This window comes from Haemorhous mexicanus, chromosome Z (assembly GCF_027477595.1).
Source record: "Haemorhous mexicanus isolate bHaeMex1 chromosome Z, bHaeMex1.pri, whole genome shotgun sequence".
Taxonomy (NCBI): Eukaryota; Metazoa; Chordata; class Aves; order Passeriformes; family Fringillidae; genus Haemorhous; species Haemorhous mexicanus.
The window spans coordinates 43,582,512-43,654,600 of record NC_082381.1 but is presented as its reverse complement, the minus strand read 5'-3'; the positions used below and the strand labels follow the sequence as shown (position 1 = coordinate 43,654,600).

Here is a 72,089-nt window from a genome sequence, read left to right as displayed (position 1 = left end):
CAGAGAATTCCTTCAGGATTTAGCCCATATTCTGCCATTTCCCACACCACTTAGGATTTTCCATACCTGGGTCTACTCCTGAGTCAGGGGTCTCATCAGCCTGTCTAGAAATCTCAGCCCTCATTCTAGAGAAGCAGCAGACTGTGTAGAGGAAGCTTACCAGATTGAATACCAGAAAGATGGTTTCTTTAACATTCAAGGGAAACTGAACATTCTCCAATAGTAATGTAACAGATTCAGAGGAGAAGAAGGAAAGCAAAGGCTGAAAAGCCTCACCCCCTGCTCCTCCATTAACAAACTGGATGCATAACCATAACCACGAATCATTCATACCTGGAGCAGACCCCAGCATGTTTATAAACTTCTTACAAATCATTACCACCAAGCCCAGCAGGATAGCTATTCTGGTCATTGCCCCTCTGCTGTAAAAGCTACGTATTAGGGACAATACAAGAGCTATTTCTAGATAAGAAAATAAACTGAGGGACCATAGAGGTATTAAGATCTCAAAAAACCCTAGGCACCAGAAATGCATGCAAGCCTTCACCCCAATAGACATTATAAATTCAAAAAGCATGGCTATTAACTGCTTTATACTGACACAGAGTAATGGCAACCAAAATGCACTCAAAACAGGGTTTTTCCACTCTCTCTTGAGCCCCACACACTGGGCGCCAAAATTTGTCCTGGTTTAGGGCAAAATTGGGAGAGAATCCCCAAAAGGGGGCCCCTCCAGAAAGCAAACCCACACAGCCCCTCCCCCCAACCGGTTTGGGAAGAATTCCTCAGAGAGAGGTGGAAAGAACCTGTTTATTTAACAGGCGCAGCACCCTCCAGCACACAAAATGAACAATACCAGATGACACCACTCTTTCACCACTCTGAAAAAGATGACAAATTCAGAAAGACTCTCCTGGGGTGGTCGCTCTGTTATCAGTCCCTCCAGCACTGGGGCAGCTGCTGCAGCCACGGGGTGCAAACTCTCGGTGTTTCCCAGGTCCCAATCCAGAGCAGGTTTGGGTAGGTCCAGACAGGAAAGGGGAAACAGTCCAGGAAGGAATTTGGACTGTTTAGCTAAATTAACTAATGAGAAGAGGAAAAAAGCAAGAGCAAGCAGAAGCAAAGCAGAAGCGGAGCAGAAGTAAGAGCAGAGCGAAAAGCAGGGCAAAAAGCAAAACCAGCCCTATGTATGTCTGTATGTCCCGCCGGCTGTGAGGGAGTGGCTGATAAGAAGCCAAAACAGAACTTTCCCTCTTCAGAGCCAGCCTTGAAGGCACAGAACATAATATCCAGCATAAATAACACATACAAATGGGGACACCAGCATCCTAACGTCACCCTAGGACAACAGTACATCTGGAAAGGGATGGAGAAACGACTTTTGTACAATCTGGAGACAAGAAGGGAGAGGAGGACTCTTTTGGATGTCTTCAACTTCTTTGTGGTGGGGAAACAGAAAGGAAAGAGACAGACCTCTTCTCTGAGGTACAGAGGGACAGCACCAAAGACACTTGCCAGAGACCAAAGGGGCCCCTTTATTCCCCAGCAAGATGCTTGACTGAGGAAGAGAGATACAGAGAAGCCATGGGATCTCCACTCCTGTCGATCTTCCCTGCTCTACTGAATTAGTCCTGAGGCACCCTGGTTCAGCTGGCGCTCCTTTAAACATGGAGCTTAAAGGTGATGGGGCAAGTGGTGGATCACAGACCTCCAGAGGTCTCTTGTGAAAAAAATATTCTACAATACTATGTCACAGCTTCCTGAGCACTGTTTCAGCTCATTTTCCTGAAATATCTTCTGCAATCTGTTAGCATTCCAGAGCTAACAGGAGTAGGACTCAGTGTGTTAGATGAATCCTTGTCTTGGAGGACAAATACAGACAATAGGAGATAACTTGTGAGGCTTCTTTGTCCTGAAGCTATAGTATTGGTGACAGTTGCCCTGGTGGCAAGCCATCAAGTGTATTTCTACTGCCCATTCCTCATGAAACTCTTATGCCTTGATTTATCCTGATTTCAAGTTACTAATGTTTTAAAAAGAAGAGACTTTTAATGTGTCATGTTACGGCCAGGCAAATAAACTGGGATTATTACAAGTAAAGCTTTAAGAAAGCTTTACAGGAATAAAGGGAGTCAGAGGCTTCTGCAAGTCAAGCTAGATGATGGCTACTGTAGAGGGCAAAAGAAAGTTGGTGGTAGAATCTGTAGCAGCAGCACCAGGTGCAAGCAGGTACAAGACTAATGGCCTAATCCAGGATGAAAGTAGCAGAAGAAGAATGAAGAAATTTATGAACATATTACTGGAGAAAAACAAAACAAAGCAAAAACCAGATTAGCAAGGAACAGGGTAGACCTGAAGTCTAACACAGGTATATGCTTTCAGCTTATCACAAAGATGGAATACTATCTGTTTGGCATGCTTAAAATATGAAAATTTTCTAGAGGAAAATTATCACAAAGCTACGGGACAACGTGTTTCCCTTTATAGATAGCTCTTATAAAAAATAATATGTGATTTATAGCTAGATATGGACTTTGGGATTATTTTCTATTTCCTGTGTCTGAGCCTTGTATCCCATGACTTGCCCTGGCTTCCTTAGCAACAAAACATCAATGTGCAAGCTGAAAATAACTGAGCTGTGATGTTTTCCTCATAAGAAGCTTTGTGTTCCTCTGGTATCCAGCTTCACAAATGCATCCATTGTTTCTGCTTGTTTTCTTCCTGTTGTACTAGAAATACTGAAAAAGTAGTGCTGTACTCTCAGAGTTGTACTTGGGAATGCAAGAGCATTCCCTCATATCTCAGCTCCAAACTTCTTCATGGCTAGGACAGTGTTTGTTTCTGTTTGTGTTTTTGCTTTGTTATCTCTGGGAAACCTTCATCTCTGGGAAACCTTCATCCTCCTTTTAAAGTGTACTCAGCTTCCCTAAAGGTCTGGCTGCTTCAGGAGCCAGGATTCTGCCATTAACATCTCTTATCACTGTACTCTAAATATGATGCTGCACTGGTCACCATAGTAATACCCTGTCACTGTGAGTCTTTCTTGCATTTCTCATCATGCAAATACATTTCTCAATTTTCTTTTTTAAAACTGAACTGCAGTAAGCTAACCCACAAATGTCTTGGCATGATCACACTATTAATCACTGACATTGCTTTTTAGAAGCCTGGCATCTTGTTTCATCCTGTGTTTGCAGTTTGCTCTTTGATATTAAAGCTGACTTGTGAGAAGGGAAGAAAGGTGGGATGGCAGCTTTACTGCCCTCCAACTCTTTGCCCACTCAGAGCTGCAAAAGCTTATGGAAGTTCTATGCCACTGAAATAAACCTGCAGCCAGCAGATCCTCCCCCATGTGCTTGGAAATGTGGCACAGATGGAGCTGTAAAGTCTGTGGGGATTACATACTGGGGAGAGTGGCTGTGCACAAGAACCCTGTCAGTATTTAAACCCACTCACTGTAGGCTTATGGGGTGAGTGGGTAGAAAAGAACACAGAAAAGAGTTATGATATCCCGATATTGGGCTGGGTCCTGTCCTGGGCAGGGAAGCACAGATTGAGAGGTTTTCTTCTGACCAGAGAGAGAAGAACCTCTGGAGAACCACAATGGAAATGAATTTCCTAGCACCTCTAGGAAGGCCATAAGTGGGGCTGAAAAGTAGATTTTTAATGGGCAAAAGAAAAAAAAAATCAAACTATGTGTGTTTTCTGTTTGTACAGAATGTGAGTTACAATCCAGGGACCTAAAAGGATCAGACCATGTCAAATGGAAGTAATGTCTGTCCTTTGCTTCTGTTCTCTTCAGGTCTGCTTCTCCTCAGCTCCTATTAAAACTCTTCCATGTTGCACCATTCGAAGGCTACACATATTACCAAATCAGGAAGTGCCAAAAATTGTTGTTGAAATAATTTCTCCTCCTCAAAGGAGAATCATGTGGTGTTTAGTATTCAGGAGAGTTTCAGGTTGTTCAGTGTCCATCTGGCATTAGATATGGGGCTAATGAGGAGGAAGTACTTCTTAGGCCACTTACTCAAGAGTAGGTCTGAGCCCTCGCAGATTTTTTGATTGCTGTGCTTTTTTAATGACAGTTGAGCATTACATGTATTTCAGATAACATGGTAATTGAGCTGGTACTGTTGACCAAAGAGGCTGTTGTAATGAAGCCGTGGATGGCTGCTCAGTATGCAAATGTCATAATGACACTGAACTCCAGAAAGCGAAAAGCACCCATATGGGAACTGTTTGCTGTAGCAGGCAACAAATCTTTGAACTGCCCAGTGTTAAATGAGCCAAGCTGAATCTTTAAATAAATGGAAGTAGATTAATAATTAGATTATTATCTTCAGTAATTGATTAAATTCTAACCCACAGCACTCAACAGAATTCTCTTTGACAGAGATTTGGACTCCCCAGGAAAACTCCTTCCCACTCTCACCCATCCCATCCCAAAGAGAAAGGTCATCCTGTAGGAATATGCTGAGGGATTTGTTCATCTCTAAATGGAGAGCATAGAACAGCTGCAACCCCAGCTAAGGTGGCCCCAACATTTTCTCAGTCCATGCCACAGCCTATTGAGCAGATTGACCACTTAATTCGACAGGATATAAATGTGAAGAATTGACTCTGTCTTTACATATAATGGAAATTTAATTTAAATGTCTTAGGCATAAATTTAAATGCAAAACTTTGTATCCACAAACTTGGTTAGTTAACATTAGGGGCTGGATCTGATTTCAGAGAGTGGTGGCTAAAGGAGCCGTATAATTGGTTTTGCCCTGTTAACTGCTCACCTTCTCCAGCATCCTTTACTGTCAGCCTGGTTTTCTCCCAGGTTAATAGTGAGGGCTAGCTCTCTAAAACTGCCAAAACAGTGCTAATAAGGTAGCATTTGAGGCACAAATAAGGAAGAAAAATGTTAAGAAAAAAAATCCAGATTTCAAAGCAGACTAGTACCATGGTTGGTACTTCAGCAGTGCTTGTAGTTTTATTTTTTGTTCTCATAGAAACATGGCACACTTTCATTCAAGCAAAAAACCTGAGGGAACCTAAAAGGGATTTAAGAATGGAAGCCAGGTTCTAACTCAATTTTGCTTCTTATTAAAAAAAAAAAAAATTAAAGGCCAATATATTTCAAGAGGGACTAAAGGTATTGATTTTAGAAACCAAAACGAGATGCCTGACTTCTAGAGTGATTATGCGATGCTTCTCATACTGCATCAACTTAAAATACTCCAAGTTGTTAATCACTGGTGACTAACATCATTTTCAGAGTTCATAGAAAGAATAAATGTGTTGCTGTCCATGACTGGCAACCTCAGCAGACTAAGATTCATTAATCAGAGCTGCCTTTTTCTCAAGGAAAATGACAGCTCTTATAAATTTTATCTGTAGTTTTCATATGTGTGGGTGATTTGGCTGACTCATTAATCCAGGCAGAGATTGTTAATCAGTGGATGACTGCTATGCGTGCCACAAAACCATGATTCAGATTTGCTCCTTTATGGAAATGCCTGATTGAAATAATAGTATGTCTTACATTAAGCTGTAGCCTTCTTATTTTGATCTTTGTTTTGCTAAGGAAAATGGCTCATGTCTGCCTCCTCCAAATCTTTGCTTTCCTTTGCCAATCTCCAAGACATTCAGCAATAAAGTGGTGACCTCAGTCTCTAGCTGTCACGAGGTTTATGATAGCAGGTGGCTGGGTCAAGAGACACTTCCTCACTGTAGCCCTCTTGATGGAAAGAGCTGCAGTCCTTACTAAACCTGGGAGGAAGAAGGGGTAAAGGAGCCAGGCCTTCACTTCCTTTGTTAGGCTCAGTGAGGGTGTCATTGCAGGAAACTCCTTTGTGGCCAATGCAGAAGGAGTTTTAGATAGGCAATTACAGACCTCCTGCTGAAACGTTTGCCCTTTTTCCACTCAGAGAGCTGATTGATTTCTTTGGTTTTGAGCGAACTAGTTCTTCTACAGTTGTGTAGAAAAACTATCCATGTGTGCAGTTACAGAATGGTACAGATACTGTAGAAGTGAAGAGGACTTAGAGGAGGTAGTTAGTATTCAACTCTTAGGATTCTCTGTTATAAACTACTGTAAGAAGGTTAGTCATAAGCCTGAACATGTTGCAGGCTTTGGTACATGTTGCTGGACAAAGGCTATCTGCCTCAAATCAGCAATTCCTTTACTAAAGCTGTGTAAAGGAATATGAAAAAATCAACCCAGAAATTCCTGGGCTTTACAGTGGTTACATTTAGAAGAAGGCCTTCATTCTAAATGTCTTTTCAAAACCTGTCATAAATTCACAGCTTCAACTATATTATTGTTCAGTATACCTTGTTTTGAAGGTAAGAGGAATGCACTAGTGTCAATTTGAAAAAGCAATAAATCTAACAAGCAGGGGGCTTTAGGTCATGGCGCATAACCTTGAGACACTGCCACATAACCTCTTAGGCTCAATAACAAAAGGGGGGACACTCAGAGTGGGGGAACACAAACAGAAGGGGGGACACCCATTTCATTTTCCCTACCAGTGCTTTCAAGTTTCCTGCAAAAGAGAAGTGTGTTTGCAGAATATCTGAAAGTGATAAATGGGGAATTAGCTTTTATGTACACTTACTACATTTTCTGTAAAACTTAAGAAAAAACAAATCCAAACTTCATATGCTCTTTCCTTCAGTTTCTGTCTTTGCCCTCTTTCTCCCCTCCTACAGACTTCCAAAGTTTGTTTTAATTTTTTCCCTTCTTCTTTGTATTCTTCTCTCCCTTAGTATTAATTAGTGCTTAATTTTTCCCCTGTTCAGTTTGCCTAGCAGATTTCAGTGTGCCTGTCTTCCAGCCTGCTTTCATTCCTCTTGCACAGCTCATGGCTTTGCTCCTTGGCCATTCTCTTAGATAAAAAAGAAAATACTATGCAGTATCAGATTATTGAGAAGCGGAGGAACCAGTTTAAGTTTTATGGGTAGGTTCTGTAATTATAAAGAGGAATACAGTCCAAACACCTTCAGTGTCAATATCTACATGAGATTTCCCTTAAATTTGAGAAGTCTAAGACTGTCTTTGGACAATTATTCCACAAAATTTTATCAGTATCTCATCCAAAATAAATAGCTACTTTGGGGACTTTCACTCACCATTCAACATTTCTCTTTGTCCAAGGTTCTATCTGTTCCTCTTTCCTGGTATAAACTCTTCCAGGTATATATCACAGAAGCAGGAAACTTGTTCCCCTGTGAGACAGAATCACAAAGATCAACCAGAAAAAACTGATTTACAGTAAAGGGCCTTGCCTTGCCAAGTGCCTTGCGAAGGTGGATATTTTTCACTGAGTCACATTATCCATCTGAATGTTAAATTATAAGAGGTAGTTCCTAGGTGTGAACACTGCTCTTAAAAGGTACAGGTCACCAGCTAACTGGTTTAATCAAACAGCTTTAGACATCTGTTTGCCCTTCATATATATACACATTTAAATCCTTTTCAGTCCTTGGAGTATCTGCCTAAAGTTGAGTAGCTCACATGCTTCTGTGGAGCTTCATGGTAATTAGGTGGTGGTGCTAGTAGTTCCTGCTTTAGGAAAGGCTGTGAGAATCACCTACATGATGCAGATCCAGGTATTTCATGGAACGGTTTGTGTCACTGAGCACAGAAGGTCTCATGCAGAATCCCTGTAGCTCTTTGAACACAGTCACAATAGAAAGTCCCATGAAATCCCATCTAAAGCTGCTCAGGATATGGTTTCTCCCTGTGCCTGCAGGTGCAGCCTATTCTTGCTGTACTGAAGTCCAGCCATATGATGCAGCTTATCATAAAACAACTTATTCATAATAGACTATAACTTTTTCTTCAGAGTGGGGTGGCTGTTTGTGGCTGTGGCTGGCACAGTATGAATATGCTAATCCCCCAAATGGATATGATCAGAAGGTGAACATATGAATTCCTGAGGTCTTGATGGCAATAAATTATTATTATTAAGCCTTTTTTACTTCCTATGTCTCTCTTCTCATTCCTAGATCAACAGCATACTTCGCCTCAAAAGCTGCAGCAGCATCTGGAAACATTTGCACTCCAGTACATCTGCTATTGTCACTGATCTGACAAACTTTAGCATATCATCAGGATGTCCCCCTATTTTTCCTGCCACAAGAAACTGGATCATAAATTTAGAAATCCTATGGTAGACTTTCCTAACTACTTGTCCAATTCCATACGGATGAATTACCAGGTGACCGCATTTATAAGGAAAAATGCTTTCCAACAGCATACTGGACATGTCCATCTACTTCCAAGATAATTCATTAATCTCTTGTAATACCATTGTGAAAAATGCTGTAGAGAAGCTTTGCAAAGAATTGGAAAGCTTAGGAAGGAAAGTCCAAGGATGCTCAGGACAGGTTTTAAAAGGAGATTGTTAAAGGCCTCAGGAATCCCCATGCCTTGCTGAAGATCACAACATGTGCTAATGTGTCTTCCCATGGAAGGAAATATTCCCATGGAAGTATCAGCACAAAAGACAATAGGTGATATGGGTCACGATCAGCCAAGATGCCAGTGGTTTTCTTGGCCAGTCCTGGTTCATGTTCAGCCGGCTGTCAACCAGCACATCCAGGTCCTTTTCCATCAGGCAGTTTTCCAGCCACTCTTCCTTAAGCCTGTGGCACTGTGTGGGGTTGTTTTAACCCAAGGGCAGGACCCAGCACTTCACTTTGCTGAACCTTATACAGCTGGCCTCAGCCTATCAATCCAGCCTGTCCAGATCATTCTGCAGAGCCTTCCTGCCCTGCAGCAGATCAACACTTCTGCCCAATTTGGTGTCATCTGCAGGCTGACTGAAGGGACACTTGTGCTCTTGTCCAAATCATTGATAAAGATGTTAAACAAGAGTGGCCCCAGTACTGAGCCCTGGGGAAAAGTGCTTGCAACCAGCTGCCAGCTGGATGTAACTCCATTTGCCACCTCTCTCTTGGTCCACCTATTCAGCCAGATATTTACCCAGCCAAGAGTGCACCAATCCAAGCCATGAACAGCCAGTTTCTCTGGGAGAAAGCTGTGGGAAATGGTGTCCAAGGCTTTGCCAAAGTTCACAGAGACAATATCCGCAGCCTTTCTCTCATCCACTAAGTAGGTCATCCTGTTATAGAAGGAGATGAGGTCGGTCAACCAGGACCTGCCTTCCCTAAATCTTTGCTGGCTGGGCCTGATCCCCTGGTTGTCCTGTATGTGCTGCATAATGGCACTCAACATGATCTACTCCATGTCCTCCCCTGGCACCAGTGTCAGACTGGCAGGCCTGCAGTTCCCTGGATTGTCTCTCCAGCCCTTTCTGGAGGTGGGTGTTACACTGACTAATTTCTGGTCACCTGGGACCTCCCTCTTTAGCCACACCAGCTGGATTGAAAATGACTCAGTGACTCCACTAGCTCCCTCAGTACCCTTGGGTAGATCCCATCTGGTCCCATGCACTTCTGCATGTCTAAGTGGTAAATCAGCACATGCTGGATACTCAAGAAGAAATTATTTTTATCCCTTTTTCTAAATGTTCCTTTCTCCTGGAGCCTGCTCCTCTTTACAGACTTCACTTCTGGCTTACCACCTCTGCTTTAAATTTTGTACAGGTTGCATGGAAGTGTATCTGAAACTGAGTTGCTGGAATTTAAGTATTGAGGTTTGTGGTTTGTACTTGTGTAGTCAATCAAAAGACTGACCAGTGTTCTTGTCAGTGTTCAATCTGGCATACTAGAGCCAAATTTAAATTGATGGTCATGAAGAAATCAGGAAGGTAAGCACCAATCAGGAAGAGAACTTCCTCCTCCGTTTTAATGCAATATCTATAGATGACAGTCACAGGGACAGCACATTGCCTTGCACAACGCAGTAGACTGCTGATAACTTTTCTCTTACTGGAGCAAGCTCCAGGTTCTGAGAACAGAATATCTAAGACACAGAACTCCTGGGAACTGAGCAAGAGTTTCTGTTTTGCTTCTCCCTGCTGCCCCCTGCCCTCAGTATAAATTTAGTAATTTAAAAGTAAGTATATTGCTAAAGCTTTTGTGTTTAAAACCCAGATCGTTGAAGGGATCTAAGCTGTATTTATGTAAGTAATTAGTGGCAAAAGATTCTTATTTTTTGAGTCACTAAATCTCTCACTATTTTCACTTCTCTATCTAATGCTCATCTTTGAAACATTAAGAGGTTTTCTGGTGAGGAAGACTTCATAACCAGAAGTTTCTAATTGCTAGCTAACAGTTACATGCTCTGGCAAGAGTATTAATCTTTCACTTACCAGTGGAAATATTTGTAAGACTAGAGATACTTAAATGTCTGGTATTTGCTTTTTCCTCTTTTACAAATGATTGCTGAATCAGTTTGTCTTGTACAATTGAGTGGATTTGACTAGGAAATGAACTTGATTTATTTGACATTGAGACCAGAGAGAAAATGAAGGATTTTTTTTTTTTTCCATGGGAAATGGAGGACCTTGAAAGGCAAGTAACAGTGATGCTTGAACAGCTTAAGTGGGTTGGAATGATTGAGGGTATAGTTAAATATTTATCACCTGGGTTTAAACCTCTCTGAATTTTATACTATCCTTAATTCATAAAAAACAATTATGCAGATCAGTTTAGGAATAAAACTCTTTAGCTAGAGACTCAGAGAATGCTTTATCAATTCTTTAGCAAGGACAACAAAGAGAAAGATATCAACTCACCAAACCCAAAATATTAAAGGTTTTTGAAAGAAACAGGGATTTCCTACTATTCTATAGATGCAGGAGGTTGCATAGCAGTTGTGGTGTTAAAAACTTATGGTTATTATGCTTATAATAAGTTTTTATAAGCATAATAACCAGGAAAAATCTATAACAAAATGCTGAGCCATATTTCATAATGTCAGAATTTGGGGAGCAGTGAACCTCCAAATAATCTCTTGCCAAGACAGTTTGCTGGTTGACTGGACTGTCACATTTGCAGCTGTGTTCATAGGGGGTGGCAGCTCATAGCTCCTCCTGTAAAGGACCTCTAGGTCTTTATTTTTAGATCAGAGGATTAATAGACCATATCTCTGAAGCCAGAATGTAGCTGTGGTGAAATTGACATTCAAAAGACAGTTTTCCAGTGGTTCCTGGGCAAGAGTGAAGTTATCATTCAGTCCTTAGGATGACCATGCAGAATCTACAATATAAGAATGGCAGTGCTTGGTCTGTTGATAACTAAAGAAGTGACACTGATGCTCTACCTTATCCTCTTTTGTGCAGGGAGATTGTCCTGAGTGATCTCCAAATGCCCTTTCCAACCTCACACATTCCATGGGCGTGTTCTGATAATGCCCATATCTTATAGACTGACCCATTAGAATATGGTGCTTAAATAATTTGTGCCTTGCACATATGTGCATAAGAAATAAACTGGTCAATGCTTGAGCTCTTTGGTTTTAGGCTGCAAGATGTTTGAGCCCAGCTCTGAGATCTTTGATTTCTCCATGATTCTCAGGGACCAAAGTGAAGCTGTAGTTCTCTAAATGATCTTTCTTACTGTTTTCAAAGACAGGTGAAATATTTACTATTCTCCAGTACTGGGGGACTTGCCTGATCACCAGGATCTCAAAAAGGTAATAGTTGGGGAGTAGCCTTGCAATGACATCAACAGACACTCAGCACTCGTAAACAGTCTCATTCACAGAGTTACAGTATCGATGCAGCTCTTGTGCTCTGAGAAACTACTGCAAATAATAGTTCTCAATGTTTCTGTTTCTAAACACTTTGTCATACTAAGTCTTAAATTAGAGTAATTTTGTCCTTTATTTTCCTACTTTGTGCTTTATTCATTTTATTTGCTACTTTTCTGCTTTGTTTATGAAAATGTGTTGCTTTGTTGGGTTCCTAGTAATTTCTTTGTTTATACCATTACTATTAATGTTCTCATGCTGACCAGTTCCTTTTCACTGTTAGAAGACCTAAAGAAGATAAAAAAACTTCTTTTACCTGAGATGTTTGGGGTTCTTTTCTGTCAAGAAGTTCTCAGATTCTATTCCATGAAAATTGTTTCATTGAGGAAATATATGTTTCTGGAAGTTAGAGATTCAATTTACCCATGTTCACGTCATGCTCTTATTTGGGTGAAAATTGTGAAGACTAATGCATGTAAAGCTAACTTAAAGACTCTTTTAAATGCAGTTTCTAGTTCTCCTCAAGTCACTCTCTGAAATTCTGTAGTTGACCAGGGCTCACTGACTGCAATGCAAACAAAAAGTTTCACGTCTCTTCTAATATCCAGTGTTGTAGTTCAGAAAAAGCACTCTAATTGTGATATTAGATGCTACAGTCACTGGCAAAGCTTATGTTTCAGAAACATCACTTATGGCTAACATACAATTTAATGGTATTGCCGAAGGCATTAGAACTGATGTTAGGTGATGAGGTTGAGAAGAGAGCAAACCTGTGCTCAGTGGTTTGTCATAGTGGGTATATTACAATAGTTTGTTGTAGTAGGCATGCTCGTCTCATCTTGCTTAAGGCACCATCTTCTAAAAAAATTCTATAACAAGAGAAAGTCAATGACTTTACACCATGGCCTTAATGGTTTTCCCAATTTGTAGCATTTGGTCTGGAAACACTAGGGAAAAAAAAGCCAACCAAACAAGAAAAGCAGGCATACAGTTTATAATTTCATGCATATTCTTATGGTTTGTTACTTTTTCTTCTGGCTACTTGAACCCCAGTTCCAGGGGTCAGATAGGAAGCCCCATTATTTTCTACAACACACAAGAAAGTAATTTGTGGTTAAACTGGAAACGGAATTTATATTTCAGATAGACAAGATGCACTCATGTAACTACATAACCCTTGAACTGAAACAAAGCAAATCTAAAATGCTGACATATTTTCCATTAACTCAGGCTTAGCATCTGGAAAACATAGCTCCCAGAGCCAAGCACAACCCCTGTCTTGGCACACAATAAAAGCTCAGTAGTTTGTAGAACATGGAGGCTTATGCCATATCAGATAGCCCATTTCCAATGGCATTTTTAGACAAGGTGGAAGATTGTCTCATGGCTCATTCTTTGTTGGAAAGGAAGAAAGAAAAGAAGGAAATATGAAGGTATTAGAAAGGATTACATTCAAAATAATTGCTTTTTTGAGAAGGTGAAGATTGTTTTGGTGTCTTTAGTCTTTGGACAGGTGAATTTTTACGTACTTGTCTTTTCAAATTAAACAGTCAGCTGTTTGGTGCAAACTTGAACTTGGCATGGGCTTCCTAAGCTTTGTGCATGCTCTTTCACCTATGACTTCACACCTTCAGGAAGACAGAATATTCGTAATTTCATTAGTCAGGTGTGTTTTGAGCCACCTACAGTTTGATACAGTGTGTCTTGCAACCACAACTCTTATTAAAGTTTCTCCTTCCACCGAGCTCCTACTCAAGTTTCCACTCTCATCAGTTGGAAAGACACCTGTGCACTTTTGAGGAAAACCTTTCAGTGAGAAGAGGTGGCTTAGGGCAATGCACAGGCACATCCTGCCTAAAAGCCAACCACCGTTGCTGATCTCACCTTCATGCTCTCAAGTTGCACAAATTTTTCAAGGTTGGGCACACAGCCTCTACTCCTACTTCTGCTCTCAGCTGGTGTGGCCTCACCTTGAGTGTTATGTACAGTTCTAGGCACCTCAGTGTAAGAAAGGTATTAAGCCATTAATGTCCAAAGGAGGGCAGTGAAGACAGCTTAGAGGAGAAGCCATTCAAGCAGTGGCTGAAGTCAGTTGGTCTGTTTAGCCTGGAGGAGACTTGAGAGAAGATTGGAATTTCCAACATCCTCACCAGGGTCAGGCAAGCACTGATCTCTTCTTTGTGGTGACCAGTGATAGGACCCGAGGGAATGGCCTGAAGTTGAGTCAGAAGTGCTTTAGGCTGGGTATTAGGAAAAGGATCTTCACCCAGCGGGTGTCTGGGCACTGGAACGGGTCCCCCAGGGAAGTGGTCACAGCACCAAGCCTGAGAGAATTCAAGAAGCCTTTGGACAATGCTCTCAGGCACATGGTGTGATTCTCAGGGGTGTCCTGTGCAAGGAGAAGAGTCGGACTCGATGATCCCGATGGCTCTCTTCCAACTCAGCGTACTCTACGGTCCTTTGACCAGGACACGGCTTGGGCCCAGGCCTGTCGGGGGCTCCGGACCCCCTTTCGCCGGCCCCGCTGCCCGGGGGAGGGAAGGAGGGGGCGGCCGGCGCCGTGCCCGGGTGAGCGCCCCGCGCGCATGCGCCGCGAGCGCGGCGCGGCGCCCCCGCTCGGCTCCGCTCGGGCCGCGCTCGGCTATTTCCGCCTCTTTGTTTTAAACTCCGGGCCGAGCCCTTTAAATCCCCCTTTTTTCTTTTAAAAATTTTCTTGGGAAAGGGAAGAGGGGCCGGTGTTTCCCTCCGCCTCGCGTTTCCGAGTCCTCTGCTCTCTGCCCTGCGGTGGCGCTCGGAGAAGGACGGGCCGGGGAGCGGAGGGTCGGCGGCGGCGGGGGGAGCCCCCGCTGTAGCCCCGAGCGGCGGCCGCGCCCCCCCCCGTCAGGTCAGTGCGGGGCCGGGGCGGGCGTGGGGGTCCCGGCCTTGCCCCGCCGAGGGGCTGGGGGGCAGCCGAAGGGCTCGGGGGCGGGGCGGGCCCGCCGCCCCCCCGCTCGCCTGCGGGGTATTTGCGGTGTGGGCTGCGGGGTGAGAGGAGGGGGTGCGGGGCTTGCGGGCCGAGGTTCTTCTCCGCCCCGACGGCTTAGGGGGCTGCGGAGGAGCGGGCCGGGGCTGGGGGGGCCGCGCTGGAACTTTCGGGGCGGGCGTGGGGTGGTCACAGGCGGGGTGGGGGTTTTGTGGGGTTCCTCTCCCGAAACTGTCAGGGAGTCTCTGTGGGCCAGGGGAGCCGCGTCCCTGTCCTGCCGCGTGTGCCGCCCGCGGGGGAAGGTGGTCTCGGGTGCTGGGGGAAAGGAAACCCGCACACCCCCCGCCCCACCCGTTCCTACCCTCGGGAGGAGTTGCCTGTTGTGTGGAGGGGCCTGGGCAGGGGGCAGAATCTCACGGCTTGGGGAGAAAGGGTCTCTTTGAGTAGAGGGGTGAAGATGGCGTTTCCAGTAAGGTGGAGATAGAGGGGACACGTCCCTTGGGTGTGCGACTTCAGCCGTGCAGGTATGTGGCTCCAGTGCTGTGTATCTATGATATGAAGTTGTGAGAAATAGGAAATGAATTGGTACTCATAGGTAAAGTACAGGGGCTTGAATTGTTTTACAGTCTAAAATCTGTAGTCTGTTTTACAGTCCAGAGACAAATATACATATATGTGCACACACACACGCAGACACGTATACATGTGTGTGTGTTCAGTATTAAGAAATTTGGAAAGTTTTCTAAACCACTGAATTCTAGTAGCTTGTGGAGTCACATTTGGCCTTTTAAGTTGGTAACTTCTAGCCTGAAAGTGTTGGGTGTTACTTCAGTGTCCTGTGTGGAAAGTTTTGCCTGTCAGAAAGTTAATAAGGTTCAAAGGAGGTTTGATTATTGAGGGTTTTCAAGCGCTTGGATGTTCTTTTGCTGCTTCATATATTTGCAATTTCTCCTTTTTTTTTTTTTTTTTTTTTTTGGTTACAAAACTGTTTGTGCAGGCTTTCTGTCAGATCAGTTTAGGCTCTTCCTGCTTTCTGTATGAAATGCATGCCTCTGAGAAACTAGTTCAAGAAATCTGGTTTATTACCCCTACATCCTCTGGAATGTTCTGAAAATATTTTCTTTGGTGTTTTTTAAAATAATACTGTGTATTTTCTTCCAGAGTATAACAGAAGAATTAAGTCCATGGATGAAAAGCTTTGAATTAAAAAAAAAAAGTTGAGATGAGCCTTTATGTTTAAGGAGCATCCCATGTATGCATCCTCCATTATATATTGGTTTTGTTTATACAGAATGAACAATTAAGCATGTGGTAGCTATGTTGTTAGGAGTCGTTTTAGTACTAGGTACTGTGCTGTTAAAAGATTACTATTAGTTATTTTGGGGTAGGATACTTGTAAAGTTTTGTATTCTTTTAGTAGCAGATCAGATTAGTCTCAGCTGTGGTACTCATCATGTGTCTCATAAAGGTGCTCTGAAATTCATAAAATTCTTTCATGGCAAGGGGAATAGAAACAGAAACTGTACCCTTTCAGTGGCATTACTATTTCTTTTGAAGCTATACTTGTAGACAGTTTATAATGTGTTTAAGGGAATACAGAAGCTGTGCAGAACCCAAGATATGTGGTGGAAAAACATAGGATGAGTTAGAAGAGGGTCAGGCGATTTTCTACAGAAAGCTTGGAAATAAAATACTTCATAAACCAGGTTTTGAGGAAAATCTGTTCGATTTCTTTCTGTGGGCTGATCTGGCTGATTTGATCTTGTTACTCTGCTGTCACTGTAGAAAATCAAGACTGAACACTTGTAAATGTTACAAAAAAGTCGACTTAGAGTTTGTAATTATCCTAGAATAATAGTAATGCCAAGAATGGCAGAAATTAATTGCTATGGTATGAAAGATTTCTGCTACTAAGAGACTATAAAGTACAGCATTTAGTCGCTGCAGCTGTCCTGCTCTTACATCTCCTGTCCACTTACATGATTTAGAAGAGGTCATCTCAAAGCTTTATATTTGAGATACAGGTAAGTTTTCTTGTCAAGAACCATTCTACACTTACTTTAATAGCTTTCATTTCTTTTTTCCCATATGATCATTTAGTCTAGGTATCGTGGCCTTTTTAGCTTTTGTCATGTAATGAACTCCCAGGACTGAAATAATTCTGGATTAAATTCTCGAACTCCTTGGGTGACACTGTGAGAAGAATTTGAAGCATTTCCATTGAAACTCTAAAGTGGAGCTATTAAGCTGCAAGCTACAAAGTGGTGGACATGATGTTTTGAAAAGCATGCATGTTTATAGCATTTCACTCTACATCTGTTCTTCTAAATTACAATACCAGCTTACAAGAAAGTGTAGGGACATCTTGTATTTTGTAAGATAAATATTTTCTCTACTTCGAGCTTTGGATCTATGGTTGTTTGGTACATGTATGTAGTAAGTCAGTAGTTACTAAGTGGAAGTTTGTTTTGATAGTATCATTTGGAGATGCAGTTGATATAAGACTGTCAGTATTTCCGAGAGTTTATTAATCTAAACCCTGATCTCTTTTTGTCAGTGCTACTAAAGTTGTTTAGTGATGTTTCTCTGATCTGCTGGGTTAGGTTTGCTGTCATATTTAAAGGAAATGGGGAGGAAAACCTTCTCAGGGCAGTTTGACTGCACTAGATTAGAAGCCAGGCAGAAGGTGCCCATGTCTTCTAGCTTACACAAGATTTATTTGGAAGCTCTGTCTTGAAGTAGTTTTGCATTACTTACACCACCCTTTTTAAAATACAAGCTTGCTGTATTAGAATGCAAGTTTAGGTAGTATGTGAAGGTCTTACATGCAGTAGAAGAGAAAAAAGAATCAGGTTATTCTGTGTTAAAAGCAATCTTACCTATTGTGATATGAAACACATTTTCATTGCTAACTGAAGAAACACTATAAATAGTGGTTTGTTCTATAATTGCTCTGAAGAGCCTAGAGAAAACTTGCTGCTTTTATCAAAATTCCTAGAATCATAGGATGTTTGGGTTGGAAGGAACCTTAAACATCATTCTGTTCCAACTTCTCTGCTGTGGACAGGGACACATCCCACTAGACCCAGTTCTTAGGGCAGCAACCAAATTGGCCTTGAACACCTCTAGGGACGGAGCTTCTCTGGGCAGCCTGTTTCAGTGCCTCACTACCCTTACAGCAAAGAATTTCCTTGCAGTATCTAATCTAAACCTCCTGGCTTTCACTTTGAAGCCATTCCACCTTGTCCTGTCAGTAAATGCTCTTGTAAAAAATCCTTCTCTTTTCTTGTAGGCTCACTTCAAGTACTGGAAGGTTGCTATTAGGTCACCCTAAAGCTTTTTCTTTTCCAGGCTGAGCAACCCCAGTTTGCTCAGCCTTTCCTTGTAGGAGCTGCTCTAGCCCTCTGATCATCTTGATGGCCTTCTCTGGACTCACTGCAACAGGCTGATGTCCTTCTTGTGTTGTGACCCCAGAGCTGGATGCAGGGTTAGGGTTAGACCCATGTGGGGTCTCATCAGAGCAGAGCAGAGGGGCAGAATCCCCTCCTTCACCTTGCTGGCCACCGCCAGCAGCCCCAAGTCCTTTTCCCCTGAGCTGCTCTCCATCTGTTCATCTGCCAGCTTGATTGGCTCACCAGGACTTCCAGGTCTGGATGCAGCTCTGAGCTCAGGAGTCCCTGAGCTTGGGAACCCGCCTGTACATCTTGATCTAGTGCTCACCCCCACACTTACCTCAGTCACTCCTGGTGATGCTGCCTCGTTGTCTGACTGAAAATTAGCTTTTCTGAAGTCAATTTTACTGAATAAGTGCATCTATACTTAAATCAATAGAATATGAAATTGAAATACTCAGTGTGGTGGGAACTAATTGGACTGAAAACCTTACATGCTACTGATAGTTTGGCTGAAGTTTGTAGAGACCTGAAGTTTTGCAGTCATACTGAAGAGCCAGCCTTGTAGGAACAAATAAACCAACAGTGAGTTCTTCAATGGCATTATTTTCTTTCCGCATCTGCCTTTTTTCTCTTTAATCAGAAACAATACTTTAGACTTGAAACTTCAAACTATTTGTGGGAACGTAAGGGTCTCTTTATTCGTTTGACAAACACAACACATACTTTTCAGAAGTAGGGGGTGGTACAGTTCATTAAAAGTAGGGGGAATGACAAACTCTGGTGAGCTCAAGTTACTTGTTCTTTGTGCCAGAAAATGACTGTTCTTAGAGTTATGACTGCCTCTTTCAAATCACAGTTATAAGTTGATGGTGCCAGTGGGGGAAATTGTTGAGGGGGTGGGGGTGGGAACTGGAGTAAATCAAGGTAGCATTATGATAGTGCCAGGATTGTAAGGTGGAAATATGTAAGAGTGATAATCAGTCTTTTTTGTAGTTTCGTTGCCAATAGAAGAACTTAAACTAGCTCTGACACTATTTTTCATCTCTGCAAAGTGGCATGGAGAAGACTTACTCTCCCTGCAGACATCTATATCGGATAATCTTAAGAGATAACTATTTTGTATTATGAATTTTTAACTGATGGTAACTTAGAACTTTGTCTACATTAAAAAGGTCTGGCAGCAGTAAGGATCCTTCTTGTTTGATACTGAGACTGTCCTTATTGGTGGAAACTGTTGCTTTATGAATAGCATTAAGTTCATTTTGATTTAAGACAGAAAGTATTCTGTATATGTTTGGTGTCAGTGAGAAAATGTTGTGCAGTACCTGAGTAATTAGGAGAGGAAAAGTTAATTTTTTAGGTTGATGGAATGAGTTTGATGTTATTTGCTAACTTGCAAATGGCTGTTTTGTCAAGATTTTCTCTTAAGAACTTTTTCTCTCTACATAACCAGAGAGTGTACAATACCTTCTCTAACTGATTATTATCCAGTAACATCAGTTATTATATGTAATGTATTTTTTATTTGAATTATGATGGTATTATACCAGTACAGGTCATCTTTGTTATTCTTTTACAATATGCATGCAAGCAATACAGTTTTTGTAATCACGATTGTCATTTTTTCATGCAAATGTGTCAGTGCAGTGTTTGATGAATTTTCAGGGAATGTGTTGTTCTGTACATTTTTTTCTGGTTTGTCACCTGAAAGAAGAAGCTGGAAGATACAGTACAGCTGGCCAAGTTATATATTTTTTATTTATGAATAATTGTATGTGACACTGTTGTATTTGAACTATTGAGTACACAGATTGGCAGAATAAAAGCCGTGGGTCAGTTGATTACTTAGTTAAAGGACATTGCCAGATTTATTTTAACTGACTAGACAAATGTTTTTACAATAAAAAAATATTTGTTTTACTGAGCAGTGGCAATCAGTAGAACAGATTTGAGGAACAGGATTTTTTTTTTTTTTTCAACATACTGTCCATACAAAGTACCGTAATTTGTTCCTTCAGAGTGACTTCTCCCAAAATTCGTTGGAACATGGAGACATTTAGAATCTTAAGCTCTGTCAGGGCACTAACATCAAGACGGTCTGGGATCTTAACTCTTACATTTCAGATGATTGTATTTCCTACTTTTTTGTTGTGATAATAACTTGATTTTCTTTCATTTACTTTTCCCCCCTAATATATAAATTATATTCTGGACACAAGGACCCAGATATTGATTTCAGGATTCAAAATAGGAAGAGGTAAGGGAATTTTTTATGTGCTGTGTAAGTTCCTAATCATGCATGCTGCTAAATGTATATATGCCCCTGTTCCTATCCAAGTATTTACATTTTAGAACATAACTTTTCTGAAATCTGTATCTGTTAAAGATACTTCTAATAGTATTTCATCACTTTTAAAAAGTGCTAACACACTGCACTCAAACCTGTCTTCTTAATGCTTGAAATGGTTTTCTTTCCATTTTTGAGTTATTCCTTTCTTCTGAGGTCTGAACCCCACGCCACTGTACAGTGTTTGTCTGATTGCTTCTGTGTGTACTTAGGAGAGCCCGCCCAGCTGCAGTGCTGTAGCAAGTGATCAATATTTCTTGCTTTAGCATTGTACTAGTTGGTTGTTTACTGTCTGTTTTTTAAGCTTTACTGAACCTTTTTTAGGAAATGCAAGCATAACTTGTTAAGTGTTCGCTTAAAATTTCTTATCCACATGTGCAAGTTGTTCTTAACACAAGCAAAAGACTACACTTGTGGAAAAGTTCTGTGGTGTGGAAAGTGTAGCACTCTTGTGTGAAATCTTAGAGAAAAATATTTGTCTTAGAGAAAAATATTTACTTTTTTTAGTAACATTTCCATGGATTTATTTAATTTGTTGAATGAAGTAAGTAATTAAGCTATGTTTTCCTGTAGTGCTTCCCTTAAACTAATTGCAAAGTAGGCTTCCATCCTTAATTGATTTATGCTTTAAGATCATGCTTTTTTTATTGGGTTGCCATTAGATGATTACTTCACAGATATTTAGTTTGAATATTGGTAAAATAAAGTTCTCTGATTTATGCTTGTTCTCAGATAAGATAAATTGCAGATGGACAATATTTTTCTATTTTCCCTTGAAAAATCCACATAGGCCTTTTCTGTGACTGAAATTACTGTGGTAATAACATGTTTTACCAAAAGTTTCAATCTAACTATTGCTGAATAGGAGGAGTTTAACTGAAATGCTTTTCAATAGCATGTATTCTTGTTAATAGTAGTGTTTGCATTGGTAGCGCTAAGTAGGTAATTTATTTGCATATCAGTTTATTAATTTTCTGTTTCTAGTCTTGTACTTCTCTTTCTTGATTGGCTAGAATGAGGTAGAAATCCCTCCCAAGATCAGGTTATTCTTCAGCAATTTCAGAAGACTTGTGTTTATATTGGTAAAATACTTAATTTGGCATTCTTTGACCATTGGCCGCAGGAAGAGTAGCCTAGTATTTTAAATGGCACCACACCAGGTAAAAAGGACTCCCCGTGGAGCAATTTTCTTTTCTTCACTTTATTGCTTGTGAGATTCTTTCAAGTTTTTAAAAAAGTCACCAGAACTGATCTATGTGGTATTAAGTGAATCTTGGCACTTCAGGGTTTCATTTTACTGTTGTAGAAATACATAAATGTAAAAACTGCTGTATCAGTTGCAGTAACTTTTAATGCAACATTTTAGGGATAATCTTAGATACTGCCACTGGAAATTGTTTATCTAAATCTGTTTTCTCTAATCTGTAGCAGTTATTCAAATTATGTAAGGTTATTTTGCCCAGACAATAATAGCTCGTGGGTTGTGTGATTACGATTTTCTGACTAAAAATGGCTTGAATTTGGACAAAGTTTTGCAGATACAGGGAGGATAATATTTTGTTTTGTTTCCCATTGGTTTTGGTTTTTCTTTTTTTTTTGGACAAAGATGTATTTTACCCTGGCCTTTTTTCTAATTTACTGAATTTGAAATGCTATGGGTTGAAAATAACTGTAGGACTAATTATTTATATAAGCCATTCTGTGATCAGATATCACAGAATTACCATTAACTTGATTATGGTCTTCTTTTGCCACTTCCCTTAGGGAAGAGAAAGTACATCCTGTCCCCATTTTTCAGTTCCGCCCTCCATCACTCCACCAAATGGGTCAAATTAACTTTCATAGTGGAACTTGATGTACACTTTCAAAGCCAGTGTTCTGTCATTTGTTCTCCAGTCACAAGCATTAGTGACTGGAATGAATTGAATTTCTGGAGGTGATAGGAAAATGTCATAGTTTTGGTTTTGGTTTTTTTTTTTTTCCCCCCTTAATCTTTAGTATGGGAAATCTAAGGTATAAGTAAATGCAAAAAGTTTCTGGAGTCCTCTTCTGTATCTTCCATTATTAGGCCTGATGATACCATAAGATAGATTCACTGTAAGAGTGAAAACAAGGGAAAAATGAGCTGCTTTTGCGTCTCCCCCAGATTCCTTAGCCATTTATGGCTTCCCATAAGTAACCTTTTTTTCTACTTACTCATCCATTATCGCCATCTGCAGAGTTTGACAATTTTAGCATTCAAATGGAAAAAACCCCAAATTCAGCCCTCTTCTCCCGACTTTAATCCAGAACCAAAGGAATGATTTTTTAAAAAATTTTCCTCTGAAATTACATCTTTCTAGTATGAAGAGACCTATAGATGGTAAATCCTGAGAACAGAAAGTCTTTGAGATGACCAGGATTTGCTTTGAGAAGATTGCTGGAGGCATGGTCCTTTCTGACCTTGTCAGCCAAACTTTTACTGGTGCATGCTTGTTGAGATGAATGTTGTTCTGAAGAATGGAGGGAGGCAAGTGTCAGTGTGGGTGTCATCTATTAAAAAACTATTACATTTGTAATAAAATTATGAAGTTATTTTGGTTGTCTTTTACGGCATAGTTCGGTCACCAAAAGCAGGTATTCATGAATTGCAGAGAAGGAGTAAATACAAGCCTACAGATACAACTAGTAGGCTGCAGTAGTTAATAACTTGCAGTGAAAGATTTTATTTTCTTTTTACTGCATAGCATACATCCATCTAGCATTTGAAATTTTTTGTAGGAAGCAATAGGGATGTATGAAAGTGATTTGACTTTAAGAAATTTCTGAGGGTAGTTTAAAAGTATATCTAGAGTACAATTATTAAGATAAGTAGCAGAGATAATGTTTATTTATTTACTTATTCCTTGCATGGACTGTTAGGGTCTGTTTAAGCTGAGCCTTTTCAGAGAATAGTTTATTTCTACAGTTTTTGAACACTTTGTATCGATGTGTAGCTGAACAGTTTTGGGTGGTAATGGCTATCTGAGTGGTAATTATCAATTCTGTAAGTTCAGTGGTGTTTCTAATGATGGATACCTTTTTATACAGACAAAGCAAAAGATAATTATAAAAAGCTGTAGCTCAGCAATGACTTGACAGTGCACTCTTTGTATTTTGCTGCTTTCTGATCTTAAACTGTGGATTAGAAAAGTTTATCAGTATATGAGAAATCTGAAATGCTGTCATGACTCCTCACAGCAAAAAATCCATTTCAGTCATTATTTTAGTCATTATTTGTCTGCTTTCGAACTAGTTTTCCACATAGGTGTTTTTACTTCGTTTCACCTGTCAGTTAGTGCTGGTTTTTTTTACTTGAAATTGGCAAGAGGGACAATTTCCCATTACCTATAAAAGTTGACCTCAATGTCTTGTTTTAAGGGATTATGAGGAGTTTTGTGCAAAGATCTAAATGCAGAACATGTCTTCAATTCTTTCTTGGATTAAAACTAAACTATTCCGGAAAATGTAGAGTACCATTACCGGGACTGGATAAGGAAGAGCAACTTAACTTTTGCACTGCTCAAGTGTGGTTTTTCTATATTTCTGACTCCAGAGAGACAGCCTTCTGTCTGGCAAAATGACTATAGGCAAGACTAGAAAGGGAAACTTCTACTAGCTGGATTATGTGAATCTTTTGTTAGTGTTGCAGCAAGTGCTGACGTGCTTGTAAGAGAAACTGCTAACTGCTTACCTTCTCTGGGATTCAGTTAAGCAGCTGGTATTTGGCAATTTAGCAAGTGTTTCCTTGGCTACTCCTTCCTGATTAAACTGCAACTCTTAATGAACTGGGGTAAGGAAATACAGACTATCATTTTGGCAGATCTTAATAATGTGTGCTGTTAAAACAGTACTTGAGAATTATGTCAGTCAGGCGGGTTGGTGGACGTACCTCTTCCTACACCTGCCTTTTCCCCTGAAATTTCTCCTTGCTCTTCTGCTATATGAAGCCTGTATTGCCATGAAGTTGCCTTCATCATTAATTTGTGGTAGTATCTGTTAAAATAAGCACCTGATCTCTAAAAAGGTTTTGCTTCCAGGTGGTCATCTCCAGCAAGGGGAGTGGACAGTTCCAATCAGCCCTTTCTAAAACTGCAGAGAAGTGATTTGTCTAGGCTCTTGCACAAGTGAAACTAGCCATGGGTGAGACTTTGTTGCCTTAGTAATTTAGACCTTTCGCCTCCTGCATACTGCCAAGCAAATTTTCTCCGTTTTAAATAAACTAGCAAATGTCACATCATGGCAGTGATTAGGTCACAGCAAAGAATTCAAATGTAAGTGCTGAAGCCTCTAATGCTGTGGTTGTGCACTGTGAGCAATGTTCTTCATTGACACTGACAGACAAAATAGTGATGGTGTAATGGTGTCGCTCTGCTTTTTGGTCAGTTTGAGGAACTCTCTGTTAATGACTTTGATGCAAAGTTTGGAATGATTGATATTCTGTATTTACTATCAGGTTTTCTTGAACTGTGACACATTATTAGGTTATGAAATGAAAAAATATTGTCACAGTAAAACTTTGGAAGTCTTTTGTTTCTGCAGCGTTTACAGTGAAATATAAAAACAGACCCAAAATCCGCAAACCACCCAACAAACTGAAACAAAATGATCAAAAAACCTCAAACCAATACCCAGCAAAACAGAAAAAGTTTTGATAACTGCAGATATTTTTTTTGTGAAGTATCATTTCATTGTGGAAGATAATGCATGTTTTCATAATGCTAGACATTTAACTTCTTCCCTTTGTTCCTACATGCATGCAAAACATCAGATTTTAATTTTGTCATCTTAATGATGACAAAGAAATGAAAGTAGAATGTGTGTGCTTTAAAGGTATTGTTCTTTCTGCAAGTGTGAGTTTTCAAATGCTGTTATCTGCTGAGAATATTTTTAAGTGGAAAATGGAGTAATTCTCATTTCTGAAATCATTCAGACTTGGAAGTATAGTAGTTGTTTTACATGAGCACACATAGCAATGTTAAGAAATTTCAGAGACGCCAGGCTCATGGTCTCTGTAATTATTTCATTAAGCCTGCCACAAGCATGAGTGGAATCTTTCCTTCACATAATGGGACCAATCCTGAGTACAAACATAGTAAGAAAAATTCAGAATACATGAAATGTGAGAGACATGGCTGATGAAATGTAGTGATGAATGTCTTTTGGTATAAGATACTTTGAGGTCTCTGTGCTGTCTGCTGGCTCTAATGGATACAGCACCTAATTGCTGAAAAATTGTAAATGTTAAAAAAAAAATCTCTTAGGACAGCTGGGTTAGTAGTTTAGGGCTGCTCTTTTATGTACCTGTTTTGATTTAATGAGGTAAAAGCGGTATGTTCATCATGTCAAAATAAGCTCAGATCTTAGAAGCTAGAGTTTTACTATATTGGGAGGATGTGCTTTCGTGCTTATTGGACGAGTCTAGGGTTTTTTATGCCCTGTCTTAGTCCTCCTTTGTTCAAACTGCTGTTTTTCACTTTCCTTTTTAATACCTGTTAATATGTCCATTTCTTTCCTAATTCCTCTTCTACTACAAGCGTACATGGTTTTGTCACTCTAAAGGCAGCCTTCCTTTTAGTCTCTTTGTATTGAAGGCTGTTATTTGAGTGCAGTTTGCATTGGTACAAAGGGAGAAAAGGAGAGTTCTGCTAAGTTTGATTTGTCCAGGTAGCTGTTTTTTCCCTGCCTTTATAGGGCTGACAAGTGCTTATTCATTGCCCTTGATTCTGCAGAGGACAGATGGGCCTAAGGGGTTTTTGTGCAGCTGAGGACTAGTGTCTCACATTTTTTGGACAGTTCTGCTGCTCAGTTGCAGGCTGATGGAAGTGGCATTTGGACCTTCACTGCTGCCTATCTGCTGTCTTTCAAGGGAAGCTCATCACATGCCATGAGTGGTACCTGAATGAAAAAGACTTAACCATGAGAAACATATGCACAGTACAAGGCCTGTGGGGTTGACACTGAAGAGGGGTCTGCTAGAATAGGAGTAGATGCTGCTTTGTGACACATGCAATCTCAATAATAAATAATGATTTTTTTCCTGGTATATTATTTTACTTGCCATGACTGACAAGTGTAGCTTTATCCCAATTATTAATGGATTAATGTATCATTGAAATTATTTGTAGGTCTTCTTGTTGAAAAAAAGGAAGCTTTTAATAGTATATTCTAGCATTATTTAACAAGCAGAAATCTTCCAGTCTTTGTAAATAACACATAAAAGCCTCTTGTGGTTTAACTCCAGCTAGCAGCCAAGTAGGTCCTTGTATTATCAATGCTGTTCAGCACACATCCAAGACATGGCCCCATACTAGCCACTCTGAAGAGAATTAGCTCTGCCCTATTCAAAACCAGCAGATTTCATCTCTTAATTCCATATCATTTACATCACGTTCAGGTCCCACACAATTCCATAATTCCCTCTCTTTGATAAAATACCCAGGTGGCATTCCTGTAGTCTGTGGACCACCCCTGCAAAATGTCCATAATACATCCTTTGATTTCATTTAGTCCATGACTTTGGGCTCCATCTGTTGTGGCAGTCACTCAGGATAGGAGGGGAGGTGTGTTGCATGCGATTAATTTAGTCCAATTACTGGACACCAAATCCAGGTCAGATTGTGTCACTGCTGTGCTTGTACTTCTAGAAGGCTTCTCCTCTGTTGGTTTGAGTAGTTCCTGTTATATTTATTCCTGCAACATACAATTCAGATAACGGATTGTAACAATTTAATGATATATCCATAATAATATTCACACCTGATCCTTTTGGGTTTATAGGGTGTAATATTGCAGTGAAATCCTCTTCTTGTTTCCAGCCTGGCTGCAAGGCAGTTCAGGTTAAGAGTCCACTGTTAGTGGAGTCCACATCATAGGCCTTCCTGGGGCACTAGGGACACAGCCTGCCTTACCATAGTCTTCAGCACAGGCTGCAAGGGACTCTGCTTCCCCTACTCCAGTGTGGGGCCCCACTAATGGGAAACAATTGTTATTGAACTTGTCCAGCGTGGGTCCTTGCTATGGGTTGCAGTTGTTCATAAACTGATCCAGTGAGGGTCCCCTGTGGAGACGCAGGTCCTGCCAGCAAACCTGCTCCAGCATGGGCTTCTTACAAGGTCACAGCCTTTTTAAGTCGTCTGCCTCCTCTAGCAGGGGATTCTACATGGGCTGCAGGTGGATCACTCCTCCACCACGGAGAACACATCACAGTCTCTTCAGCTCAACTTCAGACCAAAGTTCAACCTGTCATCACAGCAGCGCTACCCTGGACATCTGCCAGCCCAGGTACATTGATGTGGTGTTACCAAAGTGTTCCCAGGCATAATTCAGGAAGGTGAGAAGCAGTGCAGCAGTACAGAAAGCAGTGAAAGCAAAAGGCAAGCACTAGGCTCTTAATACATGTCAGGAAAGCAAGCCCCAAGGCAAGCCCAGGAGGCTGCTGTTTACCAGCTTAACAGTACTAATGGCTATTCAGTCTAATACATCCCAGTGGAATCTGTGGTTATCTTGAACCCTTTGTGCCCCATATCTGATGCAAAAAAGCACTGTCACAGTTTAACCAAGCCCCACGCAGCTGCTCACCCACTCCCCTGGAGCAGGAGGAAGAAGAGAATTGGAAAGGTATACTTTAAAAAAACTCATGAGTTTAGATAATGACAGTTTAACATGGAAGGCAAAAGCTGTGTGCAGTAGCAGAGGAAACAAGAAAACAAATTCACTGCTACCCATGGGTGGTTGTTCAGACATCCCCAGGAACAGGGCCTCATCACTTTTAACTGACAGTTAAGAAGACAAATGTCATCATGCCAAATGTTTCCCTAGTTCCTCTTTCTTATCCCCACTTAACACACTAAGCACTTTAACAATTATGTTTGTTTTGAGAGAAGAAAGATGGAAAATGTTTTCAAAACCAAAGTTTTAAGACTTCAAGGTAAGAGTTGAGGGAATTAAATGCTGAAAGAAATGGAGGACTGAACAGCTATAGGTAGAAAGAAAAATAGCTTTTGTGCTCTATTGGTTAAACTCCTGCTGTAGTATTTAATATGAAAAAGTAATGTAAACTATTAGTTTGTTTCTCATTGCCAGATATGAGGGTTGTGTCTGGGGTAAGAAAGCTGCTGCAGCAAGAGTTCAAAGGAGACTTTGAGTTTGTTGTATCATTGCTGCAATTTATATCTGAAAGAGCAGAATGTCAGAATAATGGGAGAAGCATATGAACAGAGTGCATCTTAGAGTCCTCCCAGGCTTTCTGGAACAAAAGAACAATTTTGGAAGGCTCCTGTATAATTTGAATTATATGGTACATGGATAGGTAATTTTATGTAATTTACTGTCTGTACATTTGAATCCACAAAGATTCCAGAATACCAGCTAACCACTTGCAGGTTATGGAGCAATTCTAGCAACATTTTTTTGTTGTCTGTTGCAGCAGCACAGAGGCAATTATTGGACAGTTCAATGAAGTTGAAAGCTTTAGTCACTTGATTTTTTTAACCAAAGGATATGTAGTTTCTCAGGCCCTTTCAAATCTTTGGATTAATTAACCATCAAGTGCTGCTATCTGGGCTTAATCTACATGGAAATGTGAAAAAGTGATTGTTGGTAAAGTGTGTCTTCAGCTGAATTGTAGTACCCTTTTCTTACCAGCGGGTAGCTTCTGGCCTACTACCTATTTCTGTTTTAATAGCTAGTCTTTTACTGGTCTGCCGGTATACCTGGACCAATAAGTGGAGTCAGGTGACTGAAAACCAGAATTTTTAAGGACCTTTTAATAGATAGCATGAGGAATTGTCTGAAGACAATTACATGAAGATTCTTCCTCTCTATTTCAGAAACAATTGATAGAGAAAATTGTTGTTTCTGATAGAGATCTGTGATGAAAGATATAAAAATCCTAGTACTCAGGTTATGCGTACTTAGTAGGGGTACGCATTTTTCTCATCTTTGTTAATAAGTGGTTGATTTCTGGGGCTATAGAATTAAATTTAATTTCTTATGTAACTAGATGTTTTTATTGTATGATTAGGATTTTTCAATGACAGAAGTTAGAACATACATATGTAAGTAGGATGAGGAAGGCAAAGATCACCAAAGCTTAAAGGTTTTGAGGAGTTGATGGCACAGATCCATAAGGCTTCTTGCTTTTTAATGGTAAACCTTTCAAGCCCTAGTTTTCTTGTCTAGATGGAGTCAGAGCAATCAGTTCAAACATACACCATCAGGTTCAAATGACAACTGAAAGTCATTTTTTATTTTGAATTGTTCATCTGTTCCGCAGAGGTCTTCATAATGAATGTTACAGTCTGTTTTAGCTGTGGTTAAGACCTTAAATTACTTCTCTGAAGTGCATGGATATTAAACATTGAAAAAGTCATGTGAAATCAGAAATGAGGTAATAAAATCTCACTGAAGATTTTTTTCTTCTTGATATTCAGGGCTGGTTTTGATCTCAGTTTTAATTACTGTAGTCAAGGATCTCTTGGTCTATGTGAAACAAAGTGCTTTTTTAATGACTTGTAGTTTACATCTCTAAATTCTCAACATGTATTATGCTGGAATGTATTCTTCCAGTGTATGACAAATGTCTCCATAACATTTTGTCAAGACTTGATCTGGGATAGCATTCAAGAGTAGTCTTTTCTTCAAAAGCCAGGAGGCAGTGATTTTGATTTCTGATAATGAGCCAGATTTTATTTAGAGAATATCATAGTGGTATTCATTGCAAAAAATAAGTTCACTTCTGCAGTAATGCTGTTATAATATTTTAAGACTTTGGGAACTTTGGCATTCTAAGACTGCTTCCCAGTTTTATCCATGCTTGTAAATGGTTGTTGATTGGAAATGACCTCAGCACTAAGAAAGGAAATAGCAGAATGTAAAGAGTAATTTGAATGTAATTAAATCAGTGTTTCTTTGTCAGAAGTTGGAAAATGTTTAGTTGGATAAAATCTTGCCAGACATTTTTATTCAATCTGTCTTGCAGAGAATTTTATCTGTTGTTGCACAAATATTTTTCTGTGTCCTTGTATTTGTTACTTTGTTGTTCGGACTGTGTCAAGACCTTGTTGTAAGTATCTCATGGTCTAAACAATAAAGCATTTTTTAATTGGAAGAAGAGTCTGGAAAGCACCTAAATTAGGAGTATTGAAGAAAGTGGTTTCACAGACTGAGGAAGTAAGCCAGTGGTGTTTTGCTGCCAAACAAATTTCAGTTTTCACCATGCAGTGTATCCTCTTTGCTTAAGCATTCTCAAGTTCTCCATTAACCTTCCTGTTAATAAGTGAATTTAGCAGTCAAGTGAGTTTTTAAAACTATGCCCTCCTTATTAACATATAAGCACAAAAGTTGTGAAAAATAATTCTTAATCCTATGACTCATTATATTTTATACCTTTTTTGCCCTGGAGTTGGTACTCAGTATATTGGGGTGTGTAAAAGAAGGGCATAAAATTCTCAGTAATAAATTTCATCCTCTTTCTAAATGGGCTTAATAGTGGAATAACTGTCCTGATAGTTAAGTATACATCCCTGATTTCTGTGATACTGAGTACAAGACCAGCCAAAACAAGTGCAAGACACCAAGTTTTAAAGGTGTTTTGTTGTTTTCAAAACCTTTTTGTCTTGCCCTTTCTTTCTCTCTGGTTTTGTGCTGCTGATTCCTGCTCTGCCCACTGCATTACTTGTCTCAGAGGTTAAAAGGAGTGAATGATTCGGAAGGCTGGAGCTGAAAATGAAAGAATCACATTTCCCTTATCAGCAGGCACTGCAGGTACAACAAAACTTAGAAATTTTTGTGCTGTTGCAGTAGAGCCACCTCATATCCTCTCAGTATGAGTCTCCAGATACACTGCTGCTTATTGCAGATCTTCTGCCCAGACACTTTCCCTGTCAAGATAGAGAAATTCAGTTCTAGGTCAAAAAAAGCTTGTAAATCTGATCCCAGTAGTTAGGGTCTCATACAAATGCAGTTCAGTATCTTGCATCTGAAATTTGGCTAGATATCCAGTTGCCTTCATCCTGCCTGATGAAGGAAATGTTGAGGTGGAAAAAGCATGTTTAATATTAATATAATGTTTCAGGAACACATGGTCTTTATAATTAATGTTTCTTTCTTTAGGATGAATGTTTTTTTTCCAGTAGTCAGCCCCTGTTTTTTTAAAATACTTTTTCTTTTGTAACAGCAGCAGTCTTTGAATTAGTTTCAATACATTTTGAATATTGATTTTAAGATAAGATATCATTTCACAGTGAAATCTGTATTGTGACTTACAAGCTCAAGTAAAAGCCCTGCAACTACACTTACTGTAAATTTATTTACTTTTAAAGTTAATACTCTTGTTGAAAGAAAACTGAAAGTACCTATACAAAATTCTCATATCATGTATTACTTTATGTTCATTATCATGTTTTATTTCTGATAAGAAATGCCTACCATCTGTTGCCACTTGTAAAGCTTCCTATTGAAGAACATTCCTATGGGAATGTAAACTCTTTCATAATAACACTTCCAATGTCTTGGGTGGATGTAATACGTATTTATCCCTTGTCTGACTCTAAGAAATGTTGAGGCAGTGGAAAAAGTGGAGGAGGAAGGATATGGGGAATAATGCACTGGGGCTGACAGTAGTGATGGTAGGTGGGAAGCAATCAAGTAAGTAGGCCAGGATGTTGCATTTAGTGTGTATGTATGTACATGTTCCTTACTTCAAAAATCTGCCATTCTCTTGTTTTTCACTCTCATTGCTCTTCCTAAACAGAACCTTCCAAAATGTCAGCTCTGATTTAATATTGGTGCTTTATGCCTATTAATATAAGACATTTTTTATCATCATTGCTTGACATCAGGAAAATCTAAATCTTTAATTTCTTTGCACTGTGTTTGCTTTTGCTTTCAGAGTTGAAGGCAGCTAATGCCAGAATCTGTCTCCAGCTTTCTACAGAGAGGCAGGGTGCTTATTTCTCTGCTCTGTTGAATTCCCATTTGTACATTTTAAATGCAGTTTCTTTTTTTTTCCTCATTATGTAGTTCTGCAGCAAAACTGTAGTGGGTTTCTGTAATAAAGATTTGGAGAAGTTACAGGTGGTCTTTATTCGAGGGGTTAGATAATGATTGTGCTACAAGTCAGAGTTGGGAGTATGACATCATTTGCGTTTGTTTTTCTGCAGCTGGCATACTGAGAAGAAAAAAACACTTTTATTGTTATTTTCCTGTGTTTGCTGTGACCTTGCTGTATCAAAGATACCATCTTAGAGAACCTGTAAAGCCTGAAACACTGTCTGGATCATTTAGTTGATTTCACTCTCCCCCTGTCTTTGAGTAAACAAAGAAGGTGCCTTATTACATTTCTACATTATCTGAAGTATAAGAGTATTACAGATATTTGGGAACATTTTTCTAAAGCCCACCTAAATATAGCTCTTACATAGTTTGGCCATGTGATTTCTTTCCAGTGTATATTTAATTTAAATAACTCTTTTGGTTTTCTCCTTATCTTGTAAGTAACAGTCATATAGCCCTCTCAGACCAGGATATGATAGGTGAATATAGGAAAGACAGAGGGATTTTTTTTTTACTCCCACAGTGTTATGATACTTGATCTGGTTTCATGTCATTATTTCTTAATGTGTTAATCTAGAATTGAACATTATTTCAAAAGATGCTTTACTTAGTGGCTTACAACATTGCATTTAAGGCAGACTAAGTATTTAAGTTGGCCCATGATACATTCTGGATTAGTCTCTGTCTGATTATGGCTGCAGTAAATGTTGTCAGTGTTTGAAGCCTGTGCTTTCACATGTTTGGACGGAAGGTACTGTCCATCTGTCTATGCAGGGTTTTTATACTGTTAAGTCTTGGCGTCTATAAATTCAAGTCTACAGTGAATCTAATGAAAGTCAATATTTATTGAAAATGAAATATGAATCTTAGTGCAGGGATTATGTCTTTCTTCTTTGAAGTCTTATGTTATTGGTAGGTGAAGATGTAGATGTGTTTTTAAAGTAAACACTGTATATAATTAAACTCTAGTGTTGCCATTTTTCTGACAAATAGGTATTTATTGTCTTCAATTGATTTTATTAGAGGACTAATGGTTACTTACTTGATTTTCAATGTATCTTCCTTAATTTAGTGCTTTATAAGCATCTGTTTTCAGCTGAAATTTTAAAGAACTCTAACTTTGATGATTTTGGTATTTCTTTATCTCTTTGGCTGCAAACACATTGATGGATCAGTTTTGCAACCATTTTTTAGCTAAATTTAACAGGTTCCTTTAAATGGTTCAGGATTTTAATGCAGTCTATTAATTTTAATAAAAACTCCAAATCTAAGCAATGTATAAGAGAAAATACTGAAATAAAACCTTATATTCAACCCTGGTATTAAACACATCTCTAGTAAATGAGATTTTTAAGATATTTGGCAAACTGAGATTAAATGGCTCTTGTTGTTGTTTGTGATGATCACTTTGTGTGTGGGAAATTAAGTTTATTTTTAGTATGTTTAACATTTTAATAGTATTTATGTCTTAGAAACTTTCTAAGGAACTTAATTCCTCTGACAGCTGGGAGGGGGTGGTGTTTTATGTTCATCATTTCATTCTTCAGATTGAAATGACAGAAGATGTTACCAAAATTTGTGTGAAAGGGTGTGGGACCTAGTTTTGAGTCACTCAGTCACTTAGACTTCAACTTCATTGCTGTTACTCCTGTCTTAAATAAAATCCTACTTTTCTTCATTATGCCTTTCAGTAATGACATGTAAGACAGAAATTTTGAACATCTGTGCTGTTTTGACAATTTACTGCAGGGCCTGTTTCATTTTCTCTGGACACATGTTTGATGGAGAAGTACCAGATACATCACCTTCTCATTGTACCATAAAAGAAAATATGTGATGTGACTAAAGAGTAGATGGATAGATTTAATGCGTCTGTGTCCTGATTGTTGCTTCTACTTTATCTCAAACATTTGTGTCAGTTTTTACATGTAATTTATTATCAGTACTGTCTTTTACATTGAAATGAATGAACTGTGTGTAAAAGTGAATGTGTTCTGCTTTGTGGTGAACTTTACTTAAGCCACCTTAACTGGCTTAAGCAGCTCTTAGTAAAATAGTGAATATTTTTTTAGTAGTTTCTCTTTAACCAGTTAGTCAAGTCTTCTTGAAAAAAAAGCCAGGTTCTCTTGAGTGTAATAGATCAAAGAAATAAGTACTACATGGTAATTTTCAAGGATGTTTTCATGAAAGTGGTGTAATCATGCCACTTCTTTGTTTTTGTATGTTATCATGCCACTTCTTTCTTTTCTTTCTCTTTTGTATTACCTGATAGCTGACATAACCATTAATCATGATCCAAGTTCTCTAACATGGCAAACTTAATTACAAATAAGTTGGTTAAAGATACTGTTTTGTGTGCTTTGGTAGACTTGTCAGCTCTTTGTCTTTTGATTGTGAATGTGAAATGGGAATTGGCTATCGAATAGTAAGACCTTCTAGAGTAAAAATCTGTCTAGCTTAAAGCTGGTCTCTGAATCAGCCTCTTGGGTGGCTGTATTGAAGATCAAGTTATACTTCTATGTGTAGGAAATTTTACCACAGAAATGTTCAGAGTTGCCAGCTGGTTGCAGGAAGGGAGAAAAAAAAAACATTTCACTCATTTGTTTAGTTCCAAAACCAAAAGACTAGCGATGAAAAAAAAAAAAAACAAGTAACAAAATCTAAACAGCCCTTTCAGTTACCAACTCACACAGTCGCTTTAAAACTGGGATATAGGCTTTGGTTTTTAAAAAAATTTCTCCAGTATTCTTGTGGCAATAGTAATGCTCTTGTATAAATTAGAAATTTTAATAGGTCTGTATCAAGGATGCTTTTACTTGCTGTGTGCAAAATTAGGTGGGGATTTTGTCCTTGGTTGGTTTTCTGGGTTTTTTTTCCCCCTTTTTTGATTTCCTCTGAACTGGACTTGAAATAAATAAACTTAGACTTGGGGTCTATTGCAGGGAGGACAACTTGATGGTCTAGAGCTTTAAGTACTGCTCCAGTTTTTCTTCTCGTATCACCTTCTCTTTTGCTTATTTGTGTTCTCGGGGTTTGTGAATGTGTTTGGTAAGCATTGTTTTTGGAAGCAGTTACCTCTGACACAAGCATGCAGTAATACGAGTTACTGTGAAGAACTCTGTAACTTTTTTGCATCTTATAAAGTTATCCCTGCTAAAGAAAGTTCCTGGTTTATTAAGGAACAGTGAAATGTCCCAGCATCCCCATCCACCTTGTTCTTCCAAAGTATTTGAATACATAAAACCAAAATAGATATGGATGTTAGCCTGGAGTAGGAAGGCCTGGTGAGTTTCTTCCTAAACACTTCATGAAGGGTAAATGCATTCTCAAAACTTTTATATACGCCTTGTACTGACCTAGTTTTTAATCTTGATTGACTGACCTGATCTCCTTCAGTGACAAGGTGACCCGCTTAGTGAGTGAGGGAAGGGCTTATCTTGTTCCTATGAATTTTAGTAGAGCCTTTGGCATCATTTCCCACATTATTCTATAGAAACTGGCTGCTTAGGGGTTGGGCAAGTACATTCTTTGCTGGGTAAAAATTCTCTGAATGGCCAAGCCTGGAGACTGGTGGGAAATGGAATTAAATCCAGCTGGCCGTTGGTCACAGGTTGTGTTCCCAAGGGCTCAGTATTGGGGCTGGTTCTATTTAATCTTTTTATCAACAACCTGTATAAGCGGATCAAGTGCTGCTTCAGTCAGCCTGCAGATGACACCAGATTGGGTGGGAGTGTTGATCTGGAGGGCAGGAACGTTATCTGGATAGGATGGATTGGTTGGCTGAGGCCAGTGATAGGAAACTGAACAGGGCCCAGTGCCATGTCCTGCCCTTGGATCAAAACAACCCCATGCAGTGCTACAGGCTGGGGGCAAAACGGTGGGAAAACTTTCCCGCAGAAGAGGACCTGGGGATGCTGGTCAACAGCAACTGAACATTAGCCAGGAATGTGTCCAGGTGGCCAAGAAGGCCAATGGCATACTGGCCTGTATCAGCAACAGTGTGGTCAGCCAGAGTGAGGCAGGAATTTTGTCCCTCTACTGTTACTGGTGAGGCCACACCTCAGTTCTTGTTCAGTTCTGGGCCCCTCATGTTGGGAAGGACATTGAGGTGCTGGAGCAAGTCCAGAGAAGGGAAAAGGAGCTGGTGGAAAGGGTCTGGAGCGCAAGTCCTGTGAAGGGACGCTGAGGGAGCTGAGGTAGTTTAGTGTGGAGAAAAGGAGGCTTGGGAAGACCTTCTCACTTTCCACCTGAGAGGAGGCCGAATACACGTGGGAGTCAGTCTCTTCTCCCAGGAAGCAAGTGATATAAGAGGAAGTGGCCTCAAACTATGCCAGGTGAGGGTTAGACTGGATATTCGGAAATATTTCTGTGCTGAAATAGTGGTCAGGCATCAAACCAGGCTGTCCAGGGCAGTGTTGGAACCCTGAAGGTGTTTAAAAGATGTGTAGATGTGGCATTAAGGGAAATCGTTTAGTGATATGCTTGGCTGAATGCATAGTTTGTAGTGCCAGCAATTACAGTGAAATGAATTAGTGCTACTGACAAAACAGCCAAGCTCACCAGCATGGGCAGGCTTGTATGTCTCTTAAGGGGGAGATGGAAGGAACTGACTGTTGGGGTGACCAAGTGAGTCTGGATGGTTGCCAAGGACACAGTAGGATCTTGAAGTCTCCATCGTGAAAATGATGGGGACTGTGTTTTTTAATTTATTTTTTTCTGTTTCAGCGCAGTCCTGTTTTGGTCTGTGCTCAGTTATTGAGATACAGCTACTGCTTTACTGAAGGTAGGGTACTGGTGCCATCTGGTGGTCTTAGAACATTCCCAGGAATGAGAAAAACCACTTGCGAGGATTTCCACTGAGATGAGAAAAATTGCCAGCATGATACTAAAAAAAGTACATGGATATATTTTTTGCCTTAGCATGTAATTATTCTCTTGAATTAGGTCATAAAAATCTGCACATTTACTCATAACTAAGCTTGCTACAGCAAATTTAAATCTTTAATCTATTATTTTCTGCTCAACAGAAAGGTTTGTTTCTAGTAGTATCTTTTATGAAACAGTGCTTTGCAAACACAAGATACAAGAGTTTTATTGGAGCTTACAATGTTTTAAAACTCATTTTAAAAGACAAAATATCTTCTGTTACACCATTTTGCTAAACCCAGCACAGACTTCTCACTGCTAATGTTTGAAGTCACTGTGCTCTTTTATAAGTTGCTTATGTATTGTTTCAAAGTAAAAGTTCAACAACATACATCCAACAACAGTTGAAATAAAAAACCTTTGGTATCTGAAGCAAAAGTAGCCACAGTACTGTTTGCTTTGTCTGTCCATCTGTTGAAATCATGTCCTGCATTTTAAGTTGCTTACCTGAGGTAATATCCTCATCCTTCTTCAGAATACTGTACTGGCTGTATTGACATTTCTAGCAATGGAAGTAGGACTATGACTGCTTCTCCAGTTCTCTTGAAGTAAACTTCTGACTGATAAGTATCTTGCCCTACAGTGGAAAAACTTGTAAAAGAGAAAGGTACTTTAATCTGGTGAGGTTTTAAAATTAATTTCATTTAGCTGTTACTCTTCATCTGTTGCAGGTCACCATATTATTTTAATAAGTTACTTTTCAATAAATTTCCGTATGGAACAGAGGTCTGTTTGTTCAGTCATTAACAACTTCTGTCTTTCTATTGCAACGGATTAGAATAACAGACTATTTTTGTTTTAATCCAGATAGTTGAAAAAGACAAATTCTGTTCTTGTATCTCTTCATAATCTCTGACCTCATGACCATGCAACACTTTACTTGCATTGTGATGGAAGTGTGAATTAGACTTAGTTCTAATAAGTAATTTCATTAGTTCTCCTATTATGTGGTTGTGCTTACAATATCAGGAGCCATTTTTTAATTCTGTCTTTATGGAATAAGGTGTTTCCAGGCCTGGTCAGGTAATATAGTTTGTGGAAATAGATAGAAACAGTTATTAAATTTGAACATATATAATAGTACTTAAGACTTTAGTGTTGATATTTAAATTAATAGTTAAAATGTTAATTTATCAATATTTGTTGGTCAACTTTGAGAATAATGAAACTGATTGCAATAGCAAGGGCTGTATTCTTTTTCTGCTCATTGAAAATCTAGGTTTATCTAATGAGTGAGATGCCTGATTCATGATCTCACAAAAGTGAGATGCTTATGCCCAATGTAAGCCACACAATCATAACATCAGATTTGAAATTTTTCTTTTCCACACTTAGTTTTGAATCTGCATGAAGTTCTATTGTTGTAGTGCTTTGTTCTTAGAGCTGTGTCTTTCACCTTAAATACACTCTTTGTGAGTTGAGGTACACCTCTTCCTTCCAGTACAGTTGTCATTCAGCTTTCAGTGCTGTATGACTTTAGTACCTTTCAGCAAAATTATTCAGCTAAATTGTTATTATTTGCTACATATAGTTGTTTTCCTTAGAGTTTCCCCACTGTGAGCATTATCCTTCAGTTTTTTAATGAATTAACATTATTGTGCTATGTTTCAGCGAATGAAAAGTATGTATGCTTATTATGTTAAAATAGAGCAAAGGTTGTAATGGTTTGTAAAACTGCCATTCTCTTCAGTTCTGAATTTTTACCTGGGAAGAATAATTTCCTGTCTTGTTGTACCACAAAGCTAGGTGGTACAAACTGCAGTTAGTTTGATAATCTGACAAGTTGTTAATAGCAATCACAGCACTTAAAAAATCCTTTAAAGAAAATATTAGTACTCACTTCTAACTTATTACAAGATCAGTACAATGATCCACTTGCTCAGTCTCCAGCAACCATTTAGATCTGAAAAGGAACTTCATTTCCCTGTTGTCAGCTTTCATAGTGTGTCGCTATCACCTTAGAACTAGAACTAGAAGAATATAGTGATGATTTAGGACCAATTTGGTAGTTGGTTTTTTTCCTCACAAATTGAGTGCCACTTCCTTTTCCCACACGAACCAGTGTGTAACCTTGTCCTCTTCCAGCAGTAGCGAGGGAAGATGCATGACAAGGACTTTTGGAAGACTTGTTACTCGAGTTCATGTTGTGATATGCTTTTGGAATTGAGATAAGCCTCTGAGCTGGTTTCTTTAGAAGCAGAGGGACTGCTCTGTTCTCCACATTTTGCTGGAAAAATAGATCTTAAATAACAAAGTCTTATGGAGTTAATTCTACTGTATGAGAGGCTTTGTGTCCTCAATGGGGTTCTTTTTTGTGGATTCTGACAAAGGAGCATCTCCTGCAACTCTGCATTGATTTCAGTTAAAAGTAATTTTTTATTTTGATTTCAGTCAAAGGAGTTCACAGTGGAACTGCAAAGAGATTTTTATTGGCATTCTTTTAAAGTTTTTGTCAACTGCAATCATTAACAGCTTGTTTTGTCATTGTTTTCATAATTCTCTTAGCAATATAACAGCAAAATCATTAACTACAGGCTATGCCTTTGATTTTTTGGAGCAAGAAGATGGAACTAGTAGTACTTTTTACCCATCACTGTAACAGCTGAATCTTCCCTATGTGAATCAATAAGAAAAATTACTTCTTCTCTGAAACTTACCTATTCATGTGAGATTGTATCACCTTTAGCCAAAGAATAAAGATCTTATTTTTTAATTTTTTAAAAAATATAATTTTGTTCTGGCAAATAGCTAGAGATTCTGGAAATACTAGTTATTTCCTTGAAAGTATTTTGAAAGATTAAGATACAAAGAGCAGATTACTTGAAAACATAGCTTGAAAACTGAGAATGCTGCTTGTCTAAATGTGCATCTTCAATTCCAAATGTTTTCTTTTCCTACAGACTCTCTAGTCCATAGGTTGTTGTTAAAAAATCTGCTTATTTATTTGGTTATTTTCCCTGTCATTTTTGAAGATAATTTCTTTTTGTTTTTCTATCACATGGTAACAGGACTTCTTAGAACTTATTTTTTGAGCAATTTTTCTTGTCTAGTAGGAGACTGTGTTAAATCTTATTTTTCTTTATTTTTCTCGAGGATCAAATTTTTCCCCCATTTCTTGCTTACAAGTGCTTCTGCCCCACTGTTCTCTTAAATTAATAGAGATACCTAAATACTTAGGTGAATTTAGTGAGCTGAGTATTTCTTTGTGCCAGCTATATTTTGAGGAATTTTGGATGTTAACTTTCAGACTATTTTTCTGTCTTTTCAGGTCTCTGGATGGCAGACTCTGAAAAGAAATGCTGTTTTAAGAGGTATGCCTCATGTAGGCCAAAATATTCTGGACTGGTTTCTATATAAATTGCAAGCCTGTACTTCTCAGGAGTCCCTCTGCTGATCCTCTCTGTAATCATGCATGAATAATAGTTTCAGTGCTGACATCTCTCTGAAATGTGAAAGCTTGTGCTGAGATATGCAGGCTTGTCATATCAGTGTTAGAGGAGAGGTCTGTAATATGTTGCTTAACTTTTTTCTTGATCATCTTAAGAGAACACTGCCTTAGTGGACGAAGGGAATGATGCACAAACAAAACAAGTCAACTTTCTGAAATATGCATGTCCCCTTTCAGCCTCTCATGACTTTGTGTGTGGGTTTGTTTGTTTGCTTGTTTTTTAACTGGGAATATAGTCCAGATTTTGTAAATGCCCTCACTCCCTTTTTGGTGTTCTCTAAGACCTCCAGACAGTGAGAGGCTGACACCGTGCCAGCAGTGTGGTTTAAAAAATGTCATTTGGATCCAAGATGAAGAAATACGAATCTTTTTGCAAAGGATCTTTTTTTCATGTTAGCTAAATATTTGAAACATTTTCTGTGTTTGTTTGGGGTTTCATGTTCCAGCACTGAAAGAAAGTTTCTCTTCTCTCTCCATTGTTGGTATGTTGTTTTTGAATAATTCATTGCGTGGCAGCTGTTAAGAAAACTGTCTCTTTAAAATGGAATTCTTCTACCAGGTCTTCCATCCATTTCAAGCAGATGTGGTGGCATATGTTAGAAAAGTAGGCTTTGTCTTTGTAAGAAAAAGATTTGTGTGAGTATTTTCTTTTTTTTAACTTTTTTAAACAGGATCTCTCGATTCTTTTTAAGCACTTCGAGGGGCTTCCTATTTCTCTAAAGCAAGTGCAGTGCTGATTTGTTCTGCCTCCAAAATAATAACCAGGATGAAGTACTAACAGCTTGAGTTAAGAAGGCTCTTCAGCTATTGAGTAAGATTTTGGTGTTGCTCTTTTTTATGCAGCATTTACAAAACTCCTAAAGAAAGTGATGCTAAGAATTAGGGAAGATGTTATCGCTATTTTCTACACAACCTGTGGACAGAAATCAAGATGAGGGTACTGCACTACTCTTGAAGGTGCATGCTTTTAGGATGAGAGGCATTGTACCCAAGTTGCAACGCAGGAGATTCTTATGAGATGGTAGGAGCATTTTTTGGCAGTGAGCGTGGTCAGCCACTGGAAAAGCCTGCCCAAAGAGGCTGTGGAATCTTAATTGTTGAACACTTTCTGAGTGAAGCTGGAATAGCTCACTGTAACTCTATGTAAGTGGGCCTGCTTTGAGTGCAAGGTTAGATAAGAGAAGCTTAGGTTACTTCATTATATCCATAACGTTATCCTATGAATCTGTGTTGAAGGGATACTTTTTATGAATTTTGCATTTCCTGTAAAAAACATTTGAGGCTCAGGTTGGTGTTTTGCGTGTCTTTTTTAGACTTTTTTCTTTTGGTTTTGTTTTGTTTTGTTTTGTTGGTTTTTTGGGGTTTATTTGGTTGGTTGGTTGGTTGATAAGTGAGTGGAGTAGAGTTTTGTGAAACTGAGGAGTGACTTCTTACTATTCCAGCAACGTGGTTTTGAGGGAGAAGTGTGGAAACCCAGGGCACCGGGAATATTTCTCTCTCTGCTCTGGGGTGTCCTGACCCCCAGGGGAGCACTGACTTTGACCCTCATTCATGGAGAAAGTTTCGTAGACTTCAAGATAAACTAGAATCCACAAAGGTGTGAAATAGATTATAGAAAGTAGTGTAGGTGTATCACTTGGTGAGAAATTTAGGTTTTGGGATTTTTAGTATGTTTTGGATGGAAGCAAAATGGAGGGCACAGGGTATCATCCTGGGTTTCTTCTTCATGCTTCTTCTTCCTTCTTCTTCATGGGTTTGGGTGGCATTTTGTAATTGGGCAGAAAAGTCGGCATTCCAGGCTCTGTGAGATCAGTTATTGGGTTAAAAGGGAAAATAATCCAGGTGTCAGTTCTTAATTGGATAGCTTAGTCTTAAAAGAACTTTTAACAAGAGACTGTTAGCCATTTTGTGCCTTCTAATGAAAAACTGCCGAGCTCACAGTAGTGAGACAGTTTTACTGACAAGAAATAATAAACACTTGAGTCTGAACATGAACTACCATCTCAACTGCCTTCAATCCAGACCCAGAGAAACCAATGACTGGAACCCCCACGGAAACTGTGTTTTGGCTCCAGTGTTCATTTGTTGACTAAGTACAAAACAAGACTTTAATGTTTTTTAATCAAGTGTCACAGTTCAGTCAGTGAATTCAAAGTTTCAAGGTTATCTACAGTTCTTAAAGTTTGGGATTGCTTGCTGTCAAAGGTTACTATTTGAGCAGGTAAATCTCAGAAGAACTAACAATTTAATTTAGAAGAACTAAAGAAATTCTGTTTTACAGAGATTTGCCTTTCTTGGCTTTGGCTTTCTTAAAACTAAATTAAGGTGTGGTATTTTCTCTTGTCTGCTAACTGCTGTGGGAGCCTGAGGTTCACAGTGTTCAAATGAGCTATTAGGTTTGGAAAATGATACTGTAAATGGTACTGTACTGTACAGAATTTGGTCTGTTGTCTGAATTTACCTGGTTTTATATTGGATGGTAGCTTTCTGTGAAACTTTTGCTTGACTATGAACTTGACTGTGATCCTGCGATCCATGGTCAAGAAGCTCTTGAGCATGCGTCTTCTACAGTGCATGATGGGTCATGTTACAAAATAAGGCAAATGTAAATGGTCTCTTTTAGAGGCTTGCTACGCCTACTAAATCCTGCACAGTCTAGTGAGTCTCTGTAAAAAAGAAAGAAGTGTCAATTGGGAGATAAGCTTTTGATCTGATTTTTTAATATACATATATCTATATATGTTTTTAGGCAAAAAGATACCAGCCTAGGTTGTGCTTTGGAAAAGTAAGCTTATCTCCTGTTATTGGTTCAAGCTGGTGTTCATGACTTTAATGTCAACCTGTGTGTTTTGTTTTTGCAGCAGTCAGTTTTAGATGTTGAGCTCATGCTAACTTCATTGAGTTGGTGTCTCTATGATTTTCTAGTGGTCATCTACAGCTTGAGATCAGTCAATATAGTAAGAAGTTCAGCTTGTTCAATACATGGATAGGCAGAGGTAATAAATTCATAGGATCATATGATGATTTAGGTTAGAAAAAGATCATGTCCTTCGTGTGAGGTGGTTACCTGAGGGAATGGCATGACCTGTGTCAGGGCAGATTTAAGTTAGGTACTGGGGAAAGGTTCTTTTCTCAGATATTCTATATAATCCAGCTGCTCAAAGCAGAGTAAACTGAGGTCAGACCAAGTGGCTCAGTGTGTTATCCAGATACCTGCCTGTGCTTTTAAGCTGCACGGTTTCCTGGGAATATGAAGTTAGATTTGTGTGGTTTTTGTTTTTAAGGTTAGGTTACTTGTTTTGGAGGTATGTGAATTCATTTTTGGGTTTCTTTTCAGTGTATAACTGTTTGAGAGATGGGAAGATGAGATCTGTGAAAGAGGTCATCTGGAACTGAGATTTTAAAACATTTCCCTTTTTCAAAGGGAAGTTGTTTAAGGAAGACCTGTTCATTTGTCTGGAAAATAGAAAAATAGCTTGTGTGATTCTTAGTCAGACTTGATGTTTAGGATGTTGTGTAGACTTGCTGTTTAGTTCCAGTTTATATGAGATTACTGGCATGGATTTTGGTGGGGTGATAACAACTTGGCTGTGTTATATGATAAAAGCGGTGCTTTTGTTTGGCACTAGGCTGTAGAAACATGGGCATCTTGGGATGCCTTCCCAAGAGCTGATTTTTGGTTCCAGTAGTGCTAGTACCCCTTCTGAACTGATAGTGTATTCCAGATAGGAACATGAAAGATGTCCTGTATTAGCCACCTATCCACATGGAGTGTTTCTTCTTAAGCATTGTGAGTAGTAGCTTAGCTTTGTATTTCCTGGTATGACTGTGTATCATCTTCAAATGCAATAATAATGAGAAAAAAAATAGTTGATGATGAAATCTGCAGTTATGTTATTTACTTCCCTCTGAAGTGATACAGAACAGGCAGGTGATAAATGTGGAATTACTTTGCATAATATGGAATTACTTTATGTTTTTAATCAGTTGCTATGATTAGTGAATTTAATTTCTTATATGAGGTTGTAACATTAGTGTCTCTATTTTTCTTTATATGTGTCATTAGTTCTGCTAAAATTTTTTTTTCTATTTCCCTCTAGGAAGCAATTCAAGTTTTCTGCAAAGTCTGAGCATTTATGTTATCTGACTGAACTGACATCTTGGTAATATGCCATTTTTGCAAGCTTCTCACTACCTTTCTAAATAGATATGAAGTGGTCTGGCCTTTTTTAAATTTTATTTTTAATTATTTTTAAATTTTTACTAAGTCCTCTAGTTGTAACAAGTTAATTGTTTTGAAAATCGAGAGAGACATTCTGAGTTCTTTTTTTTTTCCCAAGACTAGAGCATGTGGGTCACAATTGTAGAAGACACAGGCTTAAATAAAGTCTGACACTGATAGCTTGCTTACAAAGCCAGTTACCTTAAAAGCTGCATTGTTTACTGGAGATTCAAGGTGTGCTGAAGCAACCATGTCTGGATCTCTGCATGACCAGAGAGGAGATCCTTCTCCTGTTTTAGTAGCTGCAAGAAGGCAGCATGGGACAGGTCCTCTGGAGAAATATCCTCCTGTAGGTTTTATCACCTTTTGAGGTGTCTACTTACCTTTCTGTTGCTTTTTCCAATATTTCTTATTTTCAGTCCTGCAGACATCTAATGAGAGCAACTTTCTGTCCTCCTTCAAAGGCATATGAAATTTTCATAAGGTTGATTTGATAGGCTTGCTCTTGATATTCTAGAAGATACTCATTTTTCCAGTGCCAAAATGTGTATGATTTTTTTTCCTATATGGCTGGAAAAGTGTGTATTATTCTCGATAATCCTCTTTTTTTTTCCCCTTGGCACAATGGCTTTATTACTATTTTGTATTATTTTTGCCTTTGTTGTGTGGTTCAGTCACTGTTCTCATAATGCTATACCCCATCTGAATTTTTTGTTTGTTTATTGATGGTTCTTGTAGTGGCAGCATTTATCTCTACTGTTGGGAAGAAAAATTGTTAATTTTTTTTCTAGAAAATAAACAATTTCTTTGCTTCAGATTTCACTGTTTAGTCTTTGGCTCTTCTGCCTTAGAAGTGTTTGGATTTCTGCCTGTGGTTATCCTGAACACTTTCTGAATTCCTGTCCAGACAAGCAACTAGTTGTATTGATACTGCCTTTTTCAGGATCTGTTTAGGGTAATTTCTCTTTTGTCTGTTATTAATTGTGTTTTTTAGCATGCCCACTTTTAAATTACTGGTGGCTTCATCTCATCTTGAATAGTGATGTTGAATAGCTCTTCCTGAGCACCACAAAAACCTACATACCACGTGTAGGATGACCTCATGCACTAACTTGAAAGGATTTAATATGTGTCTGGTTTTCAGAGGGTTAAAAATAATTCTACAATTAGGAAAGTAATTCAGGTTCTGAGTATATGTTTCTCACCTATTTTGTCTACTGCAAAACCAAGCTGCTCTTTTATTCTTCTTTAATGGGAGGTTACTAGATTTATAACTAAATCTCAAATACTATAAAATAATACTGATTTTTTTTTTCTCCCATTGTTTACTTCTTAACCATGAGAACTGGAAATCTTCCTAGTCTTTTTTGTATAGGACAATGCAGATTTGAATGGGTGGGTGTTGGATATGTTTCTCCGCAGTTCACAGTGGAACATTTGGTACTCTTCTGCACTGGAATAGTTCAGATTGGTGTGGAAGTTTGCTGTTTGATAGTTCTTTTTTCTTAGTTACACTTCACTGAACATAGGGGAAAAAGAGATGACAAAATTACAGATCAGACAACCTTGTTCAGTATTTCAGTGTAAAATTTAGGGAACATGTGTCACCATTCAAATTCTGAAATGTTTTCCAAACTGAGCTAGATGAGAACCAGTATTTGTGAGCCAGGGACAGTAAAATCTGGTGACTTCTGCAGTACAAGAACCAAATGTAGTAGGTTGTAAGCAAGTGTAGCCTGCTCTGTTAATTGACTAGCACGCTGGTCAAGTTCTGGTAACAGTACAATTTTCAAAATGTTTTGAAAAAAATAGTAACAGCTGTGTTTAAATTTTAACAGTTCATTTGTAAAGGCATGGGCTTTGTGTGTTTTTTTTTTTCTCTAAGCAATTTGGGTTACTGCAAAAAAAAGTTAAATGAGCTTTTTCATTTTTGATTTCTATTATTTTTCCCTTTTAAAGATGTTATGCCATCCCATGCGCAAAAGAAAGGAAAAATATTTAGTTCAAGTTTTAGTACAACCAACTGGTCCTCTGCCAATGAAATTATTTTAATCTGTAATGTAGTCTTCAATTAACTTCTGTTTAAATAAAAGGGATTTCAGAAGGTTTACTTTCCAGCCCCTTTATTGAGAGACAGATTCAAAATTATGCTTTAACATAGTGACACAAGGCAAACACTTGAATATAGATTAGTGTGGTTATATATAGTGTGTGTATATATATATATAAAGTGTGGTTAAACTGAACAGTTGCTTTGCCTTTTCAATTGTCAAAACACTTTTGAATCTGAAAGCCACCTACTTTGAGGATTTTCGTCCTCTATATTTTGTGAGCTTTCCATCATTACTAGACTGAATAAGATGACTTAGTTTGCCAGGATAGTAGGATTTCACCTTAAATCTGAGTCTGTTGTTTGGGAAAGGAACTTATTAGCGTACTAGAAGGGCCATTTTCTATGCTGATACAGTACTACCTGCAAAACAGTTGCTTAGTTTCTGTGAAGTGACATAAAAGTTAGTGCCACCACTGTGCATGCACATCCATGTACATTGTACAAAAGTCTAAAGCTGGGTTAACCCAAGTTAATAATTTATTCCCCAACGACTTACAGCTGTGTCACTTTATATGTCTCTTCTGCAGACACCAAAGATGCTAACAAGGAAGATTAAGCTTTGGGACATTAATGCCCATATAACCTGTCGTCTGTGCAATGGATACCTGATTGATGCTACTACTGTAACAGAATGCTTGCATACTTGTAAGTAGAAGTATAATTAAATTAAAGTTGCTGACTTGATTTCTGTTTGTTTCTGGGTTTTTTGTTGTTTTTTTTTTTTTTCTTTAAACTTGCAAGTTTAAAACATGTTGTATGGTTTTCAGTTGAAATTTCACATAGCTATTGTGCATCAGCCAAAAAACATGTGCTTTACTAGACTGCTTTCCTTTAACAGATGATTTGCTTTTTTAACAAAGCAAATGGAGGGAACATTAAAGCTGTACTACATAAACTTGAAGCCATATACAATTAGTGGTAATGTAACTATTCAAGAATGCAGTCTGTCTTCATGCTAAAGGAATGTGGAATACCTAGGTCTCACTTCTATTACAGTTGATGTAGCATATGTTCTCCAACTGGAGTCTTTCAGATGTCTCTTTCTCTCCCGTTCCTCTGCAGAAAACAGAGTAGTTTATTGATAAAGAATAAGTATGTTGTATTGAATCCTAAAAATAAGCCTGTATTCCAAAACATTGTGATAAAGCAGTTGTTTGTTGATAAGTTACTCCATGAATTTCTATTTTCATGTAAGCGAAGGATGACTTAAAAGCTTGCAACCCATCCCATGTTTTGAAATTTTTCTGCCACAATATTTATATTTATTCTGGTAAAGCTAGTAGGTTGTATAATTAGCTCAATGACTTAGTCCTAAATTTTCTTGGAAGACAATTATTTGGTGACTCTATCATAAAACAAAAAGTGTCGGCAGACTTCATCTTCTGTATCTGACAAAGGGGAAAGGCAATGTTCATGATTTGTCAGTGATTATGTTTTTTATTATATTCCATTTAGAAGCTCTGTTTATCAGTCTTGATAAATTTGTTGCACTTGTCAACACTTCATGTTGTTCTGAATATCCTTGTAGAATCTAGGATAGTAGAAGGGTTTGTTCTATGATTCCAAGAATCACAGAAATGTTCTAGAATCTATATTCAACCACCTGGTGGTGGAAATATATAGATGCACAGCCCTACAGCACTTGCTGCAAAAGTCAGGAAATGCACCTTACTACTTTTTCCTGCTGCTTTTTTTGGGGTTTTCTTTTTCTTGTTTCTCCGTTATTTTGACAGTTTATATTTTATGAATACTACTTTGCTCTGTGCCCTGTATAATTAGTTTTGTGAGTAGAGGCACAGAGTCCTGTCTTTTTAACAAAACTTCATACACGTTGGCATTGTTTGTATTGTGTAAGATAATGCTAATGATGTATGCTCCTGGAAAAGCATCCTTGCAAAATCCGTCATGAAATTACCCTGTCTGTTGAGACAGCGAATTCTCTTCTAAATTATACCACCTTGAAATTTTCATTCTCTTCTACTCCAAACTGCACATTTTACTGATCTTTAGCCATTTAAAGACTCTTCAGTAGTAAACGAAGTTCTTGAGTCCTTTAGTGGACGTAATTTGGAGGACCGAGGCCCGCCTTCTCTAGGAACAGGGCAAATTTTTGGAAAACTGAATTTAGGAGAAAACAAAGTGTTTTCACTTTCTTTCCTGCTTATTTCTCTGCTGTGGTTTTAGTTTGTTGGTGACAGGTAGGCCACTAAGTCAGTTGCTAAAAACTTCGTTAGTAGTAACTAAAAAAAGTCAAGTCTTTTTTTAGTTTGTATCTGTTCCTTGATTAAACTTCTCGGTTAGATGATATCTCCAGGTCTTGCTAAAGTTGTGTTTATACTGTCAGTTTTGTTAGTGTTTACATGTGAAAGCTGCCCTTCTATATTATGAAGGGGAAAACCTCACATTATGAAACGTATCATCTTCTGATGCATCAGGATGATAAAACTTCAACTTGAACTAGATACAGAAATTAAAAAGATCAAGAGAGGTGAAACTGTTAAAATAAAAAAGTGATCATTAGCCTTGCCTGTTCCTTTTCTGATGAAACCTCTCTGATGTGTTTAAGAAATCAGAAAATGTACAGCTAAGTTCGTATCCACAATCAGTGCCTGTATATTTGGGTAAACAGAGATCAGAGAGACTGGAAAACCAAAGTAATGGAAAATTCTAGAAATAATATTGTTTCAGACCACAGAACGATTTCCATATTGCCTCTCCATTACTCCAAAGACTTATAGTTTCAGGAGAGTTTATAATCCCAACCTGACCCCAGAAAAAAAGAACCTAGTTGGCTGCAGCACCCTTCATAAGCCATCTAGTGGCATTTATTTGGATGCTGTGCTCAGACTGAAACCTGCCAGAACATTAGCTAACTTGTGACCAGTTCATTTTAGGAGGAGTTAGTGTTTACCTAGTCCAAGCTGGAATATGTGCTAACGTGGGATGATATTTTAGATATCTCAGAATGCTTTGGGTTGGAAGGGAATTATAGAAGTCACCTAATGCATCACCACTGTAATGGTCAGGGGCGTCTTCAGCTGCATTTAGTTGCTCAGAGTCCTTGGTGAAGCTGTGCTGGCTGTCTGGAGTCACCTTCCTGTCCTCCACGTGCCTTAGCACAGCTTCTAGTACTCATTGATCTTCCCAGGCACAGAGTTAAGGCAGACAGGTTGGTGATTTCCAGGTCTCTCCCTTTCTACTACTTCCTAAAAGTGGAAGCAGTCTTTCCCTTTTGCTAGTCACCAGGGATTTCATCTGACTGTCAGGACCATCACTGTTAATGACTTGGCAACTACATCAGCCAATTTGAGACCGTGGGACACGTCAGGTCCCAGAGACTTAAGTGTATTCACCTTCCCAGGTGTTTGTGAGTCTGACCTTTTCACACAGTAGAAGGGACATTATACACCCAGTGCCTCCTTTGCAGTTCATCTGTGTGAGAGCTGTGGGAGGAGAAATTGCTAGAGAAGACTGAGGCAGAAAAATTGAATACCTCAGGCTTCCCCTTGTCCATTGTTACTGGCTTGCCAGTCATTTTTATCTGAGGGTTACACATTCTTTGGCCTTCTTTTTGTGACATAATTACAGAAACCCTTATAATGCTTCATATCCCTTGCCGAGTTCAGCTTCAGCTGTGATTTGGCCTTTCTGACCCTTCCCTACCCAAGTTGGCAACATCCCTATACTCTTTCCAGGATACCTGTCCCTGCTTCCTCTGTCAGATTCTGTTTTTATTGACTTGGTAGGAATGGAGGTTGGCTTCACTTTTGCAAATGGATCTACTGTTCTGGCACTCTGCTGGAACAAACTGCTGTGCGAGATGAGGCTTTGTCTAACCTCTGCCACCCACAGTGCTGTCAACCTAGGTGTGTGAATGCAAAACACAATGCAAAGTTATAGTACTTCTTTACTGTTACTTTTTTTAGTCAGTGGGTGTTTGTGTAATTGTACTGTCTTCCTTTTTGAGAGGTAGATGGCACTATAGTTAAAGAAATCCTTTTGTTTTGTGTGGAAAGTGCATTAATACCAAGACTACATGAACTAGTGCACTTCAAGAAAACCTCCCTTCTTTTCTCCATACCTTTTCAGTTGTAACTTCAAGTGAGTAAGGATATCATGTAGTTGTGTATTTTATCAGTACTGTTTTGGGGCAGGAGAGGAGAGTGGTGTATAAATAGTTTACTTTGAAAAAGACGGGTGATTGTGTGTTTGCGTATAGAACCGTGCAGCTTAATGGTGAATGACTACTTGAGCAACTCCTAGCAGGACATTTTGCTAATAATGAGGGTCTGTGACAGTGTAATTTTTTTTTTTTCTCGTGGAAATTCAGCTGTAGTGTACTCTGTGAAAGTTAGAATTAAAATAACACCAAGATATCCACTTTCCTGCTTTAGAATCCTTTTTGTGGGTTGCCACCACACACACTTGCTCTATATGTCGCCGTGGTTTTATTGCCACCACACACAGTTGTTCTGTTGGTGGCCATGGTTAAAGCAAATATGTTTTGTTTAATATCTTAATGGCAAATAGTTCCTGTAATGTCATCCATGCAAGCTGAATGTTGACCTGCTAGAAGTTTTTCTAGTAAATTTTGAAGTTAGATTTTGTGTTGTGTACTGTGTTAAGGTTTATGATAGGTATGGATGCTGTAGTTCTAGTGCATCCTTTCCCTGTATCAGGAAAATTTATGAAAGGTACTTGAAACTGTGTTCTGCAAGATTAGACATGGTGCACATATGATGCAGAAAAATTAACTTATTTCAGTATTGTGCATTCTGTGACTGTATAAAAGCAGACTTCTGTTATGCTACTTTTATTCCTTTTTAATTGTGAATGTCTTTTTTACTAGTCTGTAGAAGCTGCCTAGTGAAATATTTGGAGGAAAACAACACCTGTCCAACCTGTAGGATTGTTATACATCAGAGCCATCCATTACAGTATATTGGGTAAGTATAAAAGCAGAAGTCCAAGTAGCTTCACTCTAGACTGGTTCATCCCCTTTGATACAATAGAGCTTCTCTCAGAATTTTCATTCTTGCTTATCAGCATGTTAAACATTGAAAAAGAAGTATGAAGGAGATTGAGAAGGAGATACAGGATGAAACTTCTGCTCTAAGTTTGCAAGGCCTTAGCACAGCAGCTTGTTCCAGACTTACAAACAAGTGAACTATACACTCAAATGTTTAATTTCTGTGTGATTTTAATGGGATGTTGTCATTCATCATTTTGTATGCTTGGGTTGTAAAAATTATATATATGAAACATTTTTAGGAATTACACTTTTACAAAATCATCAAAAATTAGTCTCAGTTGAACAGTGCTTTTCAGTGTCTGACAGTAATAAGAGAAATAATTTTTAACTTTATTGGTCATTTAATCTTTCAAAGGTCTGCTTAGGTTATAGGAACAGAATGTCCTAGAATCATCATAAAATGGTTTGGGTTGGAAGGGACCTTTGAGATCATCTAGTTCCAACTGCCCTGCCATGGGCAGGGACACCTTTTATCTAGACCAGGTTTCTTAAAGTTCCATGAAGCCTGGACTGAACATTCCCCCCCCCCAGCCTCCTTTTTGGGGGTGGGGTATGCACAACATCTCTGGGCAACCTGTTCCAGCCTTGCCAATCTCACTGAAGAATTTCTACCTATTATCTAACCTATATCTGTCATCTTTTAGTTTAAAATCTTTCCCCCTTATCCTATCACTACATGCTTGTGTAAAAAGTCTATTTCCAGCCTTCTTTTGGGTTCCCTGCATGTACTGGAAGGCTGCTCTGAGGGTTCTCTGCAGTCTTCTTTCTCCAGGCTCTACAGCTCCATCTCTATCAACTTGTCTTCACATGAGAGGAGGTCCATCCCTCTCGTAATTTTCATGGCTCTCCTCTGGACTTACTCCAACAGGTCCACATCCTTCTTATTTTGGGGGCCCCAGAGATGAAAGCAGTGATCTAGGTGGGGGCTTTTGCAGGCAGAGTGGAAGGACAGAATCACCTACTTCGATCTGCTGCCAAGTTTCTTTTCATGCAGCCCAGGTTGCACTTGGCTTTCTGGACTGCAAGTGCACATTGCCAGGTCATGTTGATTTTTCCATTTGCTAATATCCCCACGTCCTTCCCCTCAGAGCAGCTCTCAATCAATTCTCTGCCCAGCCTATATTTGTGCTTGGGATTACCCCAATCCAGGTGCAGGACCTTGTATTTGACCTTGTTGAGCTTTGAGCTTCACATGGACCCACCTCATGAGCATTCCTTCTCCAGCATGTCCACTGCCCCACACAGCTTGGTGTTGCTGGCAAATTTGCTGATGGTGCCCTCAATCCCACTGTCACTGACAAAGATGTTAAACAGCATTGATCCTAGTACTGACCCCTAAGGGACAGCACTTGTGACTGGTCTCCTCTTGGATATTTAACTGTTGATCACAACTCTTTTGAGTGTAACCATCCAGCCAATTCTTATCCACCAAGTGCTGCATTAGTCAAATCCATATCTCTCCAGTTAGGGAGAAGGATCTTGGGCAGGACAGCATCAAATGCTTTGTGCAAGTCCAGGTAAATGCCATAACTCACCCTTTCTTCATCCACTGTCTCTGTAACCTCATCGTAGAAGACCACCAAATTTGTCAGACACGGTTTTGCTCATACTGAAAGCCATGTTGACTGTTGCCAATCGCCTCCTTATTTTCCATATGCATTTGCATAGTCAAATTGCATGTTCAGCAAGTATTTTTGTTGGTTTTTTCCTCCTTTTCTTGTCAGAAAAGACATTATCTTTCTTTTCCTTGAGTGCTTTCTTTCCATTTTACTCCTGCTGATGAAAATACATTGTAATGGTGTGTTGGTATTAGCTGTTGCATATCAAGTAGTGTTTTGTCTTCCATTATAAAGAACTTGTGTTTGCTCATAGCATTTTTCAATGTGCCTTTCTCACGTCTGTAACAATTTCGGAAGCAGTGGTTTTAGCAAATGTGTCTGATTGCACTTTTGCAGAAAACTGTCAGTGTTTTATACACGCTTACATTGCTCAAGCTATCCTCATTCAGGAGCCTGTAACTAAGTATGCTGTCTCCACATTTATATAATACACTCATACAGGAGTATGAGTGTATAATTAAAGGGACAGGTACATGCAAAAATAGGCAAGAATGAATAAATGATGTGTAAGACAACATGTTTGCCTTGGTTCAAAAACGTGGTTTTTGTGCAAAAAGGGCTAGGAAACAGCATGATATTGAGAGCAGCTGGAAGGCAATTTGTTATTTGTTTTTTATTGTTGAATACACTTCAACTTAAGTAAGCTGCTTAAATTAGTTGTAAAATATTGCCCCATCGAAACTGAAACAGACTTTGCCCAGCCTGCTTTTGGATATATTTTATATATTACCTTTTTTAAAAAATAATTGACAGTCTGGAGTATCACAGGGTGTTTGAAAATGGAGATTTAAACTGCTGTTCATCTCTCTCTGTCTGAAAAATAGGTAAACCAAATGTGTCTCCTTGTTTACATTTCTAAATACTGTTAAATAACATCACAGAATCTTAAATTCTTTGGGACCTAAAGATCATCTGTATGATCTAGTTCCAACCCCCAAATTGTCACCTCTGATTTAATGGTGGTGTCATACTTACATATTTTTGTTCAAATAATTTTGGCAATGTGTTTGCAGTCCATAAATGACACTTCGTAATCTCAGCCTGTACAAATGGGATTGCTGCTGGTGAAAATGACATGAATTTAGGATAAGTGATATTCTGAATCTTGTTGTAGTGCTACTTACAATATTGTAATTACTGTTTGTACATGTCTTGATTTGTCACCATTTCTGTACTTGCTTACTGATCTCCACTGCTGTGAAGTGCTCATGTCAGTTGATAAAAAGCCTGAGACTACTCTTGTAAGCCTTTTCTTTCAAGTCCGATTCAGGACTTGATACTGCAGACACTTTTGAGATAATGACGTTGCAGCAGCCAAGGCAGACACTTGAAATGCTTCTATGCTATTTCTTATTTGGAATTTAGTGTAATATTTAATTTCTTTGAGACCATAATTTATTTTAGATTAGAGCAGGATTTTTCTAGGTGAGCTGGGGATTAAAGTTTAGAATATTAACTGGTCCTACTGTTCTACTTGCAGTGGGATTATTACCTTTTTTTCATTTGAGCTACACTACCTCTACAGGCTACTTAGCTAAATAATGTTTCTCACAGTTACTCTGTCCTTTTAAGAACAAAGTAAAATTTAATTTGTTGTGGTCTTTTTCTGTGAACTTGTCTCATGCATTTTAGAAGATCCTAGTAAAGATAACTAATTTAGAAATGGTAGAAATTAGTCTGTAGGGGTGAAAAACAAGCTATTATTGATTCTTTTGTAATAAAAATGAGTTTATCTCTTAAGTTGGAAAAGAATTTTAGATTATTAATGACATACTTGTCTTGATGCAGAAGATTATACTCAGTGGGGTGAATTCTTCTACAGCCTAGTTTTTCTCAAACTTTCATTTCTTTTCTGTCTTAGCTTTTACTTTTTCATAATTTCTTTTGTGTTGCTGTTCCTTCTGGTTTAATAGAAACACTGATTGAGAAGTAAAATTCTTCTTAGGTGAATTTAGAGATTTTTGCATATGGTTACTATTGGAACATTTTTAAAAGAAATGTTTTCATTCAAGATTGTGAACTTAAGCTTTTGATTTTGCTTTTGGTTTTTTGTTGTTTTTTTCCTGTGTAGTCATGACAGAACAATGCAAGATATTGTTTACAAACTTGTGCCAGGCCTCCAGGAAGGTAAGTTGTGGTGTGACCTTTTTAAAGGTCAGTTTGCACATACTTCTGTGACATTAAAGAAAAAAGAAAATTTCAAATGATGAAAAAAGGGGCCAGGAGGCAACTGAGAAAAAATACAGTGGAAAACAAGGCTCTTTCACTTGTGTAATTTTTAGCAATTACTTTAATTTCGTACCTGTACTAGCAGCAACTGAGTGTGGGGGTGGTGGGAGGCAACGTGGGATGTTTCTTCCAAAAGCAGTATTATGTAAAGCAGAATAGTCATTCAGCTTTTGAATGTTGCCATTCCATAACACAAATTTGTTTTTGTTAAACTGTATACCTGTTGTGCAAGCTTTCTAGAATTCACAAGGGTAAAATGCAATTTTAAAATGCTTTTAGTTTCTGCTATTTTGAGAGTTCTTTTTTGTTAGAGAACTTTCAATTACTGTTTTCATAATCCTCTTTGACACTAGATCTGTTAAACTAAAGAAATACTTTATAAATACTGCTCAGTGGGGTATTTTTTGTCTTAATGTATGTTAAAGCTTTCATTTAAATAGAGTATTTTAATCTGTTGAAGCTGCTTTTTAACCAGAGCATTTTCAAATATCAGTGTGATTAAATAGATACTTTAAAAATTATTTCTGGGATATTGAAAATCAGAACTATGAATAAAAATTCAAAACCAATGTTTTGACTGAATTACAGTCATATTCAAAATGCGGGATATTCAAAATTAGCTACAGTATTTAAAATTCCATCTCATTCTAGCAATAATAGTATAGTAGTAATTATAAAGATAACTTTATACTTTTGTAATTCTGAAAAATAAGATTAGGCATTACGTGATGCGATCGGAGAGATAGAAGACGGTAAATAATGACACCACTGCCACTTGTTGGCAATCCTTAAGTGGGAAGGGATTTGGAATAACTTCATAAATATTGCATTAGAACTTTATTACAGGAATTAATATTTGCAATTTTAAACAGCGGAAATGAAAAAGCAAAGGGAGTTTTATCACAAACTGGGCATGGAAGTTCCAGGGGACATCAAAGGGGAGACTTGTTCTACAAAACAGCACCTAGATTCTCATCGAAATGGTAAGTAGTCCTTTATTTATTCTGTCTTTGGTGGGTGACATATAGTAAATTGATGAACATATCTGTTGGAAGTATGTGCCCAGTGGGTATATTACAATTATAATTGTTTCCTAACAGCAAGGAATAGAGTCAGCATAGGATTGTTGCCTTGTCCCTTATTTCTGCGCAGAATTTTTGGTTTTAGCTGTTAATTGCATGTTGCTTGTGGCAAAGCTGGTCTCCATTGTAGTGCCTACATGGGGACTGTAAAATTACCCAGCTTCTGGGCTGCTAGCAGCTGAACTCCATCAGTGTTCTCTTTAATGTCACGGGCTGTTGGCTGCAAGTGTTGCTTGAGCCGATAAGCACAATTTGGGAATAGCAAATCTTATTCTATACTGTAGTCCTGAAACTTACTGTTTTAATTGTATTTGCACTGCTGCTGAGTATTTCTGGGGTTTATATATGAAAATAATGTATATGTATCCCATATATCTGGGTTTTTTTATCTAAGGTGAAACTAAAGCAGATGAAAATATAAATAAAGAAACTTCAGAGGAAAAACAGGAAGAAGATAATGACTACCACCGAAGTGATGAACAGGTGGGCTCATAGGGCATGTTCAAGTTTTGTCTTGTGTTTTAGCCGTTGTGTTTTGGTAAGGTAACTTTGATAATCTAACAGAGAAGAAAGTAAGTTTATTTCAAGCTACTTTTTCTATTCTCTGATACAAACACAATGCAGTTTGGGCAATGCTTTTTTGTAAGCATGAGGTTTTACCTTTGGGTTTTGGCAGGAATGGAGAATACATTCAAATCTTCATGCAAATGTCTTTATAGTTTTAACTGTTTATGAGTCTTCGAAGTTTGCTGTCAAATCAAATTCATGGAATTTTTCACCTTCTACAGGAATGTACCCCAGCATTACCATGATTTATTAAGCTGAATGTATATTGATAGTTATGAATTAAACCTCTGGTGATTTTAACACCTTCAGTGCAGTTAGCTCAGGGTGCATTTGCATTGAGAGCTGCAGGCTGAGCTCTGGATGGGAACCCGAGGCAAGAGGCCAGGAACTGCCAGCCCTTGGCTCAGGAAGGGGCACAGGGACCTGTGGAACCAGCCTGGGGACTGGACACTGAGACACAGCAGCAGCTGAGACTCCCCAGACTTTGGTGCTGTGAGGGTATGAAAGCCCAGGGGTTCCTTTGTTCAGGGCCCCTTCTCAGAGGCACCAGCTGGAGCTGTTGTTATTTACTCACTGCACCACGATTAAGCTGTTTGAAGGACCTGGATGTCTGAGACTCTGCTATGGGAAACCTGGGGTTGAGCTGGTGAGGAATCCTGGTCTGACTGTGAGTGTGAGGGGTGTAGCTATGATGGGATTTCAGTCCCAGCTTAGGTCATGTGAATGGGACTGCCAGAGTGGCTCCTGGATGGCCAGACAGGTTTCCTTAACAGCACTCTTACTAACTTATTACATGTTTTGTTTTCAGCATTTAATACGAATACAGTGTTAGCCCTGTATCATAAAAATATCATAAAAGCAGGGAAGCCCACTGTTAATTTTAGAACACAAAGCTTGTTTGAAAGTGAAAATTCCCTTTGGTATAAACAGGCCATACCTTTAACGTTTTCTGGTTATGCAAGTCCAGAGGAACTTTAGCTTGGGTTAACTTTCTTCTCAGTTGCCATGTAAGGGAACTTTCAAAGGGATTATATTTGTTACTAGATCCTCCTAGTGCAATACAAGCATACCATCACAAAGAGTTTAGACTGTAATGAATAGCTGGCTGGGAGAAAAAGTGAGAATTTGAAATATTTGCCATATCATTTGTATTAATTCTTTTTAAACATGTTAAAATTAAACTAGATTAGCAGTTGCATTTACAGTAATAAATTATGTTAGAAGCAATCATTAAGAATTTACAATGGTGTTCTTACTGTTTTCTTGCTCTAGCTTTTAACATATGGTCCTCTTAAGCTATTGACAGCCTGTGAATTTGGACTGAAGAAGCCTTGTTCTGACATCAGAAATTACTATTTGAACATATTTGTCTTATCACTTACCACTCAGGTTATGAAATCTTAGAAAATGTGGTTTTCTTAATTGGCGTTTCAGTTTAAAGAACACTAGTACTGTACCTCACTGTATTGGATTAATAAAACCTGCATGTGGAATACATAAGACTGCAGAAAATTGTTGCAGCCAACTCTTGATTTTTTGCCTTTACCTGAAGGTAAGCATCTGCTTGGAGTGCAATAGCAGCAAACTGCGTGGATTGAAACGAAAATGGATTCGTTGCTCTGCACAAGCAACAGTCTTGCATCTAAAGAAGTTCATTGCCAAAAAACTCAACCTTTCTTCTTTCAATGAGGTAATATTTTAATTTTTTAAAATACGTTTCCAGATACAAAAACTTGAAGGGGTGGGTTTGTTCCTTTGCAAAAGTATGTCTTTTATTCTGATCTTATTTTCAGAAAACAGACGCACACACTGCTTCTTGAATTATATAGCGAGTTGAGTTATATAGCTTCTTGAGTTATATAGCAATTTTCTTGTCCTTTTTTGGGTCTGTACAGGACTTTCCACTTAGTTTACAGTGCATCTTTTCATGTGCATTTATAAATAGTTGAGCAAAAAGGCTTGGTTATGTGCTTCCACATGTGTTTAAATGGACTCTGGCAAGATGATTTGTTTGGTATATTGTAGTTGAATTTATCTCCAGCATTTTAGGAAGTTTGTTCTCTACAGAGGCCAGACAGAAACCAGCACTTCAACAATGAAGCCCAGTTGAAGAGAAAGCACCACAAATATGTTGCTCTTTTCTGTGCTGTCAGTGAAGCTCAATCTGAAGTTGCTACCTACACCACAACCAGAGTGTTGTCAGATGTGTATTTTTCCCTGTCTTTACAGGGTATCATGGGAACAATTTAAGTTGAAAGGTACAGAAGGAAAGGAAATACTTTGAACTTCTCCTAGACCAGATTAAAAAATTAAAAGTGTCAAACTATGAACGCAGCCCCTATTTATCACTTGGCTGGATCTTGGTAACAGTTTCTGGACATCTCAGTTGACTCTCAGCTTGACATCTCTCAATTCCATATTATGACACTGATTCACTGAATTTCATTAAGATATTTCATACAAATCAAATCATCTGCTTTCCAGTCCAGTGTATCAACACCTTGCTGCTCAAACTTGTCAACAGGCAATTTGCATCTCTATCAGTTTTCCTCCATAGCTTCTGTACACTTCAGACTAACTCTCTCTCTCTCTTACGGTTCAAGTTCATCCCTAAACTCTGCCAATTTTCCTGAAACAAAACCATATATCCTGTCTTGTCCTCAGCTGGCTCAGGTTGACTCCTGGCTTTAGCCCAGCAGCTACACAGCTACAAGGGTTGTTCAAAAGGGTTTTTTTTAATAAATTCTTTTTGTATATGCATGTGTACGCCCTCCAATGCAGTGTGCCAAGATTTGACTTAAAAATCTACTTGGTTTCTACTGAAAGAAAATCTTTTCTGGAGTACTGTTTATTTCTCTGTTATCCCTTTCTGCCTTCTTAAAAATACATAAATGATCATGTAATTGTTGTACTAGTACCAAGTCACATAGAAGGAGAATTTGAGCACGTAGTTACTTGGTTGCTCGATACAGACTGTTCCAGGTTTGAGTTACTGCCATGTAAGTGGACTGCATGCACATTCAGGCCTTTCTGGGCTATGAGGTAAAGCATTGTAACATAAGCCACTTTGGTGGAACTTGCTGTTTTCATACATGTTCCCTGGTTTTAGTTCATGATCAGATATTGTAGTTCAGCTGATTAGTAGTTGTGTGATCCTCATGCTTTTGTGTTGACATCCTCCTTTTTTCTAATGTCAAGATTTTTTAAAACAGAGATAGAAAACAAAAACTACCTTTTGTGTATCTGTAAAACCCCTGTAAATATAGCATATAAGTAAATGGCGGATAGTGTTTTTTAAAAAACACCTTTGTCCTTGTAACAATGCCACCTGACTGGTGTTAGGTGAAAAAAAATACATAGTGTGCTAAATAACAGCTGTATTTGAGATTTCTCTGCTCTTGTTCATGTATTCAGGCTTTTTAAAAGCATGCAAAGCTTTCAGGAAAGGACCTTAGTACTGCTTGGGAAGATAAATCAAACATTAGTTCCATATCATAATATATTTCTTAGGCAGGCATTGACATGGTCTTTCAGTACTTTATGTTGAGAGCAGATATTTTCTTTCTTGGTATGATTTTTGTTTGCAGGGCAACTTCAGGATTACCAGTTCCAGTGTCTTCAGAGAAAAAAAGTCTTGTCAAATGTGTAGTAATATCTGAAATATGTTATTTGGTGCATTGGGTCCCAATGAATTAACTGTCACCTTTATTTTGTCAGCTGGACATATTATGCAATGAAGAGATTCTTGGCAAGGACCATACACTCAAGTTTGTAGTTGTTACTAGATGGAGATTTAAGGTATGACACAGTGATTCAATGTAAATCATGAAGTGGTCAAATAAAATATTTATAAAATAGCAATAATTTGGTACTGTACTGCAGTATACCTTTATAGAAGGTACTTTTATAAATAGCTACTACAATATCCTTAGACACCAAGTATTTATTTGTTTCTGGTAAATGAAGGAAAGGAGAATTAAGTATTCATTGGAAGAGAAAAGGGAACACTGTATTAGCTGTCAAATTGTTATCAAGTCTGTCAGAGGAAGTAGAAGCTACAAAAAGTATTATTTTTAACCCCTTCAGGCAGTAAGAATGAATAGCAAAACTGAACACTTAGAAGGGAAGTCAGTATATGTATGGATGAAGTTACCGGAACAAGAAGTTTGTATTTGTAATGCAGAAGCAACACATTCTGAGCATACAGTGTACACTGAAGTGAAATCACTTGGTGACTTCGGATGCATATCTAGAAGAGGTCCATGTGGGAGTAGAGAGGAGCATTTTTCTGTCTTGGAATTACAAAATAATTGACCTGTGTAAGAGTCACAGGATAAAGTCAATGGTCAGTGTTGAAAATACAGAGATGTCACAGGTGGAATCCTTCCGGAATCTGTTTCGTATGGTGTTTCTGAATGACCTGGAAATAGATTTGAGTAGTTCGTTACCAGTGCAGTGACATCATTGTCATTAATTAGGTTAGTGATAGATTGATGATAAAGTGTTGGTATAAAGAATGAAGTCTTTACCATTCTGAGTGACAAGTGATTAACAAACACCTGAAGTTGAATGTAGGTATAGATAAAAGGATACAATGCAAACATTAGGGTTTTGTGGTGTAGCAGGGAGAGTCAAACAGGAGCATCAAATTGATGTGCATCTATACTCTACTCTTCACCTTCGGGAGATCTGTGTAATTGTGAGTCATGTGGAAAGCAGAACTGTAAACTGCTCTCCCAAGTGAGAGAAGTGGTGGATATAAAATGGAAATGAGACACAGAAGTCCATGGTGCAGGATGTTGTGGTTGTAAAAGTTTGCCTGTTTGTAAAAAAAAAAATCAACGTATGCTTTCACAGAAGAGGAATCATGTGAGAGCTATTAAATGTGAAGTACCACATACTCTAATTTCTACTTTCTAGACATCCCTTACTTCAGGGAGTTTCCCAAGATAAACATATCTGCTCCTGAGATAAAGGGGAAAGGGTTCTTTGTCGCTTGCTTGAGCCCCGCAGATGAAGTTGTACCTTGTCTTTGACTTGGTGAATGTTTGACTGGTCAGATAGCTGCTCTTTTCTTTAATTGAAGCTTTAGTTTATGACTCAGAAGTTTTTTCTACTGAACAGATTAGTTCTGGATTTGTTTCTTAACTTACTGGTATTTCTGTCTTGCAGAAAGCACCTCTACTGCTGCATTATAGACCCAAAATGGACTTGCTGTAAGGGAACTTAATTGTCCTTCTGGACAGAGCTTTTTGCAGAGACTATCATCTGGCACCTTCTTAGTGCATCACTAATCACATGACACAAACCAGCTGAATAATTTTGGAAGACTGGAGGGCTTTCATAGTGGGCTGTCCTGAATATTTCTTCTAGGGATATGTTACCTAGACTTCTGGGCAGACAATATTTATACTTTTTTTGTATGGAAGAAAGAAGTTTCAACTCAGCAAGACACTACCAGCATTAAGTTTACAGATACTGAAAACACTTCACAGTTCCATGTAGCTCAGCCTGATTTGTCTCTTACAGTTACACACAGAAAAAAAGTTTGAGTGTTGTGGGGTGATATAAATATGTTGCTTTTGACACCAAGTTGCTTTAGTTACTTCTTGCATTCTAAATCTTTAAAGACTATATTTTTGCAAAGTGTTATTGTCTTACATAGTATGCCTGATTGCATTGGCTTTATTCAAGTTATTCTGTAGAGCATTGAACATACCTGATTATACAGTGACTGGTGATAATTTATTATGCTGCATTGAAAACTTAAGAAAATCTGGGAAACCAGTAAATTTTCATTTTTGCCCAGTTATTGCTCTCCCTCACCTTGTGTTTTAATAAAGTTTTGATACTTCTGTATACGTGTTAATTTGGTAAGACTAATAGAAACAATTTCAGTTGATTTTATTGTGCTGTGATATATATTTTGCTATGGTATAAATTGCACCACGTAATGACAAATACTCACAAGTGCTAGATTTGTGAATTTCTTAAAAAATAAACATTTATTATGTATTTGTGGCTTGCAGAAATCAGTTTTTAATTTAGAGAGAATTTACTATCACTAGCTATTGAAACAGTGGCTCTTGGACAACTTTGGGAGTATTGCAGATTTTTCATTTCACTGATTAAACTTAAGAGCAGCTTTAAATTTCTTTAGCTGTTTTCTTATGAAACCGTAGTATTTTCTGTACTGCAATTCCAAACTTACATGGGGTGGGGAGGAAGGGGGAGTCAAGACAAGATTATTTTTGCACCTTTTGGCCTTAACTAGTAATTTTGCTTGCATCAGCCCTAATGGATGCAAGGTAGTACACATTAATGTATGTATGGGTACATACATCTATATACACATATAACTATATATGTTATGGAAAGCACCCTCAATGGCACTTAGCAGGGCTCACTGCACTTTTTGTAAGGCTTTTGGAAATAATTGGCTTTTAAAAAACTGTAGTTGAAAGTGATTTCTGCAAGCTATATCCACTATGTATCATCCATAGTACAATTGTAAGAACATTTGTCTGGCGCAGGTGTGAAGTCACTGAAAACAGTGTATGCCCTATTATTGCCAGCTGGAAATAGTTAACCTAATTTTTGGAAGAGTTTTCCTATCAGCTGAAAATGCTAGTCGCTATTCCTGTTACTAAACCCTGTTATTTTTTTGATAAATTGTCTTCTGATAAGAAGCCCTGCTTCCTCTTGCTGTGCTCCTTTGCTTCTTCTGCTAGAAAGTGTTACTTAGTAACCGGAAGCTGATACTGCAAGAGATGCATTTTAAATATTCTTCCTCTTGAGTTTTCAAAGCGCTACATTCCTCAGCACATTTCCCTTAATGTACCCTCTCTGGAGTCTTCAGTTCTCCTTTCCCAGCTCTGCTGCTGCTTGTGCTTACCTTTGACAACAGGGCTCCTTATTTTTGATTACAGTCACAGATGTGAGTAGGAAGGAAATGAAAAAGAAATTATGTGAGCAGAGAATGAAAGGGAGCCTCCTGAATTGTGGAGATGGAAAGGAGAGCCACACAAAGGCCAGAGCATGCTGCTGTCCATGCGGGTGGAAGTCTTAAGATAGCTGCATTTGAATGTTTAAGTCACACAGAACTCCCCATCTGGTTCTTGTGTGGTGTTTGTGTGCATGTCTGTGATTCATGCAATCAAATTTGGCTCTGATTTTGTCTTGCTATTTGTGTTTTTTCAGCTTTTTTTTTGGCTTTAGCATTACTTGATCTGGCAGAAAAGAACAAACAAGATCATGTGTCTACCATTTTTAAACCTTTCCATGAAAGCAGTCAGTGCAGGTTGTGGTATGGATGTGTACACAGGCTGACATACTGGGCCTCTCTGGAGCTGTTTCTTACGTGATTGTTATTGTTCTAGTGGGAATAAGAGGCTGGCTTTGCTGCTGAGGCCCTGAGAATGTGGACAGGACTGTAAGGGTCCCAGCTTTGTGCACCCAGCGTACACACACAGTGGCTGTACCTGATGTAGACATTAAACTAAAGCTGCCAGACAGCATTCTGATTAACCACCTTAATCAGAATATATATATATATATATACACACACACACACACACACACACAAAAAAAAAAATATATATATATACATATACACATATAAATGAGATCTGTCTACCTCAAGTGTGTGTACTGCAGGAAACTTTTGTATGACTAGATATTGACGCAGTGCTGTTAAAGTACATTGGGATTTCATTTCTTCCTTGTGTACTTGAGCAACTGAGAAATTAATTACGAACACACAAATTCAGAAGCCTTTCAAATCTATCTCTTGCTGTAACAACTTACAATACAAAACTTATAACTTTATAACCATCTTTAGAATCACTTGAATTTGTTATGGTGCTATCAGTATATAGAAAACTCTGTTTATATGGATGCATAAATTCAAGCCAGTATTAATACCTATTGCTGGGGTTTTTGCTTGTAATTGTGTGTAACTGCTTTTGCAATGTGTTTAATCTGATAAAATCGCACCAGTAAGAAAACAAACAAAAACAAATAAACAAACAAAACCAAACAAAAAACCCCCAAACCAACAAAAAACTCCAAAGTTACTCAGTTGTTTTTCTAAATCACATGTGATAACATCTTCACTACAAAAATTGCCCTCGGGAGTGGTGTGACTCTGTCTGTACCATATGTTAGTCTCACTAAAAGACTACAGTGTAGAGCAAGGTCTTCTTTGGGTCAGAGCCTTGTTTAATTTCTGTGACACTTAAGAGACAATTTACATCAAGATTATATTGGGTAAAGTAACCCTGATACTGTTGAAAGTTGAACTAAAATTTCAACATGGCCATACTTATTTCTTAGTCATGATGAGATCATGGTAGTTGATTTTGACTTTTGTGAAGATGCCATTACTGTGAAGCAGTTTTTACAATTTCTTACGCTGGTAAATAGTTGCAGTAAGGAAGTATCTTGTTGCATTATCCTCAGCAGCAGTGAGACTGATGAATCACCTGGGCTTAGAGTCTCATTAAGTATACTTTCATTAAAAATAAAGAATTCAAATAGAATATATAATATTGAATTTAAATAAGATTTGGGGGTTTAAATTTTAACTTTATAAAATTATTTATTCTATTTTAAGCCTTCTGTCTTATTTTACCATCCAAGTATTTTTGGTTTTAGTGGTCCAGCTTTATTTACGGGCATATAAATTGAAACTGTAAGATGTTTTTACAAGCTTCTTCATTTTACATTGAGTTTGAGTAGCTTTCATCTGTATGTTTTTGTTTTGTATGGATAAAGAGCATTACTTATGCTTTTGTGCAATAGGTTTGAAACATGCATTTATTAGGCTTATGTTTAAATTGTAAATGTAGCATCTACTTACCATTACATTTAAAAGGAATGTAGATGGCTTTTCTCACTTGTTCAAATGGAGTTTTATTTGGGGCTGTTATTTGGGGGCGGGTGTGTGTGTTTTATGCTTTGTTCCATTTTTTATTTTACGAGTGAAATGGGGGATTTAAAATTTCTGTAAGTACAAGAACTATCTGTCAGCAATATTTTAAAATAAACGATCTTGCAAGAAACCTTAATGTGAATTGTGGAAGCAATCGACAAGACTTGCAGCCTATCTGAAAATGTTTTGTGCCATTGTTAGGTCTGGTATATTTGTGTACCATCACACCTGGGAATATTTTTTTCTATGGTTGTGCAATAGTATACACAACACTGTCACTCAGGAGATATGGGACCGTAAAAAATATCAGACCACAACTATAATGGTGCTATTTTTTCCAGTAGGCTATGAGCCTTTGAAAGCTTACGCTGGCTCTTATTGTCTTTATAACAACACAGTCCTAGGGGATTTACAGATTTTTTTTTTTCTACTAGATAATAAATATAACTTGCTGTTTTACAGCATTCTGCATATTACATTGAGATAAAGATAATAGGAAGAAGCCAACCAGTCTGTACATCAGTGAGATGAATCTTAGGTACACATTTTGTACAGAAGGCTTTACTGAACAGAAAAATCAAGTTTCTGCTTTTCCTCAGGTAATCACTTCAGTTTGGATGTTTCACTGAAAACATGAATGCAACTTTAGTTAGTCTGCCTAAAGTTCATAACAGAAATTGTTCCACACACAAGTCTCCCTACATAAGATACAATTAGATGTTACTTGGGTCTTGAGATCTGTTTTTGAAGAAAAAGTTGCAGAGAACAATACTAAAGAACATGGAACAATGCTTCAATCTCTGCTCTCATCAAAACTTGCAGTCAGGACAAAAATTAAGAATTTGGGTCTTGTGGCAAATCAATAGGTAGTCTTTTACCTGTTTATTTATATACAAATTAAAGGTATGACTCTACTATTTGTTCCATAATTTATCCTACTTAGAGTTTTTTGGAAATCTTTTGAAGCCACAATGACCTGTCCATGTCCTGGTGGTAGGGTAGGAACTACATGTCCAATTCTATGAACATTTACATTGGTAACTTTACTAATAACCTGGATGGTTCCACAGAAACCAGTGGGATCATTCATTCAAACAGAGGTATGGCTGAAGGAAGAACTGAGTTTTGAGTACTGATGTTCCACTATTTTTGTTATTTCTGTTTGAAACGGAAAGTATTGGTTTGATGGAATCTTTAATTCAAGTGACTTATCTGGACAAAAGGAAAATTTGTTCTTTCCTTCTGCAAACAGGATCGTTTTGCAGTTAAGGGACAATTAGCCAGTGCAACCACTAAGCCTTTTATCCTCATATGTGGCATAATAAGATTCTGTAACTGTCAAGAGTGTAAAACCATATTTTTGGCTTAGCTTCATTTAAAAGTTTACAATTTTTTATGCTTTGTGTTGCTGTGTAATTTCTGTACTACTGGTGGCTAGTTTTGTCTGAATAAGCCTTTGGGGATTAATGCTTAATGTTTTAATTTTATGATAGTGAAGCTTGTATCCAGTGTTTTGCCAATGAATATTATATGCTTGTTAATAAAAGCAGAGAAACTAACTGAAATGCTGTGAAGCTGAAAGTTTTTGTCCTATTCTCTCCCAGGAACATAAGGAGCTCGTAGTCATCATAGCGCTGAATAAATGCAGTGTGACTGAAACAGAGGTGGTGTGGCATTGCATTGTCATAAAACCTGCCTTTTACTCAAAACAGAAGGATGGCTTAAAAGTATTACTCCACTGGCAGTGTGTCTGTGACAAGTGTATGTCAAGTAACTGCCAGATAGGAAATTAAATGGCTTCAATCACCAAGAGGGAAAATGGCATTATCCTGGTGTCTTTATGTATCTGGATAAAAAGGTACTTACCTGACCTGGATGTGTTCCTTTCAACCTTACCCTTACAACCTTACCCTGGCTGGAGACGTTAACAATACAAAACAGATGCTACAGTGGTTGAATTTCTTGTATAGCTTGTGAACTGCTCTACATGCTGAGAGGACAGTACCTTTATTTATGCTCTTGGCTTGTTAGGCACTGCCAGCAACTCCGGGCTGCTTTGAAGTCAATTTTATTCATACATGCATTTTTTATTTGCACTGATACTAACCATGCATAATTTTCCTGAGGAAATTAGGCATTTGCCAATTAGTATCTTCATTTAAATATCAGTATGAGAGACTAACTGCAGAAAAGCCCCTTTGCCTGTGTATAGTCACTTAAAATTGAATGAAAATTAGCACTAATTCAGCAAGTGTTACTTTTTGGAAGTCTTCCATGCCTTTATTATAAGTGGTTTTAATACCTGAACTTTGTACTACTGCTTGTTTCCATCTATCTGTGAAGTAGCGAGTGATGGGCCTGGCTCCCTCCCTTTCCTGAACATGGTGTCATTCTAATAAATAAAGAGTAAAAACTTCTCCTGTTTGACTGGAATTCCCAAGCATCACAAAATGAAATTGTGCTAACAATTGTGTTTGCTAGCCCTGAAAGCATAAAACTGCCCTGCAGTCAGTAGGAGCTAACTACATTTTTTTCCCCAGAGGAAATACAACATGAAAAAGTTTTTACTGGTATTAATTTATTTGTAACTGATATTTTCTTATTTTCTTATTTTGCTGATTGACTATTCTGCTATAAAAAAATCATTACTTTGAGTGCACTTCCTCTTTTTGTGCAACAACTTCTCCTTGGGATTAAAGCAGTCAGAGAAAAAATCCATATCAATTAAATATGTGCATTTAAGATAGATAAATTCAGCTATTTAAACCGAGGTGTAGACATAGTCACTCAGGATTCAGTTGGTCACAACTCAAGTTAGGCTTAATCCAGTACTGCATTTGAATAGAGGTATACTGCAGTGCAAATCCCTGGTACCTCCATAACAAGTCCCTGCACATCTCTAATTTCTAACATCATCCTTGTTTAGCTTTTTATGTTCTTGATTTTTTTAGGTTTCCTTTTGATTAGTTTTTCTTTGAGAAAGTCAAGCAGTGATCTGGCATCAGTGAAGAAAAAGATTTACAAGAGTAGTCTGAGAGATTCGGCTACTGAAAGGAAGATCTGGTCCACATCTGCCTAAATATGCCTAGTCTTTCACATGGCAATATGCTTGCACTTGTCGCTGTGTAGAGGTGTTTTACTGAAGGGTTTGAATTTGACATATCTGTGCTTTGTGTGCTTTGTGTAATAATTGCATGTTGCTGTGTCTATGGAAATAAGAACAGAACAAAAATGAAAACCATTGGCTTTAGTCTGAAGACTGATTGGGTGATTTCTATGAGATGTTGCCGTTTAAGCCTTGTTTGTTTCCTGCCCATTTGTAGTTTGCAGTTGTTTCTTCACACACCTGAAGAAAGTGAAACTTCATTCTCTTAATTCCTTCAACTCTCTCATTCAACTTAAATGAAATTCTTTAAGGCTATTTGTTTTCTCCTTTGATGCAAAGTTCACTGTCCCTTGCCTGAATCCTTGTTCCAAGAGAACACAAAGGCTTTGATTGTGGGTGCTCCAAGTCTGCACCATATGATAGTTTCCATTGCTGTTGGGAACTGAACTGACTACTGATGCAGCAAATAATGTCTCTACTTCTGGTCTTTTCTACTGGTTCTCTGCAGGGTGCAGACCTGAAGTTCTGCTTTGGTGTATTTTGTAATCAATGTATTGTCCAAATGCCTCTGCTTTCCCATTTAAGCAATGCCTTTGTAACTAGCTGCAGTGGGTTGTATTAGCATTACTTGGGTTATAGTTTAAATGCATTTTGCTGTTTTACAGAAGTGCCTAGGAAGAGAGTAGTACACTAGTGAATCTGGATATCAGGTAGAGTGTACCCCTTGAGCTCTCACACCTCTGGAAAAGATTTCTTTCTCTGCTTTGTGTCAGGGTTATGGACTGCAGCTGCAACATCTGAGAATTGATGATTTCAACTGAAATGCTCAGCTTTGAGGGTCTCTGTAGATTTTATTGTAGCCGTTGCATTTGGCATTGCTTAAAAATGGTCAATGCTGATTTGAAGCACAGACTATGAGTTGTTTCTGGATCCTCTGCCACTGGCACCTCAACACATCCTCTGTGTTGTGACTCAAGAGAAAACAGGTTTCTCATTCTGATGACTGTCTTCTTTTTCTCTAGGAAACAAGCAGTCCCAAGTCTGTGCATTCTGATATTACAGGGACTGCTTCACCATTTCCCTCTCCAAGAGCTTTTTGAGATTAGAGTATCCCTTACAGACAAGGTTGTCTATTCAGGCTTACAAGCTCTCACAAGTAACTTTGCTAGTTTTAATCAGAGTGGCTGAAGGCTAAGCAGTTGCAAAGAGTTGCTCACAGGGCTGTGATGGGCACCTGGGGTACCTCACATTGCCTTCAAGAAAGTTCTCAGATCTGAGATAGTAGATGGGTCCCACCTTCAGCATTTTTCATAGCTGATTGGATCTTGGTACTGTTTGTCTGATCTCTGAGGGTCCTTCTTAAGAAAGTATGCTTTCAACTTGCCTTGGGCTTCATCCTCTTGCTTCATTGGCTTTGGTGGGTTGACTGCCTTTGTTGCTGCAGTCTGGGAGCTGTTCCTGCTGGATATGACAAGGCCTCATCTCTCTCTCTTTCTTTGATCAGTTACTCTGATCTGTGTGGCCCATTTGATGTTGGATATCATGTTGTAAGTGGTGCAGATGACAGTTCAGCTTCCTGCTTCACGCTGGGAGCAGGAGCCAGTTCTCTTGGTGCTGTTACAATCCACCCCCGTCATGGAGGAGCAAAGAAAAGCTCTCTGTGAATAAAGCAGGATGAACTCAAAGGTTCAGTTAATCCCAGAAACAAGAATAAAACCAAAATGAGGTTAGACACGGATACAAAAAAATTTGATATATTTTATTTAACAGTAAAAAGAGACAAAGAGAAAGAAAAGTAGAGAAAAGTTAGAAAAAGCTAAGGTAACTTTAAACAGTATAGTATAGCTCACCACCACACTGTTGCTACCTTTTTTTGTCACTGATACCAGGTTGGGGCAAAGCAGTTTGTGCCTTTTTTTTAATGCCTTTTGAAGTGTCTTATCTGCCTTCTCCAATCTCAGGAGCAGCTTAGCAGGAAAGCAGCCACCCTTCCTCCGAAATGCAGGCATGGTGCCCGATCCCTGCGGTCAAGCTCTCACCACAGAAGGCAGGAGCAGGGAGAAGAGAGGTTCCCACTTGTGACTTGGATCCAAGGAAAAAGGAGGGTTCTCCTTGAGCTAGCAGCATAAGCTCCAGGAGGCCTTGGGGTGTCACAACAGGTGGTGGTGGGTGAGGGAAGGCAGAGGTCAGAGATTCTGCCCTTCTCTTTCTTCACTTTTGCACAGGTTTTGCCTTCCTTTTTATGGATCTCAAGCTGGGCTGTACACAATCAATCCCGCACGTAGTTTTCAGGTGTTCAGAAGAGATTTTGGTAAAGCAGACATAATGATGAAGCACTTTTTGTAGCCTTTCTCTTAATATCAGGTTCATGATCTTAAAAG

General features: G+C 38.5%; 1 protein-coding gene across 9 annotated transcripts; it reads left to right on the top strand.

The window, feature by feature from the left end:
* Nucleotides 1-14,261: 14,261 nt before the first annotated feature.
* Nucleotides 14,262-68,167, top strand: PCGF3 (polycomb group ring finger 3). 9 transcript variants are annotated; one of them, XM_059873258.1, is made up of 12 exons: nt 14,405-14,537; nt 20,230-20,267; nt 40,627-40,669; nt 44,907-44,969; nt 47,669-47,786; nt 51,991-52,087; nt 55,864-55,919; nt 56,894-57,004; nt 57,498-57,586; nt 59,223-59,360; nt 61,388-61,468; nt 62,843-68,167. In XM_059873258.1, the coding sequence occupies exons 5-12, from the start codon at nt 47,678-47,680 to the stop codon at nt 62,888-62,890; spliced, it is 729 nt and encodes a 242-aa protein (XP_059729241.1). In that variant the 5' UTR covers nt 14,405-14,537; nt 20,230-20,267; nt 40,627-40,669; nt 44,907-44,969; nt 47,669-47,677; the 3' UTR covers nt 62,891-68,167. The 9 variants fall into 9 exon arrangements, with proteins under 9 accessions (XP_059729248.1, XP_059729245.1, XP_059729241.1 ...); XM_059873259.1 differs by lacking the exon at nt 20,230-20,267 and adding an exon at nt 37,158-37,215 and having other exon boundaries at nt 14,431-14,537; XM_059873263.1 differs by lacking the exon at nt 44,907-44,969.
* Nucleotides 68,168-72,089: the final 3,922 nt, after the last annotated feature.

What these genes read in the sequence shown, in the direction of transcription:
- PCGF3 (XM_059873257.1), top strand. Translation starts at nt 47,654, where the DNA reads ATGTCTCTTCTGCAGACACCAAAGATGCTAACAAGGAAGATTAAGCTT. An exon ending in AACAGAATGCTTGCATACTT is followed by an intron (nt 47,787 to 51,990) that starts GTAAGTAGAAGT and finishes CTTTTTTACTAG; the next exon opens with TCTGTAGAAGCTGCCTAGTG. An exon ending in ACCTTTCTTCTTTCAATGAG is followed by an intron (nt 59,361 to 61,387) that starts GTAATATTTTAA and finishes TTATTTTGTCAG; the next exon opens with CTGGACATATTATGCAATGA.